The sequence below is a fragment of the Bactrocera dorsalis genome, unplaced genomic scaffold (genome assembly GCF_023373825.1).
Source record: "Bactrocera dorsalis isolate Fly_Bdor unplaced genomic scaffold, ASM2337382v1 BdCtg092, whole genome shotgun sequence".
Taxonomy (NCBI): domain Eukaryota; kingdom Metazoa; phylum Arthropoda; class Insecta; order Diptera; family Tephritidae; genus Bactrocera; species Bactrocera dorsalis.
In genome coordinates, this window is record NW_026038143.1 from 3656 (window position 1) to 66347 (window position 62692).

Genomic DNA, 62692 nt, shown 5'->3' on the forward strand with positions numbered 1-62692 from the left:
ACTTGGTCGTTTGATGTTTTATATGACTATTTCATATAATTATTCATGAAGCCATGCATTTTTATATGATAATAATAATATAATGATATTTGAAGAATATTATTTTGAATTTTCATATAGAAATTAAAAAAAGGCAATAGCAGCAATTACAGTGGGGGTATCGGAAAAAAGGTGAATTGCATAAAATTATACTGAGAAGGGTTTTGCTTTTTGCGAACATTACAGGAAAAGTCTGTTGTTTGCGAAAAACAGTTAATTTTTTATTCTAAAAAGAAAAATTGTAAGAAATTAAAAAAAAATATCCAGCGTTACCTAGTAAATTATGTATATCTCATCTGGCAAAAAATTTGCACTAATCGAAATGAAATTGAGACAACATTATTAAGAAATGATGCACTCATTTAAAATAAAGAAAAATTAAAATCTTATGAAGGAAAAAATAGGTTTGCAGAATTCTTCCGAATGTACTAATACTAATAAAATATTCTGATGAATTCGATTATATTTTATATCTATTTGGTCAATCTGATATTTTCTTTTCAGGCAACTAATTGGAAAACTTTATTTTTTATGAACACTTGTTGCCAAAATATAGTTATTAATAATAAAAAAAATAATAATTAGTTTTACAAAATTTACTATTTGATATTACGCGAGTTTATTGTATAATTACAACGGTTTGTTGCACAGTCTTTACAATAAACATTGATAATATTTATGTGCGTATAACCAAACGATTTCTAAAAATAATTTGCATCTTGCAGAAAAAGTAAAACGTATGTGTGTTTACAAGCCTTTGGCGCTTCAACGTTAAATATTCTATGTTTACATAAATTTACATATCTACAAACTTACCTAAATATCTACATATGCATACCAAAATATTTAGAAAAAACCGAAAACAATGAAAATTAAAGCACTTATTTAATTAGTTTTCCTTCTTCAATAATAATAAAAAAAAAACTTTTGAAACAAATTAAAAGGATTTATCTGATAATGCCAATATACACTTTTTATTTTCACCGCTTTGTGGGCGTATAAAAGCTAGAAAACAAAATTCTAATAAAATTTTCAATCTGGTACATTTAAGATTGCAGTAGCTTTTAAATACTATACCACTAATATCGCGTGAAAATATTTTATTTTATTGCAGTTTGAATATTATTAAAGAAACTCATTTGTAACATAGCATGGGCTTTTATATTTCTAGTGTCTTCAAAAACAATACATTTTGTACATGTTGTTCCAACATTAGTATATTCGAATATTTTTGTTTATTGAAATGCACAGTAATTAAACTTTCCCTTGTCTGCAGGGATATTTGGCTTTAAACTAAAATAAATAGCTACATATGAGAATACTGGCTTTCTGCAATCAAAACGCTTATTTACGTCTAAAAAAATAATTTAAAGTAAAATCAAACAATAAACTTAATTTGCTACAAAATAAACAAAAAGTACATACATATGTATATTACAATTATTGTTTTAAAATTACACAAAACTAAGGTTTGAGACTTTAATTTTGTTGTGAACACAACTGTCGCAACCAAAGGCAGAGGCTGGTTTTTGCCAAACATATTCATATTTCCCATTCATATAAGGCACATTTGACTCGCTCCTTTGTATCCCTACAATGATTATTTTCAAAAAATCACATGTTGCTAGTTCAGCATTTCCAGCATTGGCATGTAGTATGGCAGCGTGTCGAGCACATTATCGCCGGGCAGTTCCGGCACTCGATCAAAGCATAACGCGTGTCGCGGTGATGTCATCAACTGACGCACATTATACGCGATCTCCTCGAAATTGATACGTTCACTTGGCTCTAGCTGCCAGCAGTTGAGCAACAGTTGGTACAGATCCTGAAAGACGAATGACGGTTGGGCAGGTCGTGAACCACTCTTAATTGCGTCAAGTAGTTGTTGTGTGTTTGTGATATTGGCATATAATGTGCCGCCAAGCGTACAGCACTCCCAAGCGACACAGGCGAACGACCACACGTCCGATTTGACGGAGAAATGTTGATAACGTAACGCTTCCGGTGCCAACCAGCGAGTTATGTCGATTTTCCTTTCGTTTTGCACATACGGAATCGGACCGAATACCGACACCTTTAATTTGGCATCCGCTGTGACGAAAATATTATGTGAACACAATTGTTTGTGCACCACTTTGCAGCTGCTAAGGTATTCGAGCGCGCTGGCTATCTCATAGATCCACTGTAGTACCAACTCCTCGGAGAGTGCAGTAATACGTTGCATGGGCGCCGTGTTAGGCACGCGCCTACTCTCGATAAGACGACGTTTCAAACTCACAGTTTGATGCTCAAAGACCAAATAAAACCAATCGGTGCTAGACGAGATGCCATAGAAGTCAAGTAAATGCTCGTGTCGTTGCAACTTTGAAAGATTGCGGAAGTCACGTAGCAGGTGTGCTTGCTCTTTACCCTGCAAATCGTCCAAAGCGAGCACATGCAGTTGACAGTCGGCGCTAGCTTCCGGCAATGCGGCAGAGATAAATTTGCCAGTAATTACCTCACCATAGCGTCCATCCGCAAATATGTCATTAACATTCATGCGCAATGCATTGCGAGGCAACCGTTTGCTGGGGTCCAAAGCCGAGATGAGCACATCAAGCTGCTGGCGGAAATTCTCAGCGGGCAGCAACTCATCCTCCACAACGAACCCATTGTTCTCGCGCTCGATAATCGGCTGTTGCATGGTCATCTCATGAGCATTGCGATTCAAACCTCCGCGCGCCTGGCAGGTCTTGTAGCGCAAATAGAAATACGTAAACACGCTGAGTATCAAACAAATGGCAAATACGATACAAGTCACGGTCAAAGCAATAATGGAAGCGCGGCCCGAATCGAAGGTGGCGTATTGAAAATTATCCAATGTAATTGCGTGTTGATCGTGTGAACCACGTGTATACAGGGTCTTTGTTACACCATTCAATGTGCTAACCTAATAAATTAGGAAATTTGTTTTCATATTAGTACAGTATTTTCATAAATAAGCAGATTTTAACTTACCAAACCCAAGCTGATGTGTATATCAGCGCCAGTCGTATTCAATGGCACATTCAAATAAGGCCCATAACGCCTGCCATCGCCCACAATAAATTGTCTTGTTCGATTATCATCCGGTCCATTGTAATCCAGTTGTGCAGTTATGTAATACGGCAGTCCATCATCTTGGGCCTTTTGCCAACCACCCAGTAGTTCGGTGTCGAAAGGTTGACTCAACGAAGCATCTACACGTTCCACAATTACCAGCACTTTGGACAGCGGTCCATTATCATTACGCATCGGCGGTATTTCTATGGTCATAGTGGAATCTGTTGTGCGGATCACACGTGGTTGCGACGGCGTGGGACTAGGCATACCCACTTCGGTAGTAGCGTGTAGTGAGGCATTGCCACATACCACCTGTGCGCACATTGCCTCGACTGTGATATTGTACTCGGTGGCCGGATGTAGGTCAGTGATTTCGAAGCTTGTCTCCATGTCCTGCACTATAAATTCAGGCTGCGGGAAAAAAGGCAGTGTTGAGTACGTGCGCAGTACATGTGTACGTATGCGAAAATTCGTAATCTCTTGCACTGGGTTCATTGCGGCGGCCTCAACGCCAGCCACAAAAACTTTGCTAGGAGACAAGTGCGAGTCCCAAGCTACTGTTATGGTGTATTCGGTAACGTTGTCCACGTGGAGATTGCGCGGTGCCGTTTTTGTGGCCCATATAGTTGAATAGTAGCTGTGTACACCAACGCCACCACAATACTGTGATTTGTCAGCTAAGCAACGTGTATTGCACAGTTTATCATCTTGACGATCCTTCGCGATGACATTGTTGATACAGAAACAACGTTCCGCGGATAAAATAGCGTAGCTGAAGTTTTGATGCTCACATATTTCCACACAAGTCCGTGGCGTCTTCGAGTAAATGGACTCCTGCAGGAGATCTGTGCGCGCAGTGTAGCAACCGACGTAGAAAAACGTTGACTCACCTGCGATAGGCACGATCTGCAATTGTTCGGTGTTTTGAGCGTTTGCTAAAGTTAGGAGTACGGTGAAATATAACAATAGCGATTGCAACATGCGGCCAGAACGTTGTGTAAACAAGTGTGTTGAACTGTTAGTATTACTGTTGGTGTTGCTGCTACCGTCGCTGCCATAGCTACTTCGCCAGGTGTGACTCCACGCTTTAGCTGGGCGGTGGCCGTTATTGTAGGTATTCTTTTGCCGTTGTGTGTGCACCGTTCGTTGAAGTGCTTCAAAAGTCTTTGCTGGCATTCTGAATGCTGCTGCTGTAGCCACTGTTGCTGGAATCCGACTAATTAAATGCTCCGTTCGCTTGGCGTTCAGGGTGCCACCCTCATTCAATAAACCTTTATTTACTCTTATCAAATTCGATTATCCACAAGCTTTGTTGGCGCACTAATTAAGTCTCTTTTCTTTTGCTGCTTTTATTAGGCTTTTGAATTATGTTTTGAAATTTCGCCAACGTCGGTCTCCTCTATTATATTTTACTATTGAAAATCGCATACGTTAGATCTGACGTGCATTCGCCCAGTGTTCTGCTTCATTGTCCAGCGATTATGCGATCCAACAAGCGGCAGCAACCAGTAACGTTCCATTTAAACACACAGCCAGTAATCGAATTGACTAAGCGGCGCTCACTTGTTTACTCACTTATTCGTCCCACAAACGACCACGACGACGACAACGACGTTTCACAGCGACAAAAGCGAGTTGAAAAGCCTGCGTTTAACCGAACGTCGTCTGGCGGTTATTACTGGTGTCTGCTATCGTTGTTACTTTCATATTCTCTGTTTATGTGCCGTTGTAAGCCTCTGCCGCATATGTACAGAAAAGAGATCGATGTTGAGCACACCTGGCGATCGGGGCAAACGTGTTTTTCATTTCATGTTTTTCTCCCATTCGTTTGTACATTCCACCGTTCGTAGCTTTATTGGAAACTCATTTGGATTTTACCTGTTTTTGCTTTAACCCGGCTTAAAAAGTATTCGGGCCATTGATGACTAATACCGCACCCTCACTGCTCGGCGGCCGAGAGCGAAGAGAAAAAGAAGTTTTGAGTGTGGAAAATATTGCTGAGAACAGTTTTTTTAAATACGAAACATGGCTTGTAAGAAAACGCTAACCTCGAGTTTGAATTTTCAAAAATTCTCCTCCCCAGTATCCCACCTGAAACTGGTCAGCAATAGTAAACCATGCTCAAAAACCCACTGAAATTTAATCTTACGTTTAAGGGGTCCACATGCAAGTCAGAAAAGGCGTTTTTCATTAATTTTTTGAAGGGGCATATTATTTAATAACAAAATAAAAATAATAAACATTTAATGGCTCTTCATATTGAAAAAATTTCGAAAAAAGATGTTGGGCCGTGAGGAAAAGTTTTCTTCTCAAAATTATCTAAAATCCAAAACCAAGAAAAAATATTACGACAGACTAACACGGGTAATGATCTAAGAACTAGTTAATCTTAGGCTCCCGACCCAAATAGGGTTAGATCGCCCAAATAAAAGCCCAGCAAACCCAACTCATCTAACACCCCTTTTCCTATGGTCTCACCCCGTCGAAACAAAACGTTTCATTGACCTGCCGTTAGATGACCACGGTGACAACCATACCACGCAAATGGAGATTATATAACTGTTAAAAGAGCAACAACAAGATCGAAGAACTAGTCAAAATGTTGATTTTTAACAAAAACGATGGCTTCCCAAAAAAGTAATTCTTTGTGAAAAAAGTTACAGTTACAGGCTTAAAAATGAAAATCGTTATCAAAATTCTTATTCCTTCGATTATAACCTTTCATATATTTAAGAAAGCGCGTGAAAACTTCCAAGTCTACTTGATTGAAATATTGAGAGGGAATCCCGTTAAGTTTAAAAAAAAAATCTTACAAATGCACTCATATCTTGAAATTATCTGAATTTTTTAATGTTCATAAATTAAAAATCGATTTTCAGCTAAAGCAAACTGCCATTACACACATTTCTCGTGACATAAAAAAAGTTTACAAAATACTGGTTCCAAGTTCGGCTCAATTGTTGACATCACTAAGCAGTGAACCATCCAACCTTCGGTTGAGACCGTGTTAACTCATTCTGGCTACAATGTACATATAAACGAGAAGAATATAAAACAAAACAGAAAGCCAAGCAAAAAACAGTAATTATACTAATCGAATCGTCGATGTAATCATCCAATATACAGATATATATGAGTACATACATATATGAATTTATGTACTTCAGCGATACGAGCAGGTTCTGGTTAATATATTCTTTGTCATGCTTCCAAATCTCTGCAATATCGTTGTGAGATCGATCGAAAGAGACGAGTGCGCAAGTTTTTCTGCTTCTGAACACGATTAACGCTCGCAACGAGCACAGCGCAGCGCCGGAGAACCCACTACGTTGACACTGTCTCTGCTCGTACACATCATTTGATTGTCGCGAATGGAACCGAATCGCCTCGATGCCAAGTGAACTGAACTAATCTGAGTTGGGGCACACAGAGCAGTGTCCGCGCTTTTGAGTAGCAATTCGACTGCGTGCGGTGACGGTTAATTAATTCAATTAAATCGTCGTTTTACCAAAAGCCCAAAAATCTGGTAAATACTTATTAGTGATAGAACGCCACGAGTAAATAATTCTCCATAATCGGCCACAAAAACAAGCACAACATTGTATGTGCATGTGGTTCTTGTGTTGTTGAAGTACGACGAATAGGTTGCTTACTACCGAGTTTACAAATATTGTTGACGTAGTTACTTTTGTTGTTGTTATTATTATAATATTATTCATAGTGTGGTTTTTGTTGTTGACAGTGAGATGTTTGATTTATGATAGTTTCCAATTATCTACGTATTTATATACTCGCCTATCTCCATCGGCTACAGATATTGGAATCTGCTTTGTGTACTGTTATTTATAAAGTGTGCGCTGCTGGTGTGCCGATGTTGCTCCGGGTTTCCAATAACAAGCTCAAGTTTATATTATTTTCGCATTGCTTTTGACATTGAAAAAATATGCACGCTTGAAGTTCAAAGTTTTGAAGTCCAAGTAAGGTGACTTCATGGCGAATAATCGTGAATGCAATTGAATGAGTGACAGAAAGGAAATAAAATCAAACTAAAGTGTATTCGTACTGTTTGGATAATGCATTAATTATAATAATTATAGCGTACATCAATGTAAATAAACAATAAGCGATAATAATAATGTTACCATAATATATTTGTTTAGTTTAATTTGCATATTTTTTACGAGTTTGTTGCACTACATTTTTTAATTGTTTTTATTTTTAACAATTTTATAAAAAAAAAAATATTTCCAAATGCGCAACAATTTTTAATATCCCGTTAATATAAAAACATACATACAGCATGTCTACACATTTACATTTTAAGCCAATGATGTTTGATTTTGTTGTTCCCTTTCAAGTATTCGCTTAATTAATTTTCTCTCAATATAAATGTATCCAAATGTTTCACTATTCCCAGTGTGGACGTCATCAGTTAAGGTATTTTTATTGAAATAAATTGTGATTCGAAAGCAGAGAGCGACTTGTTGCTCAATTAATTGATGTCGAAAGCCAAAGGTCTACACCATTTACACCCATAACTGTTCCCAGCCAAATTAAATAAATATTGCCTAACAATGCCTTAAGCAGAAATATATCTTAGTTACAATTTGCGAGATTTTTATTAGATATTTTTGTTGCTTTTGTTATTGTGTGATTACATATTGTTTTGTTTGGCACGAAATGAGTTCCGTTGCACTCGCTGTGACATTTCAACTAGAAAAATTGTTATTGTCAGATGATTAATCTTGAGAAGTATGCCGCAAGCATTAACGCGTTGAGCCCAACGCGCTTACGATACATCTACCTGCAACTACAAAACTGTAAAAGTGCATATCAAATGTATATGTGTGTGTATGTGTCTATGGCAAGACCAGAACAGGTGCATGCTGACAGAATAGGTGTAAGCTGCGGCACGTCTGCCGACACACATACACACACAGCGAAATTTACCTGTCAATGACTTGTACTTTAAATAAACCTTTAACTTTGAGTCTATTTGTAGTAAAACTTCCAATTTGTTGCTGCGTTTTTGCCCAGCTACAACCGCTGGCATCGTGTGCCCGCACTCCTCGCTCAGACAGCGCTAGTACTGGTATGTGTGGACAGCTTTAGCGGCGACAACGGCCGCCGCCGCCGATGACGAATGCAAGCTACCTAAAAATTTATTTTCGTATTCTAATAATTGCGAAAAAATGAAAAATTCACACTATCCCTAGCCATTCTATACATTGCGTTGAAATTATGCTTTCATCTCAACTCAATTTTATTTTGTTGTGGTTGTTGTTGTTCATCTTATTCATGATTTTAGTTTTTTGGCAGCTTCACATGGTTCTGTAGCATTTTGTAGCACTCTCCGCGATTTTCTCGCGCAGTGCGGTTGCAGGCACATAAGCTTGCCAAGAATTCGTCGTCTCTGTTGAGATGTTGCTTGGCAGCTGTTCTACATACAAACATACATATGTACACACATTGCAGCAATATTAATTTTCATGTTTTTATTTGCTCAGAATTTTTGCGGAAAATATTAAGTAATATTCAAATTTAATCCTACCTTGCTTTTCGTTCAAATTCTTTAGTTATTAACAAAAAATATTAATTATCCAAAACGTTTTTGAGAGCTTTACATTCTAGTACTAATTTAGGTTTGTATGGAGTAGGGTACCTTAGACCTACTTATAATATCACCTAAAAGAGGAAAAAAGTTAGAATATGGGTTCAAGAGACAATGACAATGCACATATTCGAAGGGGAGTTAGAGAATATTATGAGGAAACTGCCATCAATATAGAGACACATTTACTCCAAAGTTGGACAATCTCACACTACTAAACTCTACTCTCTCTCTCGTTCCAGCGTAATCTAAGGTGAAATAATTGTAGAAACGAGGCACACAAAACAATTTGCGGAATTGCCACTGTAGGCCGTATAGTAGGTGCACTTACAGCCATTAGCCATGCCTGGAACGGCAATCCAGATTATAAACACATCGGAGGAGCACACTTTTGTGCTCAACGAAGATGCATTGAGTGAAGTGTTAATGCGCGACGAGGTGAAAGATCGCTTCGTATGCGTCGTATCGGTGGCTGGGGCGTTTCGCAAAGGCAAAAGTTTTTTGCTTGACTTTTTCCTGCGCTACCTATACTCCAAGGTAATTGCAAATTCACACACTATTTTGAATTAATCATATTGAGGAACATATTTTTGACTTTCTCGTTCCTATATGTAGTATGTGCGCCATGATGTGGTAACCGATTGGATTGGTGATGAGAACGAACCGCTGACCGGCTTTTCGTGGCGCGGCGGTTCTGAACGTGATACCACTGGTATCCTAATGTGGTCCGAAATATTCCTGCACGATTACCCGAACGGCGACAAGGTGGCCATCATTTTACTCGACACACAGGGTGCATTCGACAGCCAGAGCACAGTGCGCGATTGTGCTACCGTTTTTGCGCTCAGCACAATGGTTTCATCCGTGCAGATATACAATTTGTCACAAAACATACAGGAAGACGATCTGCAGCATTTGCAATTGTTCACAGAATATGGTCGCTTAGCATTGGCCGATACAGGCAAGAAGCCGTTTCAACGCTTACAGTTTCTGGTGCGCGATTGGAGTTTTCCATACGAGGCCGAGTATGGCGCTCTGGGTGGCGATAAGATACTTAAGCGCCGCCTAGAAGTGTCAGACAAACAGCACCCGGAACTGCAGTCGTTGCGACGACACATTGCAGCCTGTTTCATGGAAGTGGCATGTTTCTTGATGCCACATCCAGGGTTAAGTGTAGCGACCAACCCTAAATTCGACGGACGTCTCAAGGATATCACACCCGAGTTCAAACAGAGTCTACGCACATTTGTACCGATGCTGCTGTCGCCGGACAATTTGGTATATAAGGAAATCAGTGGCCAACGGGTGCGTGCACGCGACCTCATACAGTACTTCCAGTCATACATGAGCATCTACAAGGGCAATGAGTTGCCTGAACCGAAGAGTATGCTTGTCGTAAGTAGTAATCGCTTTGAGTTTTGCCATAAAGATTGCCTAAAATATGCAAATTACTCTGCAGGCCACCGCCGAAGCTAATCATTTGACAGCTGTTGCATCAGCGAAGGAGCTTTACAATCAGCTAATGGAGGAGGTTTGTGGCGGAACCAAACCGTACTTAAGCACGGCACATTTAGAGGCCGAACATTTCCGCATCAAAGATCAGGCTTTATTCCAAGTAAGCAACAAAGTATTCTGAAGCCGTCTAATGTGTCCACTAATTATTTCTTTTATTCATGCAGTTCGCATCGAAACGAAAAATGGGCGGCGAAGAGTTCTCTGAAAAGTTCCGGCAACAACTGGATTTGGATCTGGAAGACTCCTACGTCACTTACAAAGCGCACAATGAGAGCAAAAATATTTTCAAGGCAGCACGCACGCCGGCCGTATATTTTGCCTCGGCAGTTATTTGTTACGTACTAAGCGGAATATTTGGCCTCGTCGGGCTCTACACATTTGCCAACTTCTGTAATTTAGTAATGGGTGTTGCCCTATTAACATTGGCGCTGTGGGCGTATATTAGGTAAAGGAACGCCGTAACTTGCCTGAAACTCGGAGCGATACTGAATTCGAAATATTCCATTATTTGCTTACAGGTACAGCGGGGAAATGGGTGATTTCGGTGTAAAATTGGATGAGTTTGCGACGTTTATGTGGGAAAACGTGAGTTCACATTTCTGTTACTTTTCTAAATTGTTGTAAATAATATTTATCTTACAATTTTCAAATTTAGTTTATGAAGCCCATATATCAGGGTTGCATGGAGAAGGGCATACAACATGTGGCAACGCATGCTGCCGAAGCGGCGGTCGGTGGACGCACAGCATCGTCGGCAATGAATGGCAAAGTGAAGAAGTCATGAGAATACGCCCAACGATCTCTTCAGCAACAGCAACAACAGCAACAGCTACAACAAAAAAATCAACCAAATTCTAAAGGGAAAATAGCAGCAACGAAAACCAACAACAATAACAATGTGGCTCAACAGAAAATTACAAGAGCAGCAGCAGCAGCAACAGCGTCATACAGTGGTGGCGATATGGGCGACACAGCCGGCAAAACTATGATCATGCAAATATGGTCCCGTATAATAGGTGCGTCTTCTAGCACACAAATGAATTCTGCTCAAGCGGCCAATGCAACAGCACGCCAATACGCCACCGTTACAACCCCGAACGGTGAGGCCAACATCAGCAGCGGCAGCGGTAGTAATACAACAAACACAAGTAATGCGGCTAGCAATCGCAAAAAGCGAAGAGCCAAAAAGTGAACGCATTGTATATAAAAAAATAAATGAAAAACAAAAGTAACAAAAAAAAAACTCGCCCAACACCCGTCAAACCTATTGGTTAGCTAAAATGCGTATTTTCGCGCATTCGTTAATAAATATACTTACGTATAGTCGTGTTGTGCAACTCCATGCATGGAAAACAAGATTAAATACTTTAATACTTAACGCATAGTCTACTCTCGGGCGCGTAGTATTTTGATTTTTTTTACGGAGTTCCACGATCAAGCCACTTACTTGTCCAGCATTTACCCATACTCGCTAACTACTAATCTAACTAATATTGTCCACACTAGCAACACTGTTAAGGAATATATGGGCCTCGGTCATTGTTGTTATTGTACGCGCATATTAAAGATTTTCTTTTTGTTATAATTACATCCATAATTGTACTGTTTTCAATGCTGCCTTGCAGAGCCAATTGAATAAAAACTGCAAACTTTAAGAAACCATGTCGAAAGAACGTCTCTACCATTGTAATTTGTAAACTTAGCATGAATTCGGTTACATAGAAAACACTACATGTAGATACATACAATTGAATTTTGAACAACATTTCTACTCAATTCTGAGCCACACACTTGATGGTACATTGTCCAACTGAACTGTCCAAAACTGCGGTGTTGTACGCCTATAAATAGAAGCAATGTTGCGGCTGTTGATGAACGTCAGTCTTACCTTTATGCCCGTTAAAAAAAAGTCGTAAATAAAATATAATTATCTTAGTAGAAATAATAAAAAGTGATGTGTCATTTGTGCATGGAAAGAATTTATAGAATTTTCGTAACGATTTTTATTGTAATTTTTGTTTGTTGTCCACCTACCTGCATATTTATGTAAAATTAATAATATTAATTATAATTAACTTGTTAATAACTAAAATACTATTAATTTTACGTATACGCACCGTTTCTTTTATACGATTTTTGTCTTCTATAACTCTCTAAGAATTATTTGGTTAAGGTATTGAATGCAATGAATATACTATAAAACGAAATACAACAATTGGAAATTTTAATTTTTTGAAATTAATTGAAAATGAAAAATAAAGTGAATAAAACTTTAAAGAAGACATGCCTTTTCATATCCAAAACACACTGCGGTAATCGGCTTCGTTGGTGAATCAATATAGCAATGTGCATGAGAGATTCTCTGAAGGATTACTCGTCAGCTATTTACAAAAATTTGTGTTTCTATTGCGTAGATGTCATTTGTAAAAACTTCAAACGACACATATTAGAAGATAGCTCTCAATAGACAAACTAATCACCATTATACTAAATTTTGCCAATTTGTTGCTACAATAACAAAGCACCAACATTTAATTGCATGTGGATATAATACAATAAATAGAAACCTACTCGAAATTGCTGTCGGCGGACGTCTTAGAGTAACTGAAACAGCTTCGGCTGCATTGAAGTTACAATACTCTTCTTGTGCACTTCTTATAACATAAATAAAAATCTGAATCTTAGTTTTTAGCGACCAGTTTGTATTGAAGCAGTAATATATGTATTATAGCGCTGCCTTGCCAGAAGTTCATTTGGTCAGCTTGTATGGCAGCTATATGCCAGAGCTATCCGGTATCGGCGATTCCGACAAATGTGGAGCTTCTTGGGAAGCAAAGAACGTGTGCAACATTTCAGATCGATACTCAAACTGTTTAACGTATATAGTTATAAATCGACTCAGCTCGTCATGCTGATATTTAGATGTATACTTTACGTTTATTTATGGCTGTTTAATGTGTAAATAGATAGGAAGATGTAGCACAGCCATTCGATTTTAGATGCGTTTTTAAATCATTTCTTAAAAAAACCTCTTTCGAAAGCAAAGTTGAATACGACTAACATACATACGAAAGATGGTTTTTCAAAGACGCAGTTTTAAGTATTTATTGGCATATACGAATACAGTTTTCAAATCAATATTATCATCATAAGCATTATATTACACTCAGTCTAATTGCCACACTTCTTTTCTTCGCTGCCTCCGCTGCAGCAGGACTTTGGTGGCGCCCCTTCAGTCTTTCCATCCTTGGCGGCATGGCAATTGCACTTATTGTCCTTGGCGCACTTGCATTGTTCATCACATTTTTCTGGTGTGCATTTGCATTCTGAGAATCATGAGAAGAGAAGTTATCATATTACAATTGTGGTTAGAAGAATTTTTCCTCCATTACCTTTTTCACATCCTTTGCACGGCATCTTGATTCTGGTAATGAATAGTCCTGCACGTAACCAACTTGTTTGCCTTTTACAGACATCTTCTGCGCATGCCGATATTTGAGTTTCAGTTGTGGACGACTTATTTATGTTATTTATTTAAGGTAATCGATTATTCTGGGAGCACATCATTATAAGTATGCTCTGATTTGAAAATAAGAAGCGTTTTACTACATTTTACTAAATCTAATTTTTTCTGAAACTGAATCCGTGGTAAATATAATAATGCACTGACTATTTAATATGTAGATGGAGATATTTCGTTTTGTCTAACTTTTCACCCGACCCGTTCGCTTTGCTCTGTTCTCTAATTAATTTTAGGAACATGAAACTAACGTTATTTAGGTCAATGACCCCAGCATGCCTAGCATTGGATTCTTTTATGAAAGCATTAACGAATTCCGCTGCCTTAAGCTATACTTAGTTTCCTTTGACTTTAAAAAATATAAACCATTAGATGACGTCGTCGACAACTTAGCTAATCCTTACAATCCTAACGGCGACTAGGTACCCACTAGAACAACAACAACATGCAAAGAAACTCTGAAAGTCGGAGTTATACTGAACAAACGTTCATCATCCATATCTTCAAAGTTTGCATCGTTATGTATTCACCGTTAGATTTTTGAATTACATTTTCGTAATCGGACATCGCTGCAGTCGTAAATTATCCGTTATTTTGTGTATAATTGAAAATGCGTTTCGTTAACTTTTTATATTACTTTAATAATCATTTATAATTATAAGTTTATCTGAATAAACTTACATGTATTGTATGATGCATGTATGTATGTATATGTATTGTATACAATATTATGTAATTATGTTTAAGTGTGTGATTTAAGTTCAATTTTTACTGTGCCACTGAATTCATACAATTTGATTGATACTCGTTCGTTTCATAAATTACTTGTGTTTCTTTGAGTTGACGAATTTGCTGCTAAATTTTACAAATCTTCGTGTAATTATATCAAATATGAAACGGTACTCTTTTATGTAGTTTCTTTTTTTTGTTTTGTTATATAATTCGTTATTACAATTAATTAAGATAGCCTATACTAGTACGACAACAGCGGGGACACACTCGATTCGTTCACACGCAGCAGCGGCGAAACTCGACGCAACTATGAAAATTTCACACAATTAGTAATTCCGTTTTGCTACTTCACTTTTTCTACACTTTCGACTCGAACGCATTGCATGTCATGGAAACTTATGTACATACATGTGTGTGCATGTGTTTGTATGCACGTATGCATAATCGTTAAGTTTTTCTTTATTTAAGCTAATATCTTTTCGACGGTTACGTTTTCATCTATGGAAAATCAACTTAGAAATATGTATGCTAAATAAGAAACAAAATCGATGTAATTTCATGTTTTCTTTAAAGGTAAGAAATGCGCTCTCCACAAATGATAGATTATAAACGAAATTTCAAAAGTTAAGCAAAAAAGTTAAAGTTGGCCTTAGAAAATTTGCTTGCCTTGCGTACATACATACATACATAATTATGTACAGATTTATTGGACTTAATTAAATAGCCACCTCATCGCATCTAAGCTATTTTGTCAACAGACACCTTGTGAGGATTTTTTAATTAGAAAAGAGAGAATTTTGGATTTGAGGAGCTCTAAAGAATATTTCCGGCAAATGTTAATATATGTATATAGCTTTACCCTGGTTTAAAAGTGGCCGATAGGAAAGAAAAAAATTTAAAAATATAAAATTAGAGTAAATAAAAAAATAAATAAAAAAAATATTTAAAAAAATATAAAAAAATAAGAAAAAAAATATAAAAAAAATAATAAATAATAAAAAATATAAAAAAATATAAAAAAAAATAAAAAAATATAAAAAAAAATAAAAATAAAAAATAAAAAAAAAATAAAAAATAAATAAAAAAAATATTTAAAAAAATATAAAAAAATAAGAAAAAAAATATAAAAAAAATAATAAATAATAAAAAATATAAAAAAATAATAAATAAGAAAAAATATAAAAAATAATAATAAATAAGAAAAAATATAAAAAATAATAATAAATAAAATAAATAAGAAAAAATATAAAAAATAAATAAGAAGAAAATATAAAAAATAAATAAGACAAAAATAAAAAAAAAAAAATAAAAAAATAAAAAAAATAAAAAAACTAAAAAAATAAAAAAGAATAATAAGAAAAAAAAAATAATAATAAGAAAAAAAAAAAAAAAAAATAATAAGAAAAAATAAAAAAAAAATAATAATAAAAAATAAAAAAAAAAAATAATAATAACAAAAAAAAAAAAAAAAAAATAATAAGAAAAAAATAAATAAGAATAAAATAAAAAATAATAATAAGAAAAAAAAATAAAAAAAATAAAAAAATAAGAAAAAAATATAAAAAAGGAATTTTTTTTTTATTATTTAAATGATAATTAAAAAAAATTTTTAGAAAAATATTAAAAAAATATATTAAAAAAAAATATTAAAAACATATAAAAACTATAAAAAAATAAAAATTAAAAAAAAAAATAAAAATTAAAAAAAAAAATAAAAATTAAAAAAAAAAAATAAAAATTGTATAAAAATTGTATAAAAATTAAAAAAAAAATAAAAATTGTATAAAAATTATATAAAAATTAAAAAATTAACAAAAAATAATTAGTTAAAATAAATAAAAAAAAAACATAAAAATTAAAAATATACAAAAACTGTACTAAACATGTTTATGTAAATATCTCTCTTGAGATTTTAATTTGTAATGAAAACCGATTTGAAACAAAAAAAAAACAACCAAAAGAGTTATTATAACCGAATAAAAGGTAAAACAAAATTTTGAAAGGTACATAGATATTGTTAACTAATCACAATGCATAATTATAATGCATTTAAATAATTTGAGTTGTCTGTAAGAATTTTAGTGACCAAATTTAGAACACCATAATACATGAGGGAAAAACTTCGAGATCGGAAAATGTGTATTAGTAAAACGAAGGGTATAACAAACGTAAATGCCCAAGTGCATGTATATGTATGTATGTATGTGGACAAGGTGGCATTCATCTTATTAGTAATGAGTTCACGTTACCGAGGATACTATTTGAAGCGAATGTAAAAAAAAGTCTTTCCTAATCAATCGATCAACAAACGCAAAAGGGGAAAATTTCGCTCGATAATTTGCTTAATTTGTTGCAATTATTATGTATAAAAACAGCAAACACTTGTTTATATGTGCGTGTGCTCATGCCTGTAAGTATACGCAAGCAATAAAATTTATGTGTAAGAGTATATATATAAAATAACCAAATATGTATTTATTATAATGTGCAGCCGTGTTCATTTCTTGCCTTTTCGTTTATACTTTCATATGCGTTGTTGTCTCTAAACGACTATTCAATATAATTTTGGAATAAATTTTGTGTTTTTTTATAATTTATTTTGCTTTCTTAAGTATGCTTTGCCATTGTGGCATTGCTGTTGCTTCTTTGTAGTCGAGCTTAACTAATTAACTTATAATATACATTCAGTTGATATTCATTTTGTTATTTTTTAGTTTCTTTTTAATTTATTTTTATTTTATTTTATTAAATTTTTCTTTGTCGCTGTTCGGTCTATTCGATAATTATTTACAAACTCTCCAGTTTGAGACCAGTGTGGTAAAGAAGTCTAGGGTAAAAATCATTAAAGTATACTCGTATATTACATAATCGGTAGGCGCGAAATCAGGTTGAATTCAAGATAGGCTTAAATAGAAAATAGGAACTTTGCTTATGACACATAAATTTTGAATGGAAGTTTATACAGATAATATAGGTAATATAATATGTTTATACGTATAAATTTTGATTTGAAATTGCAAGCATTGGAGGAATGAGTACAAGTGCTGATCTCAAACTGAAAATTATGCAGTGAATAGCAATTTACGCTTTGCCTAATTAAAAATTCAGTTTATTTTTATTTTTTTGTATCCTCTCACTGCCAACCTTAGGTCAGCACGTTTTCGTTTCTACTTTTCACACATGTATGTATGTATGTATTTTTGACCTTGGGCCAGAAATTCTAATAGCATCATATATATTTTTTATTAGGTTAATATATTTATATGTTATATTGTAATACGTTGTTTAATCGTGTTACACAAACAAAAGAATGAAAATCAAGTTAATGCATAGCACTACTTTGACAGATAAAATAAATGTAAGAAAAAGAAAATAACATTCACTAAGCAGGCGTGGGTGTGTGTGTGCGTATATGTGGTAAATACAAGCACACGAGTGTGGAAAAATTCAAATTTCATTATATTATACATTTATGTAGTTCTACCTAGCTTAAGCAAAAGGTACTTTAAAATGTTGTAGGGCGACAATTCAGAATAACGGTTCTTGCAACGATAATGAACTTTCAATATATCTAATGGGCTAATGATTTTAGTTTTAAGTAGGTAAAGGAAATAATTGACTGGCATAACAATAACTAAGTAAGAGTTAACAAATTGTTATCGCCATTGCAAATAAATAGCGCATGCGCCGCCTTCACTATGTCGCACTCAACTTTCAACTTAGTCGCGGCACTATTCCAGCAGTTTACCGAAAAACAAAATGTTTAGCAAATCATTGAATGATAACTAAATTTGTTGAGAATGTAGCGCGGCTGCGGTGGCCGCTGATATCGTGGGTGTTGGATTCATTGTTGTTGTTGTTGGCTGTGTCGCTGCTATTGGACTCACGTTTGCTGTTAAATCACGCTCTTCCTTATCCGCTGCTTTGCTAGTGTGCAGCTTAGTCGGCGAGTTGTGGCCGTCACTTGAGTCTCCTGCCTTGGCGTCGTTTTGTTCCTTGCACCGCAATTTCTTCTCGTCGCTTTTATCAGGCGTAGAATCGGTCCTGTTGCCAGCCGAGCCGGAAGAGGGTGATGGCGTAGTCGGTGCAACTGCAATACTTGTGCCTCTTTTGCATGACGCTTCCGGTACATCCGCAGTCGGTTCACTGTCATCTCCGGCGCTGGGTATAGTGGGTGTTGGCGAAGTGCTGCACTCATCGCGTTGCATCAGCACTAGTATGCTCTTGATGTATGTTTCCATGGTAAGCAAAAGTTTGATGCGCTTTTCATGCTCCTCGTACAGACGCACCTCTGTGGGCTTCTTTTGTATGCTCTTGCTCTGTTCTGCAGCGCTGGGGGTCGTAGGAGCACTGCCTTGACTGCCACTGGCTGTGTTATCTTCAGCGTCCGGTTGGTTTTTCGTTGGTGTTGTAGACTTCTTCGTTTCTTCGTCGTTCTTCGTTTCTTTTTCCTCTGTTTCGTCTTTGTCGGTTTTTTCTGTGATTTTTTTGGCAGTATGTTCCGCATCACTTTCGGCCTTTTCAACCGTAGAATCATCGCTTTTATTCACATTATTATCGCCGTTATCTTTGCTGTCGCCTAGCGGAGCTTTATCTGTTTCCATAGCCTCTACTCCGTTCTTGACGTCTTTACCACACTTATTTGTGTCAGCTTCACTATCCACCTCCATTTCTACGTTTTCAGTAGCTTCCTTTGTGTCGTTCGATTTTGGCGTGGGTGAGCTGCTTTTCGGATTGGCACCCACTGTCGGACTTTTTGCACTACCTTCTTCATCCGATTTCGCCGGAGTTTTTTCGGCATTGCTTGAATTAGCTACCTTGGGTTTTGACCTGTTTTGAGATATCTCCAATTCAGCTACCTCTTGATAGCGCGAACTCTTATACAGCAGTGCTTTCAGTGATCCTCTTAACTGTTTGCGGACGGAAGTCGGTATACCTGTACATTGTGCTATCACGCGAATGGCGAACAAATCGCCGCAGAGATCATCAAGATCCTCCTTTGAGTGCATCGAGTAGCTGATGGTGTATAGCAGACGTGCAATGGGCAACTGGGCGGATATCTAGACAATGAAGAAAAATGTAAAATGCATGAATTATATACATACATACATATGCATACATATAGAGAGGTGCAGAAACCGACTTAATCCACTTTCTCTCATTTTTTTTTTTTAAATTTGTGGTCGGAACATTGGGTCACGCAGACCGGGGTTTAAATTCACAAAGTAAATTGATAGAGGTTCTATTATACATTTAGCAGCGAATGAAAGTTCTGTCTACTCATGCTATCATTTTGCTATACATTCAAGTATATACATATGTATATACATATATAACCCTAAACCTTATCTCGATTATTGCAGGTGTTACTAACAACCGTTAGGTCTATTATATTGTACGCAACATGCCACTTACCTTCGGATAATAGATTTCTAAGAAATTTCTTATGTAATGATCACTGAGCGACACACGTTCGTCGCGCAAAATTATATGTATATATTCCACTATGTATTGATTGTTGATTAGCAACTCGGCGTATCTGTAAAACAGTAGAGAACAGCATTGATAGGTTTGTGGACTTACACTTTACTAACAACACATACTTGTTTGTGGTTTTGTTGTTGTAGATGCCCACCCAAAATTTGGGAAACAAGTTGAAGTGCAACGGTGCTGCCTCTATCGCCACCAAGCAGCTCAGTTTCACCAGCGTCTCGTTCAGCTGATTTGTGTTCACCGCCATGCGCATCATCACGTCCAGGAAGTCATGATACGGACGATAGAATGCCTCCACCTGCGCGTCGTATTCGATATCGACACCCTTCTGTAATATCTCGCCATGCGGTATGCTCATCTGCACCATGGGACGTGGTGGACGTGGCGTGTTCTTCGACATGGTTGGCCAGGGCGCTTTGGTGCCGCGTCGCGGGAAATACGGTCCCAGCGGTCCGATATTACTGGGCGCATTCGCCACGGACAAATGGCAGTTAATGAGTATGGGTGCCAGTATACTGGTCACATCTAAGCTGGGATTGCGTACCAACTCTTTGAGCACTTCGAGTGATAGGCGGCAGATTTCCGGTGGATTAAATGTATTGAGAAACGTGGCCAACCGTTTGACGGCGTCGGGCAAGCGCTGTTGTTGCTGTTGCTGCTGCATCTGCTTCTTGCTAGCGCTAGCTGCTGCCGATGGCGCATCCAGGCGCGTGCTCATGCGCAGCGTGGTTAGCAGCAATACCAACTCGCTAAGGAGCTCCTGTAGGTCGCCGGACACGTGACAGGCCGTTGCTTCGTGATGCATGGAATGTAGCGTATGCAGCGCCTCAAAACACATCTCGATGCCACCATTGTAGATAACGAGCAGCCGGTCTTCGTCGTTGTCAACTGTGCATATTTCATTGAAATTAATTAAAAACGAATGATATAAATATATAACTTTGAATTGTGGTGGTGAAATCTACTGCTGGTCTTACCCAAAATACGTAATGCATTTATGAGCGTGCCCCAGGAGACGCGCGCATCCAACCCGGTCAAGTACGCTGAGAGTGTTGTGCGACGGAATGTAGACACTTCATGCTGCTCCTGTTCGCTGGCATCCGGATGACGTGCCGCAAACAATGCCATTAGCTTGAATAGCTCATCGACCGCTGCTGCGTACTGCGTCGGGTGTGGCGTAATGTTCTTGAAAGCCCACTGCAAGTTCTGATGAGCGGCTAGTTGCCGTGTGAGTGCGCGACTCTGTTCGCAACATAAACGCAAGAGCCCATAATAGGCCGGCAGCATTGCGCGATTGTAGGCAACAATCTCCGAGTCGTCATGGTCCGCTCTGTGTTAATTACAATCATGAAATTTTCAGATATAACCTTATGACTTGTGGCCGATTACTTACAGTATATAATTAAATGCAATATTTCGTGTTATTTCATGGCAATTTGCAACAATGAGCGCATTCTCCGGGCAATCGACAATCGAGTGATGCCAAAATGCGAGCAGCGCGTGCTTGTTGTGATGTGCGGGAACGCTAGGCTCCGACAGGCGCGGATGAAATAGATCCCACAGAGCGCGCATGTACGGCCCAATCTGTAATCGTGCAATTTGTGGTTGATATAATGTAAATGCCATGCTACTAAGTTCTAAATAACTGTATTATGATCAATATATAATTTACCATTAGTTTTTCAGTCTTTGAAACCATACAGTAACTAAGTAGGCTAAAGTAAGTTGTGAGCTTGGTAGTGCCGTGCACTCCGATGTCTGCATAAGCACGAGCGGGTCGCAGCAGGCGCAGTAACAGGTTGATGATGTTGTGCAGAATAATTTGAGCGTCGCTATTCAAATCGCTGCAACAAATAGAAACCACATTATATTTGATTAATTTATATGAAAATGCACTGGCAGCTCACCGATAGACGTGTGCCGACAGTTTATGTAGAGAATGTGTGCGGAAATTCGCCCTGAAGGGTTGCGATGGCACCAGTGACACCAGCAAGTACGCAGCAGCTATGAAATTAATAAATAAAACGCAAATTATTTTGTATATAGAGACTAACAAGGGAGCAGCATGCATACCGTTGCGCACGCGTGAATTATTGTGTGCCAGCAAATACTGCTCCACCCAATTGTCAGCCGATTGCAGTATCCAAGCATGTGCAATTTTATTTTTTGGCGCTTGGAAAGCTAGCCAATCGAGCGCCGACTGCGGGCAGTACTCTGCGGCGTCCCAAACACGCTGCAAAACCAGCTGGGAGAAACAAGGCAGACCGGAGGGACCACCTTGGGTTTCGGTAAGTAGCGTCAGTAGCTTGAAAAATGGACCACAAAGTTCCGTGTGCTTGGTTACAGACGAGAAGAGCATGGTGATTATTTGATTCGCCAAACGATCGTCCCAACGGCATAGTGCATGTATAAGGTGCTTGGTCTGATGTGGATTAATATTATCCTTGATTTGTTGGTATAAGAACGGAAACCCCTATTGTAGAGGGAAAAGTTAAGTATTTGTATAACTACTTTGCATAGCTTGAAAATAATTAAAATTACTTGATCAACATTAGTTTCTAAAAGTTTATTGTTAAAAAGGTAATTTGCGTTATTTTCTTACTTTGCCGCCGGCTATCGCATTGTAGTCTTTCGTGGAAAGTCGCAACCGGAAGTCTTGTCCGCGCGAACGCTCCACCAAATTCGCCACCAACGCAATCATCTTGTCCAACGATGCCGGACGCGTTTTGTCCACGGACAAAGCCTCATCTGACGAATTATCATCGTTATCGGAGCCAACGTCGATCTGTAAACATATAGTAACAATTTTTGACAATAAATTCCGCATACTATAGAGCATTTCAATACAGAAATATTTCATGCATACAGTACTTACACAGTCCTGTGTCTTGTTGCCCAAGTAAAAGTCGGCCACGCTCTTTATCACATTGATGCGCAGCAAAAACACCGTCTCTTCATCGCCCATGCGTGAAAACTCAAAGAGCAGGCCAAAAAACTCGGACAAATGTCGCAAATGCGCTTTAGCACCGTGTTCCATAAGCAATATCAGGGAGCTAATGAAACGTGTTACGCATGAAGCGTTGCCCATCACCTCTTTGCCATCGTCATCGGTATCAGTTTTCAAATACAAATGCGCATGCGAAGATCTACAAATGAAGCAAGCAGTTATTATATATAAAAGCCTTTAAAAATCAATTAAACTCTGCAGGGTTTACGTGCCTTAGCCTTTGTATGACATGTATAACGAGCCTTTGAAACATTTGGCGCACCATTTGATTTGGGCATTGTATGAGCACTTGCACGGGCCACCACGGTTCGATGGACATGTGTGTGAGGAACCATTCGCAGGCTTCTTGGCTGGCGTTAAATTGCTTTGTCAACAACTCAATCCAGGGCACCATTGTGGGCTACAACGAAGAAGCGACAGTTAAATTTGGGACAAATAAAGAAAGCATATCACAAACTACCTTCTCCTTGGCGTGTATGAATGTTTCTATGAAGAATGAAACGGACAACTTGGCTGCCATGCAAGTGACGTCGGTTTGCGCCAATAGCGTTTGTGGAATGTGACCGCATATTTGCCACATAAAGCTGGAAAATTTCATTTTTTTTACAATTAAAAAATCAACAGTGCAAATTGTAGTAAATTTTACTTGAAATATGTGTGCTCGAATATGTTGCGATCCTGCAGGAACTGTCGGTTATCCTGCCATATCCAGTCCTCGAGTTCTTTATTTAAAATTGCTATCTGCATGCGCGTGTGTTTAACAGCAGCCTCCGATGTCGACTTTGTGCTTGCAGCCGTTGCAGCTGCGGCGGAGGTGGACGCTTGCGGCTCAATACTTGCCGCGTCAGAACTGCTCGTGTCCGGCTTTTCGCTCGGCGAGTTATTCAACTCAATGTTTGTCATTTTAGCGTTGCTCTTTTCATTCTCAGCTGTTTCCTTGTCATCTGATTTGTCGGTATCCGTCTTAACCGTTAATTCTTCATCATCTTTTAGTGCACTTGCTTTCTCAGTGGCCTCTGTTGTGCGCGAGCTCGCAGTTGGGGATGCCAATAGCTCAGAGTGTCGCTGTTTTAAGTGCTCTGGCAGACGTCTCTCGTAAAATAACATATAGGCCGAGTTGGTCTTCTCAAAACTAAAGTCCATATATTTCTCCGTTACCGAATCGTAAGTTTTGCTCTGCAAAATTCGATAAAGTCACCAGCGTAACAATAATGCCATTAGGAAATGGACTACTTCTACTTACTGTCATCTCGCCACCAAAGCATTCGGCCGCAATTTGCGAGGGATCAAACGGTTTCACCTCAGCATCGTTGAATAGGAACCAGCGATCATGTTGCAGCGCCGATTTGTTCCGTTCCTTAATAAAACTATAGTAATGACCACCATCTGCCGTGCCCGTGTGTACAGTTACACCAACTAGCTCATATCTACATATAAGGTCATAATAGTTGATTTTTCGGCACAGCTTTGCTTTATTCACTGATTACTTACTCAAGACACTCCTCAAAATCGTCTTCCGTAGCTTTGTTGGCATCTACAGCGCTCGCTTTCTTATTTTCCTGTTCTTGTTTGCGTTTTTCACGCTCCTCTGTAACACAACAACCAAATGTTAGAGAATTATAATATGTTTAGGGCAGAGAGATACGGAACTTACCCTTATATTGGTGCGGCATCAGCGTCTTCTCCACATAGTCGGTCATATTCAAGAGCATGGGAAAAGAGAAGTGTGTGTTTACCTTCTCCTTCAGCATTGTCACCATGTTGAAGGTGTATCGCATCGTGTTGAAGCACAAAATTTGTGGTAGCTTTTTGAAGCAAGCGCGTTTTTCAGCACGCACCTTCTTGCCGCACTGTGAGCATGTGTACATATTGTCGCCCTCGAGTGTGTCCTTGACGGTGACCTCATCCAGCGATTCCTGTAGGTTACGCATATCAGCAACCTGACAACGTACCGTGTAGAACTCCTCAGCTGTACGCGACACGTGTCCACAGTCGAGCGACACCACATTATTACTGAGGGTTCCGCAAAATAGACGCTTTACAAGATCTTTCAGCTCTGGGGTCATCTCTTCCAACTTGGAGACAAGATCTATAAAGAATTCCGCCATGTCCTTTTGTTCGCCCGTATTTAGCGGTTGATGATCCATCTGATAGACGCGACAGAAGGATCGCGGATTATATGCTTTACGTTCCGATTCAAGCAAATAGGCGAACATGCGTTGTAGCTCCAAAAGTGTTGGTCCATGCTTTTGTGCGCCCGTCGGCGGCACATTCAAAATGGCCGCACGTGCCTGTGGCATCATATACAGATGTTGTATACACGAGGCCATATAACAAGTGGCACCTAAATTCGTTAAACCCACGTAGCCGCACTCTGAACGACCTTCATCGCGTGGCCAATAGTCCCATGGATATGGAGCCTTAACGCCGGGGGTGTGCTGTGCTAAGAGCTTCGCATGCAAGAACACATAATTCTTGGGACAATTCTTACACAACTCCACCAATAAGTCATAAGCGGCAGCTCGCGATGTAGCCGATTTACACTTCGGCTTGTGTCGGTTCAACGGCGATGGCATGTCAAAGAGAAACTCAAAAATTTTATCAATGAACTGTAATGCCGAACCGCTGAACTTGAAGGTTGGATCGTATTTAACGAAATTCGACATTAAATTGATGAGTCCAACGAGGCCATCATCCTGAAGAAACGCAAACAAGAAAAATCGCATTGTTAAAAATAAACTAAGGTTCTTTAAATATAGTTTTTCACTTAAATAATTTAAAATTAGAATTATGCGATTAAGATCTTGAAATATGGCAAAAAAAAAAAACGATTGTTGTTAAGACCAAGGTTTACAGTTTGCAAAAGAAAAAATTCTACCTGATAGCCATGTCGGGTTTCAAAGAAATCACGTGTCAGTATGCTTTGTGAAACAGACTGGCACAAGCGTTCAATATCTATAGCCTCTCCTTCGCTTTCGCCATCCAGTGAGCACTTCACCATATCCGGCGTCATGGTGTCCACAAGCCTTGCGAGTAGCCAAAAGTAGTCTCGACACGCCGGTCCATACGGCTCCTTACCCTCATCCGACAGTAAATACTGAGTGTGCTGCACATAAGACGTCATCTTCTCGGCAAGCGGTAAGAACGAGATTAGCTTACGCAATAATGGCGCTAAGAGCACTTGGTAGCTTTGCGCATTGCCCAAACAAATGCGATAGAGTCCAGCGCATATTTCACGCCTTACCGCCGGCTCGGGATCCTCCAGTATGAATTTTTGTACCCAATTACAATAATCGGACTGAGTCCAAAGTAGGCGACGAGCCTCTGCGGATGCATGAACAAAGCTCACCATTATATTCATTGTGAATTGTACGACCTGTGCGCGCCCCCAGAACCCAGTGCGCAAATGATGATATTGGTATGGATACTGATATTGATATTGTGTGGTCGGTATAAGCGCCGCGTAGTTCTGATAGGCCTCGTCGTTAAGTATAGACGCAAGTCGGCGCAGACACGAATCTACATTCATTAGTTCAAGCATAAAAGCATGTGGACGTGAAACTACCACATGCATATCTTCGGCCTGCACTTCCTCGAACCCCAAGAGCCAGAGCACGCGCAGTAGGCTAGCCAAACAATCGTGACGCCACTCGTTGAGCATTTCGCGAGGATGGGAGCTTTGCTGCAGCTGACCGGAAATGAAGATCTCATAAAGCAAACGCAAACCTCCGCAACGAACGAAAACCTCACTCCATTTCAAGTCATGAGCGGTACGTGCATTGCCCGCTGTTGTTACGCATGAGCCACCGCTTGTACTATTAGTGCCGGCGACAGCAGAGCCACTGCCGGCATCCACAGCGCTGATCGCGAGTCTACTCTCTTTTTCATCACTCAAGTTGGCATTGCTATCGCTACGTTTCAGCCGTTTATTGGGTCGTCCCGCCAATGGTTGATTGTTTTCTTTGTCATGATTTGGCACATCCTCATTGGCCACATCATCGCTGGCACTACCGCCTTCCTTTTGTACAGTGTTTTCGAAGTTTTCTTTGTGCGACAGAGATTCCAATGCTGTTCCGGCGCTACTGCCACTTCCACTACCACTGCCGCTGCCACTACCACTGCAGCTGCTGCTGCCGCCACTGCTATTGCCACTGTTGTTGCGTTTGTTTTCGTCTTTTGCGTTTGAGTTTTCGTTGCTATTCCGACGGCGGCTCGAGCTACGTTTCGAAGTTCCGCTGCCGCTCTTACTACTACGTACGTATTGATCCATTGGTATCACATTGCCGTTAACACCACCGCCACCAAAGCCACAACATGTCGAATTATTGCCTGCTACACCTTTCTGTTGTAACACACTGTTCACCGTAAGACTCTCCACAATGTGCAATGAGTACATGAATTTTTGCAAATTATTGGCATCGAGCAACTCGTTCAATTTCTGTTTGATTTCTTTGCGTTTATTTGCTTGCTCCTCTTCGCTGGTGAGCCGCTCGAACGCGTTCAAATCATTACTGAGTCCCTTAAATGCATCCAGTATTAGTGGATTCGTTGGCAGTATGGCCAGTATGTCCCACACGCGTCTCGATAGCAATTGGGCTTTGGTGTGCATTTGTAAATTGCTATTTTGCGGTTTCATATCGCCCAACGTCTGCATCAAACAGAAGAGCTTCTCAAAGTAGCGCGGCTGCAACAATAATACTGTTGGTAAACATTCTTTCGGCGGTGGGGGCTGCATAGAGGGGTGATCGAGATTCGTTTCTTTGCGTCGGGCACCTCGGCCACCGAGCGACACATACACGATCTTAAATTAAAAGTGAAAACATTAGAGGTTAGCAATGTAATTAAAAAAAAAGTATTTTTTACCAACCTGGTTGTCCTTGAAGCCTGCATCACCCAAACTGCGCTCATCATAATCAGAAGTCAATTCTTGGCCTTGCGTTATAATACGTAACGGACCGTCGCTCAGTAAAAGTCCTAAAACTGGCGCCGACACGCCGCTGCTGCTGGTGGTGACTTGTAGATTTTCCCACCTTGAAAAAACAAATTCAATTCTCAATTGCTGCACAAAAAAACACTGAAGCGGACCTACCATTTCGATATCTCAGCTTTCAGTTCGGCAATTAAATCGCACGCATGCATGTGTAAGACGGATTTTTCGGAGAGCCCAGCCGGTTGCAAGACGATTCGGATGGCCGGCCCAGCGGCCTCATTCTTCAGATTGCTATGCGAGCAGACACCTTTGCCCTCAATGGCCCAGCGTCGCAAATGGAATGCATACCGCCGACGGAATGTTTCCAAATGTGTATTGAGTAGCATCAAGCCACGCTGCACACACATCAATGCGTTCTCATCCTCATTGCTGCAAGGTAAAAACACTTCAATTTTTAACACGCGACACAAAATTGAGGTTATACAAACCTTTCCAATGTATTAGTCGCTTGCACCAAATTATCCATGCACTGGGATACAAACTCCTTTTCCAAGCGCAACTGCTGCCCCATGTAGTACATGTTGATGTATTGAATAGCGGCCAGAGACACTTCGGTGTTGTGTGCACGCAAGGCGATCTTCCACAGATGATACATACCAACAATGTTTGCGGATGTCGATGATATTGAGTCGGTTTGCTTCTCGTAATGAGCAATGGCCATTCGTGCCAAACTGCACAACTGTTGAAAGAGGCCTAGCGCCACCATGGAGAATTCTTCCGGTCGCAGTTCAGGTAGCTTTTTCAAATACAAATGCTGTAGCGCATCAATACCCAGAGCATGCTGGTCACCGCCCTTCGCCTGACTCTGCAGCCACGAAAAATAACAGTCGGCACATTCGCTATCATGCGCCAGCCACTCCCACAATGCATCCACTTGCTCCAAAGTTAACCTAAAATGTGTGTTGATATAAAAATTACCGAATTGGTGGAATATACAATTATATTCGAGCGCTTTGAAATATCGCGGAGGTTTGACTATATAAACACGTTCCCAAGATTTCGATTAATTTACGTGCTCTATTTAAATGTTTTTTTAAAGTGTCCGAGCGAGCTAAAAAAAACTTAAAAAATAAAATCAGTACTGAAATTTTAGTCTCTTTGTGCTCAAACAGTTACGCTGTTACAAACTACCGTTATGCAAACAAAATTGTTAGACCTACACCAAAAGGCGTATTTGCGCTCGATAACATCTGATAATTTCAAATTTATGAATCATTCAAAACAAAAATATTGAATGAAATTTAATCTTCTTGAACTCACCGAAACGTTTTTGGCGATCCTAACGTTGAAAATATGGAAGACAAGAAATGCAGCCGCACAGACACTTGTGTCTTATGGGAATACATAATCGCTTCGGGCGGAGTTTCGCCACCACCGGTCCCCTTGTTTTGCTGTTCCGCATGACGTTTAGCATAAAATTTGATGTTATTAAAGAAATGATACATCATACGATGTTGCCGCTCGGCCCACATTGTCACATGATGTGTGTCGGCCGGGCGAAAGTGCTGAAACGAAGCGAAGAGCTTAGGCAACAAGCGCAGGCTCACGACAACGCTGCGATTGCTGGCCAGGTTCTGCAGGCAACCCTCTATGAATTTCGTACGCAATTGTCGGTCCATACTAAAGCATAGCAAAGTGGCCAGCGCCTTTTCAGCCTCAAGTGCTAGAGTTTCACCTAACTGAAACTGTAAGAAATATAAAAAGGAGGTATGTATTAAACTATTTCCCAAATTGGTTTCTTGCGAATAGGTACATACAATTTTGTCATCTTGCAGCAAATCCCAAAGTAAAGTGTTGCCCGGCTGACAAACATCGTTGATTTTGAACGAAGGCTGTTGTGTTTGTGGTGGTGTCTGTTGCGGTGACAACGGTATTGCCTGCACGCCACTTGGCTGTGGCTGTTGCACACCACTCTGCAACACCCGCCCCGCAAACTGCGCCTGGGGTGATATAGCCTTAGCGCTGTTGCTCAACATGTCACCATCGCCGGCATCTCCAGTGCGCCGCACCATTACTGCTGCCAGCGCTGCGGCAATAGCGGCAGCGTTGACATTTGCAACTTGTTGCTGTATCTCGGTGTCCACACGCGCTGCCACGGCAGCCACTGCGGCTGCATTCGTAGCGCTGTCATTAGCGCCCGTTACAAGATCCGCAGAGTCGGCATCAACTGACTTTTGTTGTTGCAATTGTTGATGTTGTTGTTGCTGAATGCTCGAATGTGCCGCAGCCATGGCAGCAGCGGCAAAAGCGGGCGGTACGCAATTATGCGATACACGCAGTGCATGCAGTTGACTCAATTCCTCCTCGCACGGCGACACATCCTCGTCATCAAAGTCGGCCATGTTCTTTTCGGATTTGTTACTCATAGGCGACGAATAGCCGTCGATTTCGGCACCATTCAGAAGTTCACTAATATGAGTCTCATCAATGGCGCGTATGTAAGGGCCTTCACCACGTAAATGCTTCAATACGGCGCTGGGCACAACTTGACCGCCGGTGTCACTGCAGTCATCGCTGTCATTTAGTACCTCGCCATCAGCTTCGTCGGCATCGTCAGCGTCATCACTGCTAGGATCTTCGTCCTCGCCGCCATCCCAAATAGCTTCAACGATTTCGTGCGCCAACCGGGTAAGCGGCAAATTGCTGTTTTTTCGACGCTTACGTGACTTTTTGCGATGCAATTGCACATCCAGTGCGGCTTGTTGCAGGTCTTCCTCGCTACTAGAATTGTCAATAATATTCACAATGCGATGATTTTGCATCCTGCGTTATTTAAAAGTATTGTAAAAAAAAATATGGTAAAAATTGTATTCAAGTTACAATTTATTAAGATGAACTTATAATTTCTGTACTCACTTAATATCGATCTTTTTATTTATCAAGTCCTCAACATTTGAGCGGCTTCCTTTATCTGTAGATTATAAGGGGTAATTAAAATAATATTATCGGCAGTTACCATAAATCACCTTCAGAACTGGCCTCACAGACATGACGCCTATGACGAGCTTGCTTACAAGGTGGGGGTGCCCCAGTGTCCGAACCCACATTTTCTATGTCAATCGGGCTTTTACGGGTGCCACTAGCTAAGCTACTATCATCACCATTGCCGGGATCATCGTCAGAATTACTGCCGTCCATGCTGCCGCTGTCTGAACTGGAAGCAGTCACATGGGCGGCCAATAGATGATCCTGCATCATGGTCATCTGTGCGCGAGAATTATCTCGCGACCAAATAAGTTTTGTAAGTGCTGATGCAATATAAATGCTCTGCTCCGTGTGCTCCTTGGGATCCATGCGACAAAGTAGTGAATACAAATGCATGGCTGGACGAGGTGCCAGGTTTTTCACCAATGCCGGCAATATATCAAAAATTGTCTTGGAACAATGTTTAAGTTGAGTAGCTTGCCATATTAGTTTGATATGCTCCTCGGTAATTTGATTTTCCACTGCTAGGAAATTCAGAACTACATGCGCCTGTTTTATTACTTCGACGTGTAGGTTCGGTCCGAAGAGATGTTGTATAATCTGGTTTTCGGTTAGCCAGTTGGCAATTTTCTGTCCCACAATCTCAACCTCACCAACAGTTTCAGTGGTACATATTTCGTTGAATAAATTTATGTGTGCATTTATCTGTGCCATACCTGTGCAGAAATAATAACGCGTATATAATATCTAGAAACTGCTATAATTGAAATGTCTCACCTGCCAAACGCATTGTTAGCGTAGTTGATGTAAAATACTTAAATGCCAGTGCTAGGCCTTCAACATCGAAAGTGACTGACGCATCTAGCGGATCACGCACAGCAGACCATACAAAGTCGGCCATTGCTCGGGTTGCTGCTGAGCGTAAATTTTGATCCGACAACTTGCACATGTACTGCAACACCCGGCTACGCAACGGGACAAATAACTGGACAATGCAGCTGTAATTTAACCACAGTTTTATATTTGAAACCGTGGCAGTAATTGCCTGGGCGGTAGTGACAGGAAGATCCGGCTGTTCAAAGCATAACATCATTGCAGCGAAACCACCCGAATTGCAAAACAACGTTATATTACGAAGCAAATAAACCGGTATCTCATTGTCGTGTAAATCACAAAAGATTGCCAAATGTTGCGCCTCTTCAGCAGAAATGTCATCCAGACGAGCATGCGTGCCGTGTTTATAAGCAATATACAATGGGAAATTCAACAAGAACACTTTCGACACTAATATGAAGAGCTTTTCTACTTCTGGCAATATCCATGGTTCCTCAGTTATTTGAGATAATGAAGTTGATGGTGATCCACTGTTCAAATTAGATTTATAAGAATTCGATAGTTCAGCATTTTGTGCGGCACCTCCCAATGAAATATTTGAATTCGATTGTGGTAGGTGCATTGACGGTGCGGGGGGTGGGGGTGATGTTGGAATTATTGGTGAATTAACGCTGCGTGATGAAGGCGAAACACAAGGTGGAGATGAACTTGCATCTCTTTTAGGTTTCTTACGCTCATTCTTCTCGTCAGTATCGCCATCTTCATCCTCAATATTTCGTTTTGGAACTTCTGCTGACGAATCTATAGAATCTTTATCAGCGTTATTATTTGATGTCAAATTTGTTCCTTTGTCTGAAGTGCCAGCACCTGCCATTTGCGCATTGGCCTGTGCCTGAGCTGCAGCAGATGTTGACTGGCCCAAACTGCATGCTGTCAACCGCTTGTAATCATCAATTAAACGTTCAATATGCTTTAAATGGTGTACTGCTAAACATATCATAGATTGAACTACAAGATTAAAACGTTCAAAATTTTTCGGGTCCCGATAGAGACACATGCATTGGCGTTGTGGCCATGCTTGTATATAACCGAAAGCTGTTTCAATCTCGCTTTTTAAAAGAATCGAATGTTTTGCATCATTGCTGGTTATACGAACTTCATCTAAAAATTAAACAGATGTAAAAAAAAGTTTAATCAAAGTATTTTCATTTCAAAGTTGCTTATTTGCATGGCTTGTGTATGTACCCCGCCCTCTCTGTGACCTACTACCGTATAGGTATAGACTCAAAAACCCGTTGTCATTAACAACTTACCGGCGAAACGATTAAAATTTAAGTATTTTCAAAATGATTCAATACTTACACGACTCCAGCAAATGCAGAAAATCTGAGCAAACGTCACACATTGTTCCACTTTATAATTATTGTTACACGCTCAGATCCCCGCCACCCTCTTTGTAGCCGTAGTTGCACTTTGCAATTACACTTGTTTGCTGTCGATGGCGGTGGAGCTACCGCTACCGTTGGTTCGTCTTTTATTCAGCCACAACGGCCGCTCCGACGTTGTCTTTTTCTGTGCTGTTGTGGTCGTTGCTGCTGCCGTTGTCTCTGCTTTTGTATTTGCTTGTATTGGTCCGAGTCTACAATTACTACCTTAGCCGAGTTTCTTTGCTTGCTACACTGCCTCGTCGGGATTTTCACTACTGCGACTCCCATTTACTCAAAAAGATATCGTTGAATACAACTCCTTGCATTTCAGCGTTCGTCAATGCAATAATCTTTTATTTCAATTGATGATATTTTTTCGAAATAACAATTTTTCACACAAGAATTTTTCCTTTCCTTTCTTCTCGCGCAGAATTCCTCACTTTTCACTTTTTGACGCTTTTCGTGTCTTTTTCTTATCGTTACATTTGCTGCTTTTTAGAAATGAGAAGTGGAAGAAGTCGATGAACGTTATTCCCCAGCAGGTTGCCAGATGTCCTTTTCAAAAACACCACCCACTACTTACCACCAGCCGAAACAAGAATCATGATTGCATATATATCGCTTCAATCAAAAAAATATGTCATGACTATTTAATACATATCGAATTTTCCATAATTGTGACTATTACTAATTGAGGTATTCATTGTTCATTTGGAGTCTCGCATATATGTTTTTAGTTCTGACGTTTATATTATAAAATGAATGTTTAGATACGTGACTACGGTAACGTGATCACCTACAACCTGAGTATGCGTCCTTTCCGAAAAAATCATTTACATATGTATATTTGGTAAAGCAGGTAACGCATATAGTTACATTATCTGTTGTTGTGGCAGCAGTTAACATGCTACGGAGTGGGCAAACCTTGATCAGACACATACATGAAGACAGTTGTATCGGGTACGGAAAGACATTTATTTTGTTTCTTATTAATATTTTTTTTTTATCCCAATTTGAATTATTAAAAACGCCCTTATTACGAAAGAAACCACTTCGCGAAACTGTTACAAACAATATTTCTGCTTCTCCCATGTAAATTATAATCTATTTATACTTTTAACTTTTGAGAAGTTTTATTTTTTAATTGTTAACTTCACAAACATTTCAATTTTCGAAAAAATTACAAACTTTCGAACTAACTTAAAATAGTGTCGTGCTTTTCAAAATATTTAGTTTCTTTCATTTGTGGCAACTCTCTGCTGAATGCACATTTGTGAAATTGCATTTGGTTGACATTCGCAAAATGTCAAAGTAATTGAATATTTGCATTTGGACGATTATTTAGTATTTTCGCAGCATAGAGTTGCAATTATTTTGATTAAATTGTTTACAATCATTTGAATATATAAGATCACTTATTTAGAACGATTTGTTTAAATAATTTTGTCTTTAATTTTTTATTAGTTTAATTATCAATATTGTTTTATTGAAAACAATATTTGGCTTTAACTGCATATATTCATAGCGCTTCTTTTAATGACAATATTTGATACTTTCGGAAAAGAGTTGCGTTTACCTTTTTCAAAGAGTAGTATTTTATATTTCACATTTTACCAAATCAACCGCGAAATGGAATAAGGAGAATGAAAGACTTTTGTGGATGCTCCAAAATAACAAAATGCAAAAATTGAACTGATTGAAAAATTAGCAAATTTGCATAATTACAAACTGTGAGTGCCAAATAATCTGCACTTTAATGAAAATAAATGGTTTTGTTATTAAATAAAGTTGGAGAAGAGAGTGTTCAGAAAGTTACAAAGTGTGTAAAATTTTAGTCACGTCGTCGGCCTGGAGCTGCATGCAGCAGATATGTAAAAAGTATTTGCGGTAGCAGAAGCCTAAGCAGCGCCTGAAGCAGCAGCACAGTGTAGTATTGTATATTGTATGTGATATGTGGAGTAGTGTTAATTGAAGCAAGGGAACAAATAGATGAGAGAAGGTGGTGCGTGTGCTTGAGTGCGTTTACTCTTGCAATAAATGTAGTGGTAAAGCGAATAAAAGACAATTGCGCCAATGGCATAAAGAAAAGGAAAATAGTTGCATTGAAAGAAGAGAAAACACAATTTTTAAACATATTAAACAAAAAACATTTTGTTCAACGAATTAACTAATTTTTATAAATATATTCTGTGAATTGAGAGAGTAATACAATTTTAACATTTTCCATGTACACAGGCAATGAAAAGTCACGTTGCCAGGTTTATTAATGTTGCTCACCATACTTTGGAAACTTTATAACTTTACAAATCTCAGTTGAAATAAAATAATAATCGGTGGAAATGTCTGAAATGAAGAGAGTTTCATTTACAACTGTAAGTAGTACAACTTCAGTATCCAACTTCGGAGCTGGGGGCAGCGCTGTTACCGGTGTTATAGGAACAATAAGCGGCAGTTCTTTATCAACGACTACTTCTCGTTTCGGTGTTGATTTTCTCTCTGGTCAACCAAATCAAGATGGGATAAGCACCACGGATGCCATCTCTGATCGTAAAACTAATAAATCTATGCGGCTTACAATTGAATTGTTTCCCACAGATTCTTGCAAGTATCCCGAATTCAATTATTCCAGACTATTGCATTTAGAAAAGGTAAATATCAATTTTCGAGTTAAACGATTTCAAAAAAATTATACCTATGTATTCAATTATGTAGAAAAAGCAGAAAAAACTGAAACAAAAAACCAATGGTTTCACTGATCCGTTCAACGACAATGACGATGATGTTGCCAGAATTGCGCGGGAATTAGAAAAGAAATACGGTAGTGCGTACAGTAGCGGCCGCGGTCGTAGCAAAAAAGATGACCTCTGCGATATTGGCTTAGGATACGATGAATCTGATTCTTTTATAGATAACACAGAAGCAGTATGTGCCAATCATTTTATCATTAACCAATTATATTTAGTAATTAATTTTGAATTATATTTCACAGTACGATGAAATTATTCCCGAAGAAATGGAAACAATTGAAGGTGGCTTCTACATCAATTGTGGCCCTTTGGAATTCCAAAAACTTCACACTGAATCGACGACTACGAAAACGGATGAAATTATAAAAATGCCTAATCGACCGAGAAAGCGCGTCATATCCTCATCTTCTTCGGATAGCTCGTCCAGCAGCGATGAAGATGTTGAAGAAGATGTCGATTCAGATGGTGAAGTGTCCAGTGCTGACACAGTAAAGGGCAACAAAAATGGTAGTGCCATATCGCATCCTGAGGAAAAACGTCCCCGCGCCAATTCAAATGCTAATCCGACAAAAAAACCAAAGACCAGCCCGGAGACTAATACTAAGAAGGGGAAAAATGTCAAACATTCTGGAATCGGTAGTTCGTCTACGTCGAATTCACCCAAACCGTCGTCGGTGGGTTCTGATTCCGAAAAAGAGCGCGGCCGGCAAAAAGTTGTAAAGACAACAACAATCAAGGACATGCTCAAAGCAAAACGTGACAATTTCCTTAAAATGCAAGAAGGCGGAAATGGTAGTCGACAAAGCGGCAACTCTGAAGCAAAAGCAATTAACGGCGAATTAAAAGGATCTGCTAGTAAGTCATCCGATGAAGACGATTCTTCAACTAGTGGCGAATCGGACGAATCCAGTGATGACAGTGACTCCCACGATAGTGAACCACAAGAGAAGAAAGTGAAAAATAGCATTGGAGAAAGCACAGAAAGTATGTTACAAATTAAATAACCAAACTAATTTCCTTTGAAATAATCACAATGTACATACATTTTAGAGTTGCGCACCAGCGATACTAAGCTTCCAGACATCGAAGCTGAAATAATTGCGGATGTTCAACAGTTTAAGGAAATCGTAAAAATGAAGAATATGACTGGGAAGCGTTTCCAGTTTGACGACTCGCTAGTCGAAGTCTTTTTAAAGTAAGTTCAAACCGAGTATATGCATAATGTAGTAAAACTAGTTTTATATGTGTAAATTGTATTTAGAATCGATGAGGCATTGTTATGCATCGAAAAGAATCATAGAAACATGGTTTTTGCACACTTGGAGTATCATCTCGTTCTGCCTAAATACTTCTTCTTGCGCAAAGCGAAACAGCTGCGTATTAAGGAAGAAAAAATGAAAAGCAAAAGAGCCCTTTGTAAGTTACGTAAGGCCATTATTGAAGCAATGCCCGGCGTTATTGCGAATTTCGAAGCAGAAATACGAAAACAAGCTGAAATGTAAGAAAAATATAATATCCTTTCTATCAATCTTGAACGATCTTATATAACAGTTAAATCATATTTCAGGGCCACTAATACGAATGCTGAGCATCCACCAAAATTGCCAAAAAAGAAATTCCCATGGAATACCAATTTACGGTAAGCTTAGAAATCCTTTCCAAAAATCAATAATACTCAATTAATATTATGGTATTCTAGAAACTTACTCTACGACGTTTATCAAGTACGTTGGACTTCATATCCAGTGCTGGGCACACGAAAGGAGACTCTTGAGGATTTCATCAATGTATTTTTCCGAGAAAAGGTCGTGGAACTGTGGCCAAAAGATTGGATGCGTCTCGAAGAACTCCAACGAGAGATTGAAAAACGCAAAACGGCAGCGAAAAAGGCAAAAGAGAAAAAGAAAGAAAAAGAGAACGGTAGCAATTCCAATTCGGGAAGCTCCACAGTGGCAAATATCACTGCTGGTTCGGGTGCTTCCAGCGGTGGTACACAAAATGCGCCAGCTACTAACGCATATATGAAACAGTTTGAGGAATTCGCTACGGGCAGCCGAAGCTCATTCGCGAACTCCGACACTGAATCTGTAGCAAGTAGTAGCGCCTCGAATAGTCTAAAACGCAAGAATGGTGGAAAAGGTGCTACCAAGGCAGCAAAACAGCAAACACAAAGTAATATATCCAGTACCAGCAGCACTTATGATAACAACAAAAAACCACAATTGCCACAGCAGCCACCCTCCTTTACTCCTGCTACAACAAATTTAGAATTTGGTATGCAAAACGTTTTGAACAGCAATACCGCCATCACCTCAGCTAAAGCATCTAGCGCCATTCTACCACCGTTACCGATCCCAACCAGCGTCAATCCATCGACAACTATGCCATCTCAATCTAAACATTCCAAATCTGGGGAGACAAACGTACAAGTTATAGATTTAGATAACTACCGTTGTCCCAGCGATATATTGTTGACGTCACAACATATATTGCGGCCGGGCAATAGTAACACTACAACAACGGCAATGCCCAACACAAAAACTGCCTTAGTGCTAAATGCACCAAATCGACGGGAGAGCAGTAGTGAATCGGATGGCGTGGAGATCGTTAGTATCTACCCCGCTACCGTTAGGGCACAGGTGGGCCCATCACAAAAACAGCGATACAAGAAAAATGCAGCTTCAAACTACTCAGTGGACAACATGAAAGTGAATGTATTCCAATCCGGTTCGTCCACCATAACAAACAATAATAATAATAGTAACACGAACAACAATAATAGTCAAGTCATCAAGAGTAAACAAATAGAGTCATTGGGCGGAGTTTCAAATTTTGAAAAGCAAGCTGTTCGAACATTTAAGGATCTCGGGGTAAGGCTATAATTTTATATAAAAATACATGATTTTCTTTAAATTATAACCGTTATTTATTTATTAACTCTGAAATTGTAATGTTTTAGGATTTGCAAAAACAAAAGACTAATCTAACATCATCACAAAATGGGTCGAAAAAAGATCACTGCGCTCAATGACCCGCAGTAGTATTTGATGTGGCCGATTTAAGCAATATTTCGGCAGCAGCGCTTTCGTGCTTCGCGCAAGCGCAGTCTGTAGCGAGCGAGGGGTTCTTAACGACTAACACTGTAACTGGTGTGACTATGGGCAAACACCCATTTGGCGCTTTGCCACCACTGCCATTATTTTTACCAACACATATGGAAGTTCCACAACTACCACCACCACCACCGTCGTCTGCCTCGGCAAATGTACCAGTAGCGTTGATACAACCGCCTTTACCGACAACTGCAACATCTTCGCCGTCGTCATCAACGCTACCACCAACAAGCCAACAATCAACAGATTCGCAGCAAATACAGTCGCGAATTAGATTTTAGTATTTACATAAATGCAACTAAAGTAGAGCAACAACATAAAATACAAACAACTAACATCTTTTAGACGAAAAATTGTTTTGCTATCTTTGAAAAAGCGCATTTGCACAATACTTACTTACATGTGTAGGTATGCGGACGTCAATTGAGCAGATTGCGACATTAAATTGGAGCATGTGTAATATTTTGTAATTCAAATAGCGATTGTAATCAGCACACATGTATCTTCAGCCAACAATTATCTATTCGTTAGGTCTCCTTTTAAACGGCAGTTCGATGATCACTTAATTTATTTATATCATTAGTTACGGTTTTTTGCAATTATAAGACAATATGCAAAGAATCCATTCTACATACATACAAACGTATACATAGCATTTAAGCATGCGTTTTTTGCTATTTTTAAGTTAAATTTAATCTAATCAACTAGTTTGTGCTAATTGTGTTAAATTCGGTTGCCCTATTTTGCATTTGTACTAGTTTTTCATTGCCCCTATTATTTTCGCATTTTCAAATTATATTATAGTTGTAATAAATTATTTGGGCAGCGATTATTAAAGAAAAAATTTTCTACCATAAATTATGCAGCAAAAATTGTGGAGAAATATTCTTTTCTACTTGTAATGTCTACATTATGGATCCAAAGGGTCCAATCTAGTACATGGATCATTCGATTTGATTTTAACGACTGCAAAAAGTTTAATTACTGAATAAAAGAGAATTATATAAAAAAAAATGTTTTTGTATTTTTTAATTTATTGGAAGTTATACATACATACATATTTCTGTATATCCTATCATATTAAGCGATTTTCTGTATATTACCCTACAGCCACTTTCTTTGGAAAACAAAACAAAACTCAATTACATGTGCTAAATATATTTAATATGTGCAATGATTTATCTGAATAAATTGGAAAAACAAATTTTAATACAAGTTTACATAAATTTATTGACAAACATCCATGACCATGTCTAAAAATGGGTAATTCCAAGCCGTTTGAATATTCATAAGTATGCACAAATATATGTACGTTTTCGCATTTGTTTTTATGCCTTCGCCTTCTTTTTTTTCACGGGTTGTGTCCTGTAATTGAAAATATATATAATCCTTATTTAGTGATTTTAAGTGACAAATGTTCTATTATCTTAATAGGTCTGCACAGTGTTTGAAATAATGTACATATACCAAATTATTAAGAGTAAAAGTATTGCTGTCCAAAAAGTAAACAGTTGCATTAAATTTTATACCAGCAAATCAATTTCGTTTCACAAAAAATCTTGCGCCACCCTGTAGATACGTGCTTATAACAACGAAAAGCACCCTCTGGGTTGTACTATCATATGGCATTTTTACCAGCTGATAATACATGTAAACACAAATAATACATAACTGTGCTGTCCACTATAAAGGTCATAACTTAATTTGCCTTAGTTTTGAATTTTCCGCTTAAGAAAGGCCTCACTATGAATAAATATCTTAGAGTATGGTATTAATGTTAAGTAAAGCGAATTTACATTTTGTTGTTTTAGCTTTTATTACAAAAAAATTAAAGTGTTCAGACTTCGATTTAGTAAGTAAGCCATGTATGTATATCAAAAACCATATGTCAAAAAGTTTGACACCATCATGTAGGTACAAAGAAAACTATGCGTTTGTCCTGTAGCGATCACTTCTTAAACAACCTCTCTACCTGAAACTTGTCATTTGATTTCGCAACTCGAAAACAGACAGGCGACTGCTTAACAATTTGTGAATCTGCAACCCTGACTGTCAACTGCAATATTTGTGAAAAAAAGACAACAAAATTTTAGTTATCAAGCCATTGAATATAAACTGTAAATACTTTGTTCAATAAAAACTTTAGAGTAGCGTTTAAGCAATAGGAATAGTAATTCAAAGTGTTGCAGCATATTCTGTAATAATATGGCAAATGCGTTAAAACAGATATACTATTACCTGTTGTGTTGAAAGAGAAAAGGAACTGTGACGCAGCGCAAAGGTAGCTGGTAGTGTTAGTTGGGGTTTTTGTGGACGACTATGTTATGGCATCTATGTCCAGAACGTCGTCCGATGAAAGCATCAACGCACCTAATTTGAGATTTCACGTGTCTAGTTCAAGTGAGGATGTTTACAGGGATTCTGCCAGTCGCACAAACCCAGAAGACATACTGGGTTTAAGGTATCGGTGCCCACTGTGCACCAAATCACAGCACCAGCATAATTTCCACTGCTGTTCATGTGTTCGCAATGGCAATATTGTTCACAGTAATGTTGCTGGTTGTACCCAAAAGGAGAAGTGAGTTTTGAAATATTTAACCTATACTTGTAAATATATACCATTATTGATTGTATTCCATATAGTTTATTCGAGAAACAGCAAAAATATATTAAAACAAAAGGTGGTCTCAAGGATTTGAATAATCGCTATGAAAAGTATATGCGAGAGCAACGTTCCAGCGAAAACTTGCAATGTGAGATTAAGCAGAAGAAAAAAAGGATTCAACTGCTTAATAGATTAGTATCAGAGAAGCAAATGTTTTTGACGAAACGAAAAGAGCAAAGGGATCTGTTGTCTAAAGTAAATTTCGACAAGCGTAAACAGTTGCCTAATTATCCCATAAAGGTAAAAGCTTTAGGTGACTACGTCTTCGATAGATACGAGAAGATCAACAAATTGCGGGAACGGTATACTGGTCTATTGGATAAGGTACAGCAAGTAACACGACACGATATAAATGAACTTGTTAAATACGTATTTCCGATTTCGGAAGTTGTGTTGAAAAATGAAAAGCGCTTTAATACCGTGGTCACTGGAAAAAATGATTGCGAAACTATGGAGCAATTGGCAGATGCCAAGAATACTTCCTATATACGCGGTAAATGGGTATTTCACGGTAGTGGAATAAGCGAGATGCAATATCTTATTGTAGCGCCTTCACTGCCCGCTAATGGCGATTACACAGCTTATTTAGATTGGTTATCCGATAACAAGGACGATGTACCGAAGAATGAAGGCAATCAAGTTGCACCGAGTCGCACCAGCGCATTCCGCATTATTGGCGCACTTACATACACAACGCAACTGACAGAACTCCTGAGTTTCTACCTGAATGTGCGATTGCCATTTAAAGTGTCGTATGGGTAAGAGAAATCACAACTTTCAGAAATGTACATATTCTAAACATATGCTTATTATATGTATATGTAAATTACAGTGACTTTTGCCGTAAACTCAACGAAGAGCAATTTTTGCGCAAAGTATCGCGTTTAAATTCAAATATCATGTACCTCGCTTATACACAACAGGTGCAATTACGAAACCTGAATGAAAATCACACATTGGAAAACGTTTTGGCCATTTTGGATGTAGAAAAGAGCAATTTAGGGCGCCATGGATTCTATGAAATATCGAATGCACCTTTAATGAAATCGGTGGATTCTTTGCTTAAGGGTATTGAAACGGCGACTGAATCAGAATCGGAAGGTGAGATTGACACAATTTTTATGTTTGAAATACACTCATTATAAAACGTTTTGCAGATGAAAATTCTATACGCTCGGGTTGGGAGGCAGTACCGAATTTCCCAAATGAGCAAGATATTGATGATTCGGATTTAGTCAGGAATGTCGCTGCACAACAATCAAGCCTTGCGGGGGGCTTAATAACTTCTGCAGCAAATCGAATAACCGAAATATTTGGATGGCGCAGATAGGACTTAAATGGTTTTTAGGGTTAATCATGTATACTTTTTAATAACAAAGGAAAAAAATTAACCTTAATTACGAACATGGATACGAAAAGGTATCCAGATATATTTTTGTCTTTGCATACACGTACCTACACTCCTACAACACTTACATATATACATGACTAAAGCTAAATATAATTGATGAAAATTTATGTACCAAACAAGTTTATTACTCATTTTGTTTGCAAATATAGAAAATATGTAAATAGAGTACAGCAGTCGCTGTAGCTGAGCCATCCTTAGCCATTGTTAGGTTAGGTTGTCTATAGAGGCGGGCAGCTAGACTGTTCGCACGAGAGTCGGGTCTAAGTAACCGGAACAGAACTAGACTTTTATCCGACGAAGGATAAAACCACCATCGCTCCAAACTACTTCAGAAATGTTTTCTGTCGTTACTACAACAACGACGGATATGACTAAATCGACTCGGTTCGTCACGTTGATCATTTATATATACATATAAAAGGTTCTTGCATGTTAGAAACATCACCCTATTTAGTGCATAAATTCCGCGTCCTGACATCACGCTGACTGATTACTATGTTTTAGTGACGCGTTCTAAGTCACCTTATCATAATATTGTCCACAGTTTAACGAAAAAAATCCTAATTTAGTATTCATAATAGGTTTTATTTGAAATTCGATTTGCTGACCTTTTACCTTATGAGAATCGATAATTGCTTTAATTTTTGTTTTTAACTAAAAATTGTTTTATTAATAATCACAAATTACGTGCGTGCTCACCCACGTACTTTGCTCATACTTTAAATGTATACATATGGCAGGTATATAGCACAACGTTGTTTGTTAATGGATTAGCCTCCCAATGAAGTGTGCCTACCAATTAATGAAATATGCTTTCAATTTGAGACAAATCGCCGAGTTCCAAATTTTCTGAATATTTAATATGCAACTACTCTGAGCAGCTTCAATTTAACTGAGCGGTAAAAATATGCAATAAAAGACTTTTGACTTATTATAATGCTATCAAGTGTTAGTGTAATGTGTTGTGGTTTTACGCGAAACTGTGAATTTGCGGCGGCTCATCAAAATATCAGCATGTCTTTTCATTAGAAACAAATAAGTTGTGGGTGATGTTGTTTGTGAATGATCGTTCGATCTGTCTAATTGAATTGTTCTAAAGTGAGTCATTTTCTACTTTTTGGGTCCAATAATTTTGGTGACAGCTTCCACGACGTTTTGCGCTTGTGGCAAGGCATTTGCTTCCAACGTCTTTGCATAAGGCATAGGCACATCAACGCCGCACACACGCCACACGGGTGCATCTAAGTGGAAGAAGGTTTCGTCCTCCATTATGCGGGCACAAATTTCGGCGCCAACGCCTAAACACAAATTTAAAGTTTTAGTTTGAGCAATTTTTATATTTATTTGTTATATTTCCAATATTTTACCATGTTGTGGCCAGCCTTGTTCCACTGTCACAAGATGATGTGTCTTCTTGACGGACTTGCAAATCGTGTCCATATCTAATGGACGGATTGAACGCAAGTTGATAACCTCAGCTTCAATACCTGAAAAAAAAATCAAATAAAAAACAAATACAACGAAGTAATAAATTATAACTCAAATCTACTCACCCTTTTTAGCCAGTTCGGCAGCAGCGGCTAATGTGGTTTCAACAGCTCTTGAGTGCGCCACCAAGGTTATATGATTGCCAGGCTTCATAATTTTAGCCTTACCAATAGGCAACACAAAGTCTTTGTCCAATACCTTATCCTCCACTGGGTAAGCAACACCGTACAGCATTTCATTTTCTAGGAAAACCACTGGATCAGGATCGCGAATGGCAGCTTTAAGTAAGCCACGTGCATCCTCACTGTCGTAAGGTGATATAACCTTCAAACCGGGACAGTGTGCGTACCAGGCAGCAAAACATTGGGAATGTTGAGCTGCCACACCAGCAGCAGCACCGTTAGGACCACGAAAAACTATCGGCACGTTGACCATACCGGCAGACATGTAAAATGTTTTTGCTGCGGAGTTTATTACCTTTGTTTGAGAAGAAAGTGTTTTTGAAATTCAAATGAAAACCAACGCACAATATGTCATGCACGATGATGTTTGTGTTATTTCAAATTTATTTGTACATAATACCAATGAAATACCAACACTTCTCTCAAATACAAATTCATTAACCCTAATTATTTATGAACAATTTTCATTTAATGCCTAACTTCTCTTTGATGATAAACGCAGGCAAGCGACGTCCCTTCCAGTAGCGCGGTAATGGATTCTCGTTTGCCTTGCGCAGTTGCTCCTCGACGTACTGTTCGGCGTTAAATGCTTCACCGGCTTTGACTTGAGCTATTAACTTGGCTTGGAATGCCTTCTCTTTACGCATCTCACGGCGTTGACGCACCTTGGCCCATTCAAATTTCATCTTACGACGCAATTTCTTCAACTTGTGTTTCTTCATTTTACGGCGACGTATTACAATGAGACGTGCCGCTTCCATTTTGCCGTTGTTAATGGCCGGCGCTTGAATTTCGTGCATCGTTGTAGGTTCATCAAGTATATCGTTGATTTCATTCAACCATTTCTGACGTGGGCTTTCGATAATTTCATGACGACTAGGCAAATCACCTATCGAAGTTGGTTTCTTTGGCTGCAGCATGGAAGCATGACTAATATGGTAAGGACGAAAGTCTTTGCTGTTGTAGGCTTTTAAACTGTTTAATGAGCCAGAGTGTGTTTGGTTTGACATTAAGTTCACCTGTGCATAATTGGATAACATGGGTTAATTAGATATTAAGAATTCTTTAAATTTTTTCTTTAGTTTTAATATAACTTGAATGCGATTTAAGAGTACGGTTATATCTTAACCCATATTATCCGATTACAAAAATTGTTCATAGAAATTTAAAAAAATTGAAATATGAAAGTGTTGGTATTTCACGGCGAAAGTAATGACTAATGAGGATGATAAATGTATGAGATAAATAAAAAGAGCTTATGTATGATTAAAAGGTGAGAGATAGCGTTAAATTATTTTGCAAGTATTACTCTAATATTCTTTCAATAAAATCGTAAATTGCCTTTGTCATTAATTAACCTAGACAGATCCAGTGAACATAAAAAACTTGTATAAGGGGATGTTTTGACTTTGAGCTGACTTATCTCCTAAACTATTTAAGGTTTTGAGTTGCATCCAAAAGTAAGAGAAAGGCTGTTTTAAAAATGTTCAGCATGATTTATGACAGTTACTGTGTTACATTCGAGCGTGGTTTCTCTTACAGGTAAAATTTTTAATCCATAATGCCAAAAAAACCTTTTTGGTTTTCTCATGAATTTCTTGAAATAATTCAAAGATAAGTCACTTAACAGTCAAAACATCTTTCTGTATTTTTTTATTGTTGTTTGCACAAATTTATTCCAGATAATATGAGTTAATATGAATAATTGGTTATTTGTCCTTTAAAACTTATTCGATATAATTAAGCAATTTTCATCATTACACATTTCAGATTATGCTATGCCTTACTGTTATTTTTCGAAATGTGTATAACAATAATATATGGACACTTTTGTGTCTTGTGTTTCCAATTTATTAAGAGATGTACCACCGTGCAGATTTAAGCTGCCCTCGAACAGCAAATAATTAAATTGGTTACCAAGCAAAAAATTTTTCATAAATTTGTTTAAAATTAAAATAATTGGAGATTTAAAATAATTTTGTGAATGTAAAGAGACGGGAATAATGCCATAACCCCAATAATACATCAATTGTATATTTTAAATTAATAAGGAGTAAATTCCTTTAAATAGCTTTACGATAATTTCATATTAGAACGGTACTAGGTCATTTATGGCATAAATGAATGTATCTCAAATGTAAAAAACACAATTTTATAAGAATTCGCATTCATATTACTTCATGAAACAAAATTATTATCTATCTAGTTCAATACTTACATGATCAATAGCTTGCATGGAAAAGTTAAAGGTCATGAATTCGCAAATTGGTCGTAATCCAGCCATAGCAGCTCCTACAGCAATACCGGCAAAACCCATTTCTGTAATAGGTGTGTCTACTACGCGGTGATCACCATATTTCTTCCAAAGGCCTCGAGACACCTGTGGCGGGAAAATAAACAAATTAGCATCTAACCAAAAATCTATGATTAAAAAAAGTATAGCAGGTGTAAACAATACTGATGCTGCTTGCACAATTGATGCTGCTTATCAGTTGATATGTAGTTAATATACGTCGCTTTGGCACGCTGCTAACAGATAAGAACGCATGATTTTTTTTAATGTCTAAACGACAGTCGTTGTATGACCTTCCGTTGTGTCTTAAAATTGTCTTAATAGTAATGTATAAGTATAGCTTACATAGTTTTGAAACTAATGACTTTAATTCTTACGTATGCTGTTCACTGCGCGTGCTCTTATCGACAACTATCCATAAATTTGTCAGCTGTCTTGTTCACTATACACATTTATAACTTATACGCTTTACGTAATCATGCAGATGTTGACCACGTCGATTCGGATGAAGGCATAAACTTATGATTTACCTTATAAGCACCATCGTATTGAGCCACCTCTTCACCCATTAGAAATACACGGTCGTCGCGTGCCATCTCTTCATCCAAGGCGGTGTTTAAAGCTTCACGTACGGTAATCTGCTTCGCCGCAAGGGTTTTGGGTGACGTTGAGAAAGCACGGCGTGCAACGTTCGAAAATATCACTTTTACAGGCTGCATTTTCGAAAATTTTTCGTTTTTTCTTTTATTTCACTTGGTCGTTGTCCTGCAAAAAATTACAGATCAGTTTAATCACAAGTTGTATAATTATTCCTTAAAAATTACAATTTTTAGCGTGCACAGAATAGTTAACGTAATGCCTGACGGCAGTAGAGAAAAACTTCTGACAATTGGCAAAGAAAATGTAAAAGCAAAATGAAAATAGTTTCAAATAGAAACGTCAAATGTCAACCTTGACACTGCTTCATTGCCATATGCAATCAATTGCTGCTCTTGTTCTAAATTTTTTTAACATTTAATAAAGATTTACAATATATATGATTAAATGCAAGTTTTATTAATATTCCATTTTATATGCATTATTTACATATCTAAATTATTTGTAATATTTGAGACAAAACTTTTAATATTTCAAACCGAAGTTTTTCTTAGTGTAATCAGCTGACTGTTTGACAAACCCGGTGTTTGTATTCAAAAAAGCAAAACGAGATAAACTATTCGAATAGTTTTTATGTAACATTGACTTAAATTAAGGCAAGCTTTAAATTGGTTGTACGGTGCTAATAGTTCAAACGACACGTTTTGGGGTCTCTCGGTCTGTAACATTTTTACGCGTTCGTTTCGTAGGTAAATAATTTACATCAACATTCTTGCTTTATATGCAGAAAATTCATACATCTCATATTAAAAGCAAAAACATTTGAAAGAAAAGTGGAGTCTAAATTCTTATCAAAGTTCAAACGTTTGTTTTACTCTTATCTCAATTTTTTTCTCTATTTTTACTTAGTATACCGAGAGCGGAGTGTGTTTCTTTAAAAATTCGGTTTCAAGTTATTTTGCGTGGGCTCAATAGTTTTTTGGATAAAATGGAAAACATAACAAAAATGTGGATGGGCCCACTGCCAGCGGATTCACCTTACGTGAAACCATTTAGACTATACTATGTACAGAATGGAGTCGAAAAGAATTGGGATTTATTAAAAGTTCATGATAGTGTTGCTGTAATTTTGTTTAACACGACACGACGAGTTCTCATTTTCGTTCGTCAATTTCGACCAGGTTTGTAGTACTTTTGATTTTGCAAAAATAATTTTTTAAGTGAAATAGTACAGTGAATTTCTGTATATTCTGTTCTTAAGCTGTCTTCCATAGCGTCGTTACCTCAAGCGGAAGTGATTTTGGTGAAGTAGATTTACAGAAATTTCCTCCGAAAATCGGAGTCACATTGGAACTGTGTGCAGGTATTGTAGATAAAAACAAGAGTTGGAGTGAGATAGCTCGGGAAGAGGTACTAGAGGAGTGCGGTTATGACGTGGCTGTTGAACGTATTGAGGAAGTGATGACCTACAGGTAGTTGTGACAGTTTATTTAGAATTTTCGAACTTATTTATAAATTTAAATATGGTAGGTCGGGAGTAGGCTCTTCTGGCGCATTACAGGTGCTGTATTATTGCGAAGTTACGGATGATGATCGGGCTACTAAAGGTGGTGGTGTTGATGATGAAATGATTGATGTGGTTGAGTATACAATTGAGGAATCTAGAGAGTTGATGAAACAAGGGTCAAAGATAAATAGTCCACCCAGTTGTCTCTTAGGTATCAGTTGGTTTTTAATGAATAAAGCACCAAAGCTTGTATGCCCTAGTAAATATTGAATTGAAGCGTAGAATGAGATTGAAACACAACAATCAAAAGATGCAAAACATTAATTCTGCCGGATTTTATAGAATTTGCTAAATTCCACAAAATATATTATAATTAAATACAACTTATGTATATACAGATATAAATTAAATTGTATATTTAATTCAGTCATTTGAAGGCTATTATGAATAAAAAAAATCAAAAAGACATTATACACTATTGGGTTCTTTAAGAACCCGATTCCGGAATAACAAACCGGAATTGATATCTCACAAAATTATTATTATGCTACATATGTATGTGTTTTAAAAATTATTTGTTTAATTATTTTGGTATAATTCCTCTGTTCTATGTATAAGGTTCCTTTGTCATCTAAAGATTATGGGCTGTTCAGTAAATATAATTAAAATCCAAATAAATAATTATAAATTGTACAGAAAGTTATTAAGTTATTTAACAAAGTCTAATTTTGAGAAAGTTTGTTTTTTATTTATGTGCACATCTTTTTTGAATATCAGTGGAATCAGTTCAATTAGATGGTGATATTGCTAAATTTTAAGGAAAGTGCTAAAACAGAAAATTCCACATTTTTTAAAAACAAACAAGATCTTTTGTATCAGTGAGCTTTTAGAAGCAATTGGAAGAGGAATTATTAAAAATTCAAAGCATTGAATCGTTGAAAACTATAATTATTTGTTAAATACTAAAATCTCTAGCCGACAGCAGCTGGGGAAAAGACACTGATATGGTCGCATCGAACGAAGAAACTGCAGACGTGCCAGAACACTGCACTCTTTACTATAACAGGATGCCTCCCATCGAACACCGACATAGTAAGACTGCATGCCTCCGGTTAAGACTGTGTAATAAATCTCAATCATCTAACACCCTTCTTGCCATGGTCCGACCCCATCGATAGAGCCCGTTTACTGGGCCTCCCGTTAGATGATTTGGATTACAAGCTACTTCAACCTTAACATTTAGATGGGAATTATATAACCGATACAACAACAATAGCAGATCGTAAATATTATTATTAACCGCTACCATGACAATCGGGTCTATCTAATGGGAGCGAACTTGGATATTTAATCGGTTAAGAACTGTAAGCTCGGCAGCTCTCAACTTTCCGTTCGACTATGGTGGATTTCAGCTTATAAGTGGAGATAAACGACGACATACTACCCGTTTTATTCCTGTCTACTTTTTTATTCTCAATTAAAAACTTTTAAACTTTTTTATTAAATCTTAAAAATCCTTCCACTATTGCCTACCGGGATCACACTTTTGCAATTACTTGTCGATATATTTCTTGAACCCAACGCCGTCGGCATGCCATGTTTATTAATTGCTGCCATAAAAGACATAAACTCAATAACGGTGCAGCAACAGGAGCAGCAACGAATCGCCAGTGCCTGCCACCTAAAATGGCCGCGGCTAATTTAATTATCAAATATGTAGTAATAAATTCCATAGTTGAATATTTTCACACCTCCTGCAATGCGGTTAATTAACTGCCATAAATGACGCACCATACGAGCGTTACCGGCAACAATGCAAAAACAACAGCGCTGCCAAAGACCAGCGGCAAACGGAAACTGCAAACTGCAGTTGGCAGTCGGCGGTCGTCCTCTATTTGGGATTAGTTTTGCGCTAAAAAGTCGTTCGCTAAGTCTAAAGAAAAGTGTTTCTGCGTTGGGTGTTAGCGGTATCAAGCGCAACTTGGTCATGTTTTATAATAGCGTGGCATCATGACTGGCATGCGAATACGTGTTTGCACGCATGCGTTCTACCGCTGAAAAAGTACAAAGTATACCACTTGTGTTACAAATATATGCATGCATAGCTGTGTATTTATAACCCAGTTATTGGAGTATCAAATTAAATATATACATATGTATGTACGAGTTAGTAATTAAAGTAAGTTCAAGGCATCTGTGTACCGTACATATACTGCTAAAGCTTTTGCTAGTCGTAATGGATTTAATGTTACCTGATTTTAAGGAGTACTATTGGGTTCATATTAATTTGTAGATATACTAGAGGTATTGCCATAGAACTTTCATTAATCTTAATAAAGCAATGTTGATTATCGGATGATGGAGTCACCAAGAGAGACTCCGTTAGGCTAGTAATGTTCAGATAAGTTGTCAACGAGGTCATCCAACGGTAGGCCCAGGAACTTGCTGTTTCGACGTGGTCGGAACATTAGGAGAGGGATGACAGCTGTGTAGGATTAGGATTAGCTGGGTATGCGAAGAGGTGCTTAGTGTCATGCGGGGACTCATTGCACGTGGACATACATATGTTCGATAAGTCGGTGTCGATTCCTGATACGTAGGAGTTTAACCTTCTACAAATTCAGAGCAAAGCTACACAGGGTTCACTCTCGGTTCTGCCGTCAACTCGAGCTCTTCGTTGCAATGGGAACGGAGGGGAACAATTCACACAACAGCCCTACGTTACGTTACCGGATTTGACCCGAATTTTATCTGGACAAGGGATGTACTTTAGGAGATATAACCTCGTCTGGATCGGAAAGTTTTAGTACACAATTGTCTTTGAAGTTTGGTTGTTCCAAAGGGTTCAATTGGCTTTTAGAGAAGTTTCAGAGGATTAGCTCTATGTTGGTTAAGTTATCTCTAAGTTTTATCGATTCTTTGCCCATTTCAATATTTAAATCATGAGTTTGTTTAATAAACAGGTTTCTGGGCTATATAGGCTATAGGCTCTGTAAATACAATATTAAGGTTATGAGAGAAAACTTGTCATTTTATTTATTATTTGAACTGTTCTACTGAAATTTAGATCGTACCTAATAGGATTTCCAATACTTGTAGGACCCGCTTCGATGTGGTCTGTTTTGCGTTTCACCATCTCACAATAGATATTCCCAGACCCATCCTATTTACAGTCCATTTTGCACTACTTTTGGGGTAGAGTATGCTTCTCACGGAGATACATACATATGTTTGTATCCGAGGTGGTATCCCACAAAGGTGTGGATGATCTTGGCATCTTTCGCTGTTGAAAATAATGTCTAGTAATCAGATAAGTGAGTCCAAGTAAATAAAGAAATAAAATCATAGAAATTACTAAAAAATTCCAACTACAGTTAGTGGGTACTTCGGTTATTTGCAGAGCGAAAGAAAGCAAATACCGATTGCGTTTATAGATAAAAATGTACGTGTACAGACTTATGTCTATTTATGTACGCCAAGCAATTACTTTTGCTACGCATAAATTGTTGGCGGCTTTACCACTTAATTAAAATGTTGAAACTCCATTTGAGTTAAGGCAGCTCTACATTTCAGGTTTCGCATTATGCACTCACTCGCCTCTAATGAGTTTTCTTCCTTTGGCTGAACGTGTGCGCACCTTATGCGTCTGCACCTAGCTATACATATATGTATGTGCATATGTATATGTGTATGAGTATGTGCGTCGAAAGCAATAAAATTTTTATTAATACTCGTAATTGATTGCTAAATTGGTATACAACTATTACCTCGGTAATTGCTGTTTGATTAATGATTTTCACTCGATTTGGGTAAACATTTCCAAGGTGTTAAATTGTAGCCGCTTTGAAGTTTTCCTTTGTCCTTTTGCGTTCGAAAAGGTGCGCTTTGTTCAAAGGTGTTGATAATTAACATTGGGGCTTGGCAGTCGGCTCTTGAAATGCCTCAAAAAGGGTCAATAAACCAGGTACGCAGGATCAATTTTTATATGCCTACCATTTATTAAACATTTCCAAATTCACAGTTTGCGCCAGTCGCGCGTCTAATTCATCATTTGATTTTGAATTTGTTATGAAATTTTATTGATTAACGGGCAATTATGTTCCTTTTTTTGTTGCCTCAGAAATCGATGATTTAAATGATTAGGTATACGTATATGAATTCGAAATGCCTTTCAACCTTTCATGAAAGGATTGCACTCGACGGTTCTACAGTGCTTGTAGAGGACCGTTCTAGAAAGAAAAACTATATTTAGTCTCACCGGTTAGTTGGCTTACGCTAAATCCATTAGGCTGATATTTATTTGACAATTAAAAATTCTTGTATCTCTTTCGGTTTCCGAAATCCGACTCCTGTTGAAAACCTAAGCAGTCTTGCGTCTTGCTTCTTGTCGCAAAGCACCTTTAATTTATAGATTCCAAAAAAAACGCTCTTCCCCTTCTTCTTTATTAGCATAGACACAGTTACGCGGTTTTAGTCGAGTTTACAACAGCATGTCAGTCGTTTTTCCTTGGCGTCAATTGGAGATATGTGTAGTCAGGTTCTTCTCCACCTGGTCTTTCAAACGGAGTTGAGGCCTTCCCCTTCCTCTGCTTCTCCCGGCCAGTACTGCGTCGAATACTTTCAAAGTTGGAGTGTTTTCATCCATTCGAACGACATGACCTAGCCAGAGTAGCCGCTGCCTCTTAATTCGCTGAACTATGTCAATGTCAATGGACCGTAAATATTCCGTAGAACCTTTCTCTCGAAAACTTGTAACGCCGAGTCATTAGATGTAGGTTGAGAATAATGAGTGACTTATTTGGTTTGGTCTTTGTTCGTCGAGAGAGGACTTTACTTCTCAATTGCCTACTCAGTTCGAAGTAAGTTCGAAGTGTTGGCAAGATTTATTCTGCGTTGGATCTCGAAGCTGTATCGTAATCATTAACACGTTTGCAGGGATCGTCATTAAAGGGGGGTCTGTCTTCGGAGGCTTATTCTTTTCATTGGTAATGTGTTTTACGTGGTGGGTCCCAAACCCAGTGCACAACACTGTTTCGTCTTCTCACTTTAGCTCGCCTTCAAATGAAAGTCGTGAGGTGCTTGAGTCATATGTAAAAGTGGTTAATGTAAACCACCGCGGACAACGCTGGATAGCTATAAATGCGTGAATTAAATATATAAATAATAGCTACAATGGTATTAGATGTGCGGTAATTCATTCAAGTCATTTGTACACTTCGTAGTTAGGTCGTAGCTATCGTCATCAACAGCCATCACTAAGCACCACCGCTAACAACCATAACTAGCAATTGCATCAAAATGAGAACAGTGCTGCACCCACGACTGCAGTCGCTGATTTTCGCATCTTTTTTGCTGATTCGGCGCCAAACCATTTCCAGCACGGGCTTGCCATGATTGCCACCTGCCATCAAACAGTGAGCTTAGCGCCGCCATAGTCACCAACGGTAAGCACTGGTGGAAAACAACACAGCTAACGTGGAGTTCATGTAGAAGATGGAGTTGCTAGTTGGCTTCTCAGCTTACCATTTGTGGAGGTCGCAGCAGGCGTACTGCCTTACCAAGTTATCGCTCGCCACAAGAGGGCCGAATTGATATGCAGGTACGCGCGTTAGACGAAGTTTGTATGTCTGTTTGTGCTTAGCAAAAAATGTGTGCTCCTCAAACGGTGTAAGTTGCTGCTTCGCAGGCTTTTGTCGCTGTTATTTGTACGCCGGTAATTTGTGGTTGTTGTTCGCGCCAAATTGCCACCGCAACTAGTGTTGGCTGTCGTCTGTCGTCGGCCGTCGAGTGGCGCATATCGCCTTCAATGTGTCGGGTAACAGTACAGGAACATGACATGCCACAGATTCGCTTGCAGATAAAATTTGTTATTTTAATGAAATCATAAATTTTGCTCGTTGATTGAGAAAGCTACTTTTTGTCTAGTCTTTCCGTTGGCTGATAAGCTGATTGGTTTCGGCTGAAGCTTTAGCAAGCCTATTTTAGATTTTTGTTCGCGGGTAAGTGAAAATCCATTCAGGTGAAATAATATATCACATTGTATTTGTATATTTAATCGTTAAGCGGGTAAGGCTGAATGGTTGCTCGAGCAAAATTGAACCTGCTACAGGTTTCAATCGATCTCAAAACGGCTGTAGGAGTTATGTAAAAGTATATACAGAGGAAGACTTGTCGTTTGGGTAAATGCGTTGTTTCTTATTGGTCAGAGTTTCTTCTTCTTCTTTGGCACTGCAGACGAAGGTCGGTCTGGACCGAGAACCGGAAACTTCGCCAGTTGCCCTTCGCCCTTGTTTCCGTTTTCCACCTATAGGTCTCGAGTCGAAGGAGTTTTTCGTTGGAGCATCATGCCGTTTAACTATATGTATGTAACGGCGACATTCGTTCATACATACATGTATTGGTTTCATCTTCTTCGATACTCATCGCTCACGTCGGCCGCTACAAAGATCGTAAGAAGAACAGTTCTTTCGAATACCTTGGTGCTTTCTTATTCTGGATCGTCATTGTCCATGTTTCTGCGCCGTATAATTGAACGGAAAAAACGAGAGACTTATAAAGCTTAATTTTTCTTCGCCGAGATGGACCTGATTCTTAATTACCTACCGATGTCAAAGTAGCACCTGTTCGTAAGGGTTATACTATTTAGATTATTGGTGGAATTATAACTGGTTCCAAGTGCTAAACTTTTTCAAATAAAAATTCATTCCTAGAGAGATTTTCTTGGAGGTGTCTAAGAGCTTATTTTTCAGAACACCAGGCGGAAAAAATATGTTTTTTTGACCAACCCTATTAAATTAATTTTCACATTTTAGTTTGTCACACTAGGTGTGTCCTTTAAGACTTAAGTCAAACTAATGTGAAAAATTACAAGTGAAGACCCGGTTTAACAACTTTGTAATGATCTAAAGAAAGTTCAAAGAGAGGAGGAAAGAGTACGCGCTCTCCCAACACTTGTGGTTGTGTAGCGTTTCAAAGGTGCATTAATTCTTATAAAAAATTAATTTTACTCAGACTAAAAAAAAATGCTCATAAAAAATATTTAAGCGCATGTGTGAATATTTCTCAGCACTCCGATTTATATACATACATACGAGTATGTACGAAAGCAATTATTATATTATGCTCTCGACTGTCGGCGTCTACTATTGCTTGAATTTATAAACATTTATAAACAAAAGAGTGAGTAAGGCGTGCTAATTTTCAATGTTTTACCACAAAAAGTCTCGATTTCTTTAGATCATGCAACGTATTTGGATACAAGTGCATACGAATATGTTCCCTGGGAAGCTCATGAGGCTGCAGGCACTCAAACACATGTAAATATGTAGAGTAAACACTCCAGGTGAGTATCATAACCGAAAACGTTTTCACGCTTGAACAGATTTTCAAAAACAAATACCAATAGTAACACATAACTGTTAATTAGTTAATTGGTTTTTATGTACGTGTGTGTGTTTGTGGTTACGCTTGTGGTGGGTCGAAGACCTAACCTAACTCCGTGTTGAGCTGAAGCTGAAGTCAAACAAACAATCGGCGGCAAAATGAAATATATGAGAAAAACAATGACCAAAGGGTTAACAAAACGGCACCTTATTGTATTTTCGACTTTTTTTATTACTGATTTTTTGTTTTGTTTATAATAAACCTGGATTAGCCCCAAAGAACTTTCAGCTGCTGAAAATACATTGGAGTGTAATCTCTAATCAGGAGAGACGGAAGTACGGACAGACCCCATTAAGCTCAGCAAATAATAGGCGATAGTATAGTAGAGAATAAAGAAATTAAATTCTTTAAGTACGATCGGCGATACTTGGTGATATTGTATTTCTAAAGTATGTATGATAAGAATGCTTAGGAGTTTTTCAAGATTTCTATAATTTCTTCGAAGCAGCGACTTAAACTATGGTAATTTTAGGTAGCCAGTTTAATAGCCAGATAGGATAATGTACTTGTATACTATTCTACAATATCATTCAGTTCATTAAACTAATCTTATTTTGAGTTTTTATTAGTCTTGCCTAGCTGCTTCACAGTCCATTAAACTATTTTGATTTTGATTTTTTTTCAAAGGGTTTAATTTCGTAAAAACGAGGTAAATCACATTCCTTAATTCAACTGTCATAAAAAGTAATTTTCAGCGATCATTCGTAAAATATACAACTTTGTACGTTGCAAATCTTCCCTTAGACTCGCTTAGAAGTCTAACCTCAATGGCTGCTCATTGAAAATTTACGGCGGCAATAAAACCATTTTCCACAAATCCAAATTGCTAGCATATTTTCGCGTTATCGAAGGGGTGGGTTATGTCATAACCAGAAATATTGGGCTTTGCCGTTAGTCGTGAACGTTCCACCGCTTGAACAAGCCATTGTATTAAGGGCGGTTAATTGGCGGATGGTTTAAGGTTAATATTTGCGCTTGTTGTTGGTTTTTCATCTGTCAAATGAATTTATGTTAACTGGTGGAAAACTTTGATTGCTCAATATGTTTAATTTTATGTTAATCCGATTAGGTGTATGCGGTTTTGCATCATTATGACGGATTTTCGGTAGCAAGTGTAAAATGTAACTGGAATTAGGTGGCACGGCTCATTGTGTAATGATGCTTTGCTAGGGCTGAGCTCAGGTGCCTTATGGATGCCTTGCCATCATTTTCTCCATTCTAGTCATGCGCCAAATCTTGGAAAAGACCCGTGAAAGGAGAATCGACACTCACCACCTATTCGTTGATTTCAAAGCTGCTTTCGACAGCACGAGAAGGAGCTGCCTTTATGCCGCGATGTCTGAATTTGGTATCCCCGCAAAACTAATACGGCTGTGTAAACTGACGTTGAGCAACACGAAAAGCTCCGTCAGGATAGGGAAGGACCTCTCCGAGCCGTTCGATACCAAACGAGGTTTCAGACAAGGCGACTCCCTATTGTGTGACTTTTTCAATCTGCTGCTGGAGAAAATTATTAGAGCTGCAGAACTGAATCGAGCAGGTACAATCTTTCATAAGAGTGTACAGCTGCTGGCGTATGCCGATGATATTGATATCATCGGTCTCAACACCCGCGCCGTTAGTTCTGCTTTCTCCAGACTGAACAAGGAAGCAACGCAAATGGGTCTGGTGAACGAGGGCAAGACGATATATCTCCTGTCTTCAAACAAACAGTCGTCGCACTCGCGACTTGGCTCTCACGTCACTGTTGACAGTCATAACTTTGAAGTTGTAGATAATTTCGTCTATCTTGGAACCAGCATACACACCACCAACAATGTCAGCCTGGAAATCCAACGCAGGATTACTCTTGCCAACAGGTGCTACTTCGGACTGAGTAGGCAATTGAAAGTAAAGTCCTCTCTCGACGAACAAAAACCAAACTCTATAAGTCGCTCATAATTCCCGTCCTGCTATATGGTGCAGAGGCTTGGACGATGACAACAACCGATGAGTCGACGTTGCGAGTTTTCGAGAGAAAAGTTCTGCGAAAGATTTATGGTCCTTTGCGCGTTGGCCACGGCGAATATCGCATTCGATGGAACGATGAGCTGTACGAGATATACGACGACATTGACATAGTTCAGCGAATTAAAAGACAGCGGCTACGCTGGCTAGGTCATGTTGTCCGGATGGATGAAAACACTCCAGCTCTGAAAGTATTCGACGCAGTACCCGCCGCGGGAAGCAGAGGAAGAGGAAGACCTCCACTCCGGTGGAAGGACCAAGTGGAGAAGGACCTGGCCTCGCTTGGAATATCCAATTGGTGCCACGTAGCGAAGAGAAGAAACGACTGGCGCTCTGTTGTTGACTCGGCTATAATCGCGTAAGCGGTGTCTACGCCAGTAAAGAAGAAGAAGAAGAAGAAGAAGTCAGGATAGATAACAATAGTTTTGCCTGGATTTTATTATTTAAAAAAATTTGTTCTACAAAGAAAATCATTCTTCAAGTGCAGAACCTCTAAGAATTTTGACAGGTTTTTATATACCATATTTATTTATGCCTTCTTTCTTTTTAGTGATTCTCACTTACATTTATATATACATACTTACGTATGTGGTTATACAAATTTGCATGTGCTATGCTTAGCTGGTGAAATAACTCAAAACACTTAATGTACCAAGCAATCGATGAGTAAGCAATCGTTGGTTGAGCATGTGGGCGTGTGAGTGCGCAAGCTCCTTCGTCAGCCAGCTTTGGCGGCTACTTCAAGTCTTCAATCTGGAATAAGCAATCGTTGGCGTTTAGAGTAAAATTTGTTGCCCGCAGCATTCCCAAAAATGCAGGCCAGCGGCTTCCACTACTGCTTGAAGGCTCAAAGGTGTAGTTTTAGTTATGGTTGGCAGCTCAATTCATAAATTCGTGCATTCTCACATAGTACGTAAGACATAAATATCTATGTAGAAGTGAGGTCGAAGTAGGTCACATATGAAATGAATTCCGCGTACCATAAAGTTTCTTCCCATTCGACTTAGACACACAGAGGTGTGCCATTCATCAGCGCAAAATTTCAACTGCTTAACCTCTAGTAGCACAATTTAGGTTACTTGCTTAAGATTGTTTAGTTTATGGAAAAGGATTAATAAATAAATACAATAAAAATAAGTAAAAAAAGCTAATTTTAATTCGCTAAATTTTGTATAATACGTTATTATATGTATTTCACCCACACAAGCAAGCAATATTTTGGCAATAGTCGTGCGAATATTACACTTTGTTAAACGACTGTCTCCTTTTAGGGCTTTTAATGACAGGAAAATATTACCTTACCAAGCATATGACAGACTCGACAGTCATCTCGAATTATGGTAATGGGTATTTACCTCACTTTTCTACCAAAAATTTGCGTTGATATCTCATTTTAAGAATCCAATTATGCCGAACACCACTGTCAGCACTTATCAAAAATATTTTCAGCGAAGAACTGACAGCTAAAGATAGCTTATAGGAGATTACTGCTTACGTAAGAGAGTGTACGTCCTGGCATGTGAGTGACTCAAAATTCTGCCCAGTAGAAAATTTGTTACTAAGGCATAAACATTTTTTCGAACCCATAAAAATATACTAGATGTATGTATATATATGGATAATGAATCCTCCTTTTCTCCAATTTATGTGGTTATACCATAAAATTTACGTGCGACTAAACTTTTTTTGATACAATTAGATGTTACCTAAATTACCTAAATAATGATGAAAACCCTTCGCGGAAATTTTGACTAAAAATTATGCCAGAGTACACTTAAATTATTCCACATATGTAATTATATAAGATACTGTTATTTTTAGATCCGTTTCTCCTTCTTTCGAGGTTTTTATTTTCAAATAAATATTGACTTTGAATAATATCGAATTCTTCACCGGCAGGTTTTGTGGAGTTTATCGTAAGTCACGTGATGTTGCGCGAAAAACAATAAAAGCTTTGTCAATCCATGTACCGTTCGCATCCTAAACTTCGAAGCGCTGCTAAACCATTTATACGAAATTTCACAACGGCACAAAATAGTTATAAAGTAGTGCCTTGTTAGCGGTTGAAGAGCTATCACTTAGTCGATCAACCAATCAGCATTGCTTAATTTCCCCTTTTTCGTTAATATCAAACGTTTGGACTGAGTAAAGTCCAAAACTGGCATTAGAAACTACGAAAAGCAAAAAAAAAAATTAACAAAAATTAGACCGAGTTATAACCGGTTGTCAGGGAACAATTTGTTAGAAGAGAGTAAATGAATGGCAAGAGAAAAAGGGTAAAAGGGACTTTCTGTGATGAATGCGTAATGAAAAACTTTAAAAGTTTAAAATTTCAAAAGCATTTTTTCTGTGGCTTACAAAACAAAATTGTGTTTATAATAAACACAAGCCAAAATGAAAGTACTCATAGCTCTTCAGTAAGAGTAACTATTGTAAGAGTAATTTAAGTGATTCTCTCAGCGTAGCGTAAAGCGCGTGCAACATGTTGCAAGTTGTTTTCGAACTTCAAACAAATGGTTGCGAGAATGTATATAGAATTACAACAAGAATCTGATTAGAGCTTAGAGAATTCGTATTGAATTCTAGTCCCATTATCGCTCAATAAACGTTGTTACTCGGGTTTTCGAATGAACGTTACCGTTTTCAGATGACAATGTGGAATGAATATTCTGAAGATACAAGATTTATTTTACTTATAACTTGTATTTATATAAAGGGGTGATCCGAGTAGGCATACTTTTTTTAGCCGTTTTTGACAGATCAGCAGTGAGTCGTGTCAAACTGTCATATAATTTTTGTTCAGAATTATTTGGCATTTCATCATGGAAAGACTTACGCCGAACAATGTTTACAATCGTTCAACTTTATTACGAAAATTCATATAATCGGCCCATTGAGCATGTTATTCGCAACACCATCACCCATCTTGAAAACGAGCATTCATTATTGGATAATATTCGACTGAATAGACCACATCCTGCACGCAGTGAAGAAAATACAACATACGTAACTGAGAGTATACACGAAGACCGTGAAGAGTACAAGAGGTGCTGTTCGCAGCAACTCGGACTGTCGTAAGGAACGACTCTGCGCTTTTTATGTCGAGATCTTAAATTGAAAGCATTTTTGCAAGAACTGCCTTCCTAAGCGACATCGCTTCACTCTTTGGGCTCTTGAAAAGTTCCAAGAAGATCCGACGTTTTCGAACCAAATTTTGTTCAGCGATGAGGCCCGACTCGTGGGTATGTAAACAACCAAAAATGCCGCATTTAGGACGAAGAGCAACCTGAAGAGGTGACTATTTGATGCCAGAAATTGAATCGTGAACGAGTAATCGAAAATTGAACTCAACGTATGGACCATCTGATTCCACATTAAGTTTGAAGTGTCTGTTAATTTTCCTTAAAAAGTAGTTTTTAAAAAAGTCTGGTTAAAAAAATGGTTATTTACCGAAAGAAGGAGTTTTGGTTAAGTTAACCAGTACTTAACTGACAGATGACTGCTAACAAGATTTTGAGAAAACGGCACTTAATCTAATCTAATTTTAAATATTGACTTGAAACATTCAGAAATTTAATTTTAAAATAAGTTAAATTTAAATTTTAAAATAAGAACTTTTCTTGGTCTCTCTTAAACTATACAGTTTAGATACAAATGGTTTCTCGTCAATCTACTCACTACAGGTCTTTATTAACTTATATCATTAGTTTATCAATTCTCTCAATGAATGGGCTCGTCTCGTTGCAACAACAAATCAACGTCGAATCTAAAGATGAGACAAAGAAACAGGAAATTCGTATGAAGCTGTGTAAATAATACTCGCAGAATCGTTAATTTCATGTCAGACTATAAGCTTTTTTGCAATTTTTTTATATGCTTATGGTTGAGTTTCACTTGTCGTGCCGGACAAGTAACATGTTCGTAAGTAGTCAACGCAGACGACTGTCAAAGTCATGGACGCAGCCCGTCCAATGTTTAGCGGCTCACTGAACAGTGGAATTGTACATTTAAAAGTTGCTGATCAATTGATCAATATTGCTGATATGCAGGCTGTAAGCTTGAAAT

At 38.3% G+C, this 62692-nt stretch overlaps 7 protein-coding genes and 3 long non-coding RNA genes across 20 annotated transcripts in view; 4 read left to right on the top strand and 6 right to left on the bottom strand.

Annotated features, from left to right (window-relative positions):
- The window catches only part of LOC105225837 (atlastin), a 12997-nt gene extending 1923 nt beyond the window's left edge, over positions 1-11074 (top strand). For 2 of the 6 annotated variants that reach the window (XM_029550036.2, XM_029550037.2), the window contains exons 2-7: positions 8974-9268; positions 9347-10126; positions 10191-10346; positions 10411-10691; positions 10765-10831; positions 10902-11074. In XM_029550036.2, coding sequence (XP_029405896.1) covers positions 9074-9268; positions 9347-10126; positions 10191-10346; positions 10411-10691; positions 10765-10831; positions 10902-11030 — 1608 coding nt within the window. In that variant the 5' untranslated portion in view covers positions 8974-9073 and the 3' untranslated portion in view covers positions 11031-11074. Of the gene's footprint in view, positions 1-6508; positions 6647-6888; positions 7229-7541; positions 7558-8116; positions 8213-8973; positions 9269-9346; positions 10127-10190; positions 10347-10410; positions 10692-10764; positions 10832-10901 lie in introns of those variants that run through there. The other 4 variants (XM_049461737.1, XM_029550038.2, XM_049461736.1 and 1 more) reach the window with 4 other exon arrangements.
- On the bottom strand, positions 986-4746 carry LOC105225836 (putative inactive tyrosine-protein kinase Wsck). The gene is made up of 2 exons (XM_011204481.4): positions 3037-4746; positions 986-2968 (listed from the first exon to the last, which is right to left on the bottom strand). The coding sequence occupies exons 1-2, from the start codon at positions 4294-4296 to the stop codon at positions 1664-1666; spliced, it is 2565 nt and encodes an 854-aa protein (XP_011202783.2). The 5' UTR covers positions 4297-4746; the 3' UTR covers positions 986-1663.
- Positions 5949-6392, bottom strand: LOC125780116 (uncharacterized). The gene is made up of 2 exons (XR_007423563.1): positions 6265-6392; positions 5949-6141 (listed from the first exon to the last, which is right to left on the bottom strand). It is a non-coding gene; the product is annotated as an uncharacterized LOC125780116 (long non-coding RNA).
- A 2250-nt stretch (positions 11075-13324) lies between the features above and the next one.
- On the bottom strand, positions 13325-15406 carry LOC125780115 (uncharacterized). 2 transcript variants are annotated; one of them, XR_007423562.1, is made up of 3 exons: positions 14448-15362; positions 13639-13825; positions 13325-13572 (listed from the first exon to the last, which is right to left on the bottom strand). It is a non-coding gene; the product is annotated as an uncharacterized LOC125780115 (long non-coding RNA). The 2 variants fall into 2 exon arrangements; XR_007423561.1 differs by having other exon boundaries at positions 13639-15406.
- A 1020-nt stretch (positions 15407-16426) lies between these two features.
- On the bottom strand, positions 16427-33667 carry LOC105225835 (ubiquitin carboxyl-terminal hydrolase puf). Its single transcript, XM_011204480.4, has 26 exons — positions 33110-33667; positions 31691-32908; positions 30955-31629; positions 30845-30899; positions 29746-30751; positions 29249-29673; positions 28417-28878; positions 28088-28357; positions 27866-28028; positions 25877-27799; positions 24653-25694; positions 24490-24586; positions 24242-24425; positions 23645-24174; positions 23459-23582; positions 23211-23398; positions 22867-23137; positions 22594-22776; positions 22065-22464; positions 21899-21995; positions 21664-21835; positions 21385-21575; positions 20969-21321; positions 20102-20879; positions 19914-20037; positions 16427-19558 (listed from the first exon to the last, which is right to left on the bottom strand). Exons 1-26 carry the CDS (start codon positions 33150-33152, stop codon positions 18284-18286), a joined length of 12249 nt encoding a protein of 4082 aa, XP_011202782.2. The 5' UTR covers positions 33153-33667; the 3' UTR covers positions 16427-18283.
- Positions 33668-34545: 878 nt separating this feature from the next.
- On the top strand, positions 34546-40047 carry LOC105225834 (yemanuclein). 3 transcript variants are annotated; one of them, XM_011204477.4, is made up of 9 exons: positions 34546-35219; positions 35410-35822; positions 35887-36096; positions 36164-36905; positions 36972-37116; positions 37183-37419; positions 37489-37560; positions 37621-38791; positions 38881-40047. In XM_011204477.4, exons 2-9 carry the CDS (start codon positions 35514-35516, stop codon positions 38950-38952), a joined length of 2958 nt encoding a protein of 985 aa, XP_011202779.2. In that variant the 5' UTR covers positions 34546-35219; positions 35410-35513; the 3' UTR covers positions 38953-40047. The 3 variants fall into 3 exon arrangements, with proteins under 3 accessions (XP_011202779.2, XP_011202780.2, XP_011202781.2); XM_011204478.4 differs by having other exon boundaries at positions 34546-35116; XM_011204479.4 differs by having other exon boundaries at positions 34546-34904.
- Positions 40048-40176: 129 nt separating this feature from the next.
- Positions 40177-40810, bottom strand: LOC125780114 (uncharacterized). The gene is made up of 2 exons (XR_007423560.1): positions 40502-40810; positions 40177-40399 (listed from the first exon to the last, which is right to left on the bottom strand). It is a non-coding gene; the product is annotated as an uncharacterized LOC125780114 (long non-coding RNA).
- Positions 40811-40953: 143 nt separating this feature from the next.
- On the top strand, positions 40954-43229 carry LOC105225833 (beclin 1-associated autophagy-related key regulator). The gene is made up of 4 exons (XM_011204475.4): positions 40954-41612; positions 41678-42457; positions 42532-42800; positions 42857-43229. The coding sequence occupies exons 1-4, from the start codon at positions 41359-41361 to the stop codon at positions 43027-43029; spliced, it is 1476 nt and encodes a 491-aa protein (XP_011202777.1). The 5' UTR covers positions 40954-41358; the 3' UTR covers positions 43030-43229.
- Positions 43230-43674: 445 nt separating this feature from the next.
- LOC105225832 (pyruvate dehydrogenase E1 component subunit beta, mitochondrial) lies at positions 43675-48044 on the bottom strand. 2 transcript variants are annotated; one of them, XM_011204473.4, is made up of 6 exons: positions 47898-48043; positions 47604-47838; positions 46999-47160; positions 44664-45075; positions 44478-44597; positions 43675-44408 (listed from the first exon to the last, which is right to left on the bottom strand). In XM_011204473.4, exons 2-6 carry the CDS (start codon positions 47790-47792, stop codon positions 44221-44223), a joined length of 1071 nt encoding a protein of 356 aa, XP_011202775.1. In that variant the 5' UTR covers positions 47793-47838; positions 47898-48043; the 3' UTR covers positions 43675-44220. The 2 variants fall into 2 exon arrangements, with proteins under 2 accessions (XP_011202775.1, XP_011202776.2); XM_011204474.4 differs by lacking the exons at positions 43675-44408; positions 44478-44597; positions 44664-45075 and adding an exon at positions 45130-45799 and having other exon boundaries at positions 47898-48044.
- Positions 48045-48257: 213 nt separating this feature from the next.
- Positions 48258-49876, top strand: LOC105225831 (uridine diphosphate glucose pyrophosphatase NUDT14). Of its 2 annotated transcripts, none has more exons than XM_049461735.1 (4): positions 48258-48415; positions 48580-48851; positions 48932-49142; positions 49201-49876. In XM_049461735.1, exons 2-4 carry the CDS (start codon positions 48659-48661, stop codon positions 49445-49447), a joined length of 651 nt encoding a protein of 216 aa, XP_049317692.1. In that variant the 5' UTR covers positions 48258-48415; positions 48580-48658; the 3' UTR covers positions 49448-49876. The 2 variants fall into 2 exon arrangements, with proteins under 2 accessions (XP_049317692.1, XP_011202773.1); XM_011204471.4 differs by having other exon boundaries at positions 48264-48419.
- Positions 49877-62692: the final 12816 nt, after the last annotated feature.

Coding starts and splice junctions, on each gene's coding strand:
- LOC105225836 (XM_011204481.4), bottom strand. CDS start 4,296: ATGCCAGCAAAGACTTTTGAAGCACTTCAACGAACGGTGCACACACAA. Junction 2,969..3,036: donor TACACATCAGCTTGGGTTTG/GTAAGTTAAAAT, acceptor CTAATTTATTAG/GTTAGCACATTGAATGGTGT.
- LOC105225832 (XM_011204473.4), bottom strand. CDS start 47,792: ATGCAGCCTGTAAAAGTGATATTTTCGAACGTTGCACGCCGTGCTTTC. Junction 47,161..47,603: donor AATACGATGGTGCTTATAAG/GTAAATCATAAG, acceptor TTCCCGCCACAG/GTGTCTCGAGGCCTTTGGAA. Junction 44,598..44,663: donor TGCCGAACTGGCTAAAAAGG/GTGAGTAGATTT, acceptor TTTTTTTTTCAG/GTATTGAAGCTGAGGTTATC.
- LOC105225835 (XM_011204480.4), bottom strand. CDS start 33,152: ATGTGTGACGTTTGCTCAGATTTTCTGCATTTGCTGGAGTCGT. Junction 23,583..23,644: donor TTCGAGCACACATATTTCAA/GTAAAATTTACT, acceptor GAAATTTTCCAG/CTTTATGTGGCAAATATGCG. Junction 23,399..23,458: donor TCATACACGCCAAGGAGAAG/GTAGTTTGTGAT, acceptor TCTTCGTTGTAG/CCCACAATGGTGCCCTGGAT.
- LOC105225834 (XM_011204477.4), top strand. CDS start 35,514: ATGTCTGAAATGAAGAGAGTTTCATTTACAACTGTAAGTAGTACAACT. Junction 37,561..37,620: donor CCATGGAATACCAATTTACG/GTAAGCTTAGAA, acceptor ATGGTATTCTAG/AAACTTACTCTACGACGTTT. Junction 38,792..38,880: donor GAACATTTAAGGATCTCGGG/GTAAGGCTATAA, acceptor GTAATGTTTTAG/GATTTGCAAAAACAAAAGAC.
- LOC105225831 (XM_049461735.1), top strand. CDS start 48,659: ATGGAAAACATAACAAAAATGTGGATGGGCCCACTGCCAGCGGATTCA. Junction 48,852..48,931: donor CGTTCGTCAATTTCGACCAG/GTTTGTAGTACT, acceptor TCTGTTCTTAAG/CTGTCTTCCATAGCGTCGTT. Junction 49,143..49,200: donor GAGGAAGTGATGACCTACAG/GTAGTTGTGACA, acceptor TAAATATGGTAG/GTCGGGAGTAGGCTCTTCTG.
- LOC105225833 (XM_011204475.4), top strand. CDS start 41,359: ATGGCATCTATGTCCAGAACGTCGTCCGATGAAAGCATCAACGCACCT. Junction 41,613..41,677: donor GGTTGTACCCAAAAGGAGAA/GTGAGTTTTGAA, acceptor TATTCCATATAG/TTTATTCGAGAAACAGCAAA. Junction 42,801..42,856: donor GACTGAATCAGAATCGGAAG/GTGAGATTGACA, acceptor AACGTTTTGCAG/ATGAAAATTCTATACGCTCG.